Source organism: Cajanus cajan, chromosome 1, assembly GCF_000230855.2.
Source record: "Cajanus cajan strain Asha chromosome 1, NIPB_CcT2T_4, whole genome shotgun sequence".
Classification (NCBI taxonomy): Eukaryota; Viridiplantae; Streptophyta; class Magnoliopsida; order Fabales; family Fabaceae; genus Cajanus; species Cajanus cajan.
Window position 1 is genome coordinate 31,315,235 of NC_138517.1, and position 64,331 is coordinate 31,379,565.

Sequence of the window (64,331 nt, forward strand, 5' to 3'; positions counted from 1 at the left end):
AGTTGGATTATAATGTATCGGATATAAATAATTCATTAATTCATTTAGATTCACTATAAAATTATTTAAAAATTTAATTCATTTAAAGAAAAAAAATTCAATCCATCTACCAACAAATTTTTAACAAATGAATATTCAATCCATCTATGAAAATATATTTTAAAAATTATATAATTTAATTTATAAAAGTCTTTTAAAAATATATTATAAGTCATCATATTATTATATAATCTTTAAAAATCTAAAAATAACTTTTTTTTATGTCATAATAGTCTTTAAAATTTCAATTCAATACACTCCCTTATTGTAATCCAATGAATGTTAAAAAAAATAGTGGATGGATAACAATATCCATAAAAATAAATTGATAAATTAAATCTACTCCATCATTAATATATTTGTGTAAGAGAAGAATTGGATAGATTTATTTATGAATGAATTAGATAGATAATGGATAAATGAATTATTTTATCACCTCTACTTTTAAACATACCAAACTAATTTGAATCCAAAACACCCTCCAAAGGATTCTACACATCAAGCACCCTCCAAAGAAAATGATTAAAGAATAAAAAGTAAAAATATTTAAATATATATAACTTTTAATGTTAACAATTTATTTTATCGTAAGTTCTAATAAAAAAAAAAGTCTATTTATTAATTTCTTAAGTATTATTGGATTTTTATAAATAAATAAATAAATAATATAAATAAATAAATAAAATAAAATAAAAATATAAAAGAAAAAAACTGTTACAAATTGTCATTATGTACCAACATGTTGATAATAATGAAATTAGATTCAGGTTCCTTAAATAAAATATTTAATTCAAGTCTTTTGAAGATATTTGTCACTTATAATAATACCTGAAAACAATTGGCACCGTGTATCTGTTTAATGACAACTAACAAAAATCAAAAGCCACAATAGTGAAAAACCTTGTAGTATGATGAAGGAAACTGAAACTTTAAGCACAGTACAAAACAAACCAACAAAATAATGAGAATAAGGACAGTTTTAACAACAATCTCACATGAAGTAACTAATATCATATCTTCCTTAAGGATATGGAAGTTGGAAGAAAAAGTTAAAACCTACAAATGTGAAATACACGAAACCATAAATTTTGTTTATGTAGTTACATTTCTTTCTCTTAAAACGGTTTCTTATTTCTCCACTGATTAGTTACCAAAATCATTCCTAAAACTTCTTTTTACAAAAAGAAAGAAAGAGCTACAACGTGTGTAAAATAGTTTTATACAATTATCTAATCACAGACTAATTAATCTTCTCTGAATAATTTAAAAAAGTGTCATCTATCATTTATTCATAAATCAAGTATAATAGTATTGAATATGAGATGTAACGACCCGTCATGGTCTCTACACTTACTGGAATCGCACTACTACTAGTGAACTAAGGAAAATATTAAATTGGATAACTCTTACATACAGGTATAGATAAAAATAAAAATAACCAAATTCTTTAAATACAAAATAAAATGCCATATATGTACAGTCATCCCAAAAATAATATTCCCTAGTGCCGGTCAAACAGACAAAAATCGCTACCCAAAATGGTAACCCTAACACGAGGATCAAACTCCCCGTCTCGCAGCGGTCACCTCGACTCCAAGCTAGCCCTGATCTGCTCCCATACCAAGTATGATCATCGCAGTTCCACCACATGGAAACAGAAGGGTAAGCTAGAATTCACAAATGAATCATAATAATCTATACTACACAATCGTATTCATAGAGTCACACCATACACTCTATCCAATACTACTCATGCATAAAATACAATCCACCAATCATGAAGTCAAACACCACACTTCATCATATTAATAATCATGCAATAAATGCATCTCATGACAGATATCAATGCATATCAATCATCTAATGCGTCGTCACGCATACACCTAGGAGATCTCCACAACAATAGAGCTGTATAAGTGACATTCCATCCTACCGAAACCACCCCAACCGTTTTCACGCCCAAAGCGCCCGCTCGGTCACAGCTAAACAGGATATATAATCCTCCCTCGGGTTTACTCGGATGATGTCACTTACACAATTGGAAGTCCAGATCCACCGTCAGGTATAGCACAGTTGGGTACAGGCTTACCACGACCTTGGCATGCATTAACCAAGTCAATTGTGGAGTTCGCCCACCGACTATCCGCAAGGATCCACGCACCTTCCCGAGTACTTGGTTAAGGGAATAACCCTCGACCTCATACCCCGCTCCAACACTAGCTAAGGACTTAGAGGAGACTCACCCAACCCAGTGGCCTATCTGAGCACCACTCTCCCAAATCCAGTGGCCTCCCAGAGCACCACTCTCATATATCAGTGGTCTATCCAAGCACCACTCTCAAGAAACTCTATGTGAGCTCTTCCAGTTCGAAAATATTTTTCCTCTCCTCAAGTCCTAGGCTAGACTCATGCCATAGGCATCACATGCAATCATGCATCATACATCATAATGGTCTGCCCACCATCATGATCAACAATCATACACATGTCATAAGACATCACATGCAATAATGCATCATACATCATAATGGTCTGCCCACCATCATGATCAACAATCATACACATGTCATAAGACATCACATGCAATAATGCATCATACATCATAATGGTCTGCCCACCATCATGATCAACAATCATACACATATGAACATATACGCATGTCATATCATATTCAAACATTCATACGTATCATCACAAAGCATACATATGAATCACACCTCACCATACATCATATATCATACATACATAATCTAAAACTTTAACTTTAAACATGCATAAGCATCAATTCATTCATAAACTTATTCACGCTCGGCGTAGCCTGAGCTCGCCCAGCCTAATCCCAGCCTGAGAGTCCCAAGACTCATCCACGCCTAGCGCATTCAACCTGCGCCCGGCCTAAATTCCAATAACAGAGTTCACAAACTCTCATCCAAACCAACAAATCCAGTCACATGCAAACACAAAACACAATACATAGGCTCCATACAACTTAAATAAACCTAGAATCAACATGCACCCATCTGATGCATCAAATTCACCAGAAACCCCATTTTTTTTCCAAGACTTTGAACAATTAGCGAATTCTCCGATCCAGCCATGGATCCTCAACTTCCATGCATCAATTGAGTTTCTAAACTCACATGCAACTTAAATAACAAACATTCTAGCTTCCCTTACCTGAAGATTGGCTCAGATAGCCAAAGACTGAACAAAAGTAGAATTTCCCCTCGAGGCTCAACTCGGAACTTCAGTCCTCCCAAAACAAGTTTTCTAATCTGAATTTCAAGAAAAGTCAGAAGGAGTTAGTGATCTAGAGGAGAAAAGGAGTCAAACAGAGAAATTTGGGAGAGAAAGGAGCTCACTGACCCAGAGACCTTCTCTCTAAAACTTCTCTCTAAAAACTCCAAAACTCCTGAAGGCCCCCAACCCCCTATTTATAGACTTTCGGATTGGCCCAGAACGGCCCGTACCGTTCCGAACTCCCAAATCACGCACAAAATTAACGCCCAGAACGGCCGGTTCTGAAATCAGAACGGCCCGTTCCGGGACTCATCCGGAACGGCCCGTTCTCCCTCCGGAACGGCCCGTTCTCCCTCCAGAACGGCCCGTTCTCCCTCCAGAACGGTCCGTTCTCCCTCCAGAACGGTCCGTTCTCCTTCCCAGAACGGCCCGTTCTCAACTACAATATGTAGTTCAATTCAGTAGCTTGGAACGGCCCGTTCCAGTTTGGGAACGGCCCGTTCTGGGCTACTGAATCAACCTCTTCTTTTTTTTTTTTTTTTTTTTTAACAATGTTACATGAGAAGATATAATATAAAAAAAATCAAGTCTTATATCAATTAGAGATAAGAATAAAATAAAGTATAAGTAAAAAGTAATCATTACATTACACAAGTTGGTTTAATTAGTAGGTTGAGTTAAACTTAAATTTACATCCTAGGATGATATTATAGTTATTGTATATTCATTGGGGTCACCCACCATTAATATGTACATGCACCAAGGCTAATATTTTTGTTGTATTGGACATGAAGTGTATATTAAAAAAACCAAATCATGTCTATCCTAAATCATCTAAAAAAAATGATTATTCATTCTTTATCTATGCACAAGTTCAATAATGTTAGTCATGAGAAGGTATATTGAAAAAAATCAAGTATCACTTTTGTATAATAAGTTTATTGAGTTTTGTAATACCTATGAAATACTAAAACATCTATAGAACGTCGTGTCAGACGACACTATAAATACATATTTGTCAAATACGCTTGCACACATGTATGATACTTCTCCATTGTGTTGCAATGAAAATTTACTATTGTTTTAGTTTGAATACCTCTCTAACACAATTTGAACACAAGTTAAGAAAGTGAATTGACACATTCTCTTGCCTAAATACTTGTAAAAAAAATTAAAAGATAAACTTATATATAAATATTATAAGACTCTTAACATTTGTTTTCATCTTTTGTAATGCTCATTTTCATAAGAATTAATAATATTTTAACTTTTAAAATATATAATTATCATATAAAATTAATATATATATATATATATATATATATATATATATATATATATATATATATATATAGTCATATCTTAATATTTATGTTTGTATCATATCTGATATCTGTATCGGAATCAGTACTTCAGCTGATAAGTCATCCTAACAATAATTTTGAACTAGTTAAATTGATAATCATTAAACTCTTGTACTAAACAAGAGTATTGCTAATTTTGCATGATACAATACAATATATAAAACTAAATAATTAACAAGTAATGGGCATTAGTTAGAAATGAAGGTGATTGTTCCTTTTTGGGCCTGTGGACAAGCCAAGTAGGTTGTGGCGCACTGAAGTAGCCACAAAGGTCATTTCGAGTTAGCCACTTATAAACACTCTTTCTTTGGTTTGCCACCAAAGCCTAGCAACCAAGTGAAGTGAGTGACATGCAATTGCAAGGCATTTCCTCACAGGCCCACATTCACTTCCAAGTCATGGAATGGAACAACACTCTTTTTGACCAACAACACACAAAGTAACCCTATCTTCCTATCCGACCAAAAGAGATGTTCCCCCCACCACCCTCCTTTTCATCTTCATTTTTTCAAATCAATAATGTATGTATGCATCGCATCATAATATTTTTATCCTAATCTTATTTTAGTTTTTTCATGTTGCAGTGTGGAATCAAAGGAAAGACATGATTAGACAGCAATATGGGTTTTTTTTTTTTTTTTTTTGGTCTCTCAGCCTGTCTTTCTCCTTTATCCTGCCACTTTGTGTTAAAATTTAAATGTTTAGAAATTTCAAATTTTCATATGCCCTGATGTATCTCCTTACATTTATGCCTTCATATGATTTCCTGTAATAGTTATTATTATTTTTTTACAGTATTAGTACAAAAATATCTTTTGTTATGATCATCAAAAATTATCAGCATATATAATATAAATATTTTCATTTCAATATAATATATTTTATATCAAGGTCGTATTTTGAATTTTAGACAACTTACATGTAGTTTAAATTAAATAATATTTGGATAGTAAAAATTAATCATACTCTACAAATATAAATTAATGTTATCAATTTTGAAATATTGTATGAATTATGTTTATGAACAAAAAAAATAATCTAAATAAATAAATAAACTCATTTAATAATTAACATTGAGACCTTGATAAGTTAATATTAAATATTATTTACTACAAAAAATATTACATATAGTGATATATAAAAAATGTCATTATAAGTACAATATATGTAGGTATATGATATATAGTTACATACAATTTTAGTGTTGATTTTGAATGAGATTTAACAACATATTTTGTGTGTTACTATAGTTTATATCTACATTTTTTAATAATATACCAACATATATTGTAATTATTATATAGGTAAAAATAATTTTTAGTGACATATATAATGTTACTATCAATTTTTGTCACTATATGACAATTTTGTTATAGTGGTTATAAAATCAATTAGTATTAAAAAGTTATTAAAATCATATTAAATTTTATCTTAAAATTAATTGACATAATTAAGAAAAATAAATATATCAGTTGTATTTTAAAAATTGCGAGAAAAAAATGTGGGATTTTCCAACACCCAATGAAACATTAAAAAAAAATTAAAAGAAGGAATTTTTGCATATATTTACATCAAGAGAGAAGCTTTAATAACATTCCATGCCCCTCTAAACTCAATGGATCGATTCACCAAACACATGGACAGATTGTTTCGACAAATTTAATTTTCTCACTTCCGAACTCAACAGATTCCTCCTAAGAACAAAAGAACAGTGCAATCAAACTTTCAGATTCTTGTCTGTTGTTCCCTTATTTCCAAATCATAATCCAATCCTAACACAACACTTCCTCCATGTGATGATAAAACATCACCTACTTTTTGTGGATCTTTGGAAGTCCAATAACAGAATTATTTATATAAAAATAATAATAATAATAAATTCACCACCTCCTCTAAACAAAATAACACCAAGTATTTCTAATACCAAAATAAAATTAAAAGAAAAAGGAAGAGTGGTAGCTTCAGGTTTGGCATGGCATAGGGGCATGCACTAACCTTTTCTCATGGAATTTTCTAGTAGAATCTAAATCAAATGATCAAAGAGCCAATAATTTGAAGGAAAAAAAAATGTCAGAGCCAGTCTGTGAAAGAAAAGAGTGCCCTTGTATTGTAACGTATACAACCACTTTGTTCCTGATTTGATATTTAATGACACAATGAAGATTAATGACAAGGAAAGATATATATATTAATATTATTATTGTATAGAATAATTTTGACAACAATAATTGAGGAGGGCTTAAAAAAGATTAAGTAGAATAATGTGAATGTAAGCAGTGGAATAACGTGGGGATGAGGATATTGTTATAAATGAAGAGAGGGTATTGGATCCAGAGAAGATAAGAATTCGTCCCAAAATGGTGAGATTCCCTTTGTCCTTTAAATATCAATTTCTATGTTCTTATTTTAATCTTTTTTGGTGGGGAAGTCGTAACCCGAATCTGATGCATTGAATGTGGAAGCTGAATTGGATCCAAACTTTTTCTATTTTTTTCAGAATCGTGCTCATTTTTTTACCTGTGTTCCTCAATGAACCAACCTGTGGGATTCCCTCTCTCTCTCTCTTTTAATAATTTAGTATTGTTTGAACAAAAAAAATAGGTGGCTTGTGTCACATTAGAATTAGATTAGAGGAAAAGAAAACATAACTAGGTTGCTTTTCTTTGTCTTAGAGATTTTAGACATCACAAAATCAATAATGTCTGGACTTTCCCATTACAATTTTGAGATGTTTTTGAACTTTATTATCATGTTAGGCACATATCAAGCTATTTTATAATGATAATCGATATCAAGGATTTTGGGTACCTTTTACATTATTCACATACTTAACTAGTTAACTATATATACTTCTATAATTTATTTTTGTGTATATCAAGTAAGTCGAGTAGTAAATTTAATTTTACCGAAATTATTTATGAAAATATAAATAATGACAATAAATTATTTTAATTTAATTAATAATATTAAATTTGAATATGAATTTATTTCAAGTCTTGAGTTTGACATGAAGAATGATGTTGGGAAAGACAATTTTAATGCGATCAAAATTTTGAGAGAGATTAATTTTTGACGAAGCCAACAAATATTCCTATCAATACTATAGTGTCAAAATAAAAAAAATAAAAAATAAAAAACAAAACAAAAATTTGAATACATAACTATGTAATTTTTTATAAGAAAGATTTATTAACGTGATTGATTTTACTTGACTCAAACAAAATTATTTTTTGTGAAAAAAATGTTTCTTAAAAAATGTTAATACTCATTTATTTGATAGTTTAAATTACTTGAAATTATTTTTGTAGACCAATCAATGTCTCAACCTAATAGATTCAATAAAACCCAGATTTTGGCTATTATTTAAGTGGGTAACTCATTGATTTAAATTAGTTAAATTATCGTGTAACTATATTATTTTGGGTTATATAAACCTCAAATTCAACTTTTCTAGGTAAATATAATGACTTAATTTGAGTTTCACTTCCCTCTTAAGAAAACACTAAACTAACTTAACTATCAAATTGTCTTTACAAGTGACCACCATTGTTACATTATCTATCATAATTAGTTGTCAATTATTGTGAATTTTCTGACCTCAATAGAATTTCAACAAATTCCTTTCAACTTGGTTCATACCTAAAACATTTTAGAAACATTTTAGTGAGAACTATTAAATTTACTTAAAGAATAAAATTCCCCTTGATAAAACTAAAAACTATTTTTTTTGTTATTGTTGTTATTTTATTTTATTATAAACTAAAATTTGTGGTTGAGGTTTGAATCATATCTCTTGCAAAAAAAAAACTTAAATTCAGAGGAGATGTCTACTTTTTTTATATATATTTCTCAAATTTTTAAGAGAGATTCTTCCATTTTAGAGGAAGAATATTCCTTGTAATAAACTAAAGAGAAAAAAACCTAAAATTTGATTTTACCAACCTATTCTAATAGCACCGAAGAATTCGGAGGGTCTTCTAATAATCTCAATCAAACATGTGAAGAATGAAAAATTACTTATAATAGTTTAATTATTAGAATTATAGATCTGGCTAGAAGACTTTATTTAAGGTGTTGGAACTACTTAATTGCGTAAACAGTACCAAGTGAAAAAAATTTACAGTAGAAAATAAAAATCATAAATTCGAGTTAATTAAACAAATATATATATATATAAATAAAACTAAAAGTTGATTAGTAATATGATCATTTAAAAGAATCCCATATTTTCCTTTTAATCTTAACCATTTAAATACAATTTAATAGTTTATATTTACAATTCTTATTTTCTAACAATAAAAAGCTTTCTTTTAATACACAAAAATGAATGATGTTAATTAAATGCCTCTCCATATATATGAAGTAACTGGAAGGTGGATACTAATAATACCAAAGATGATAATGCTTAGAGATTAATTTAATGTATGCTTTTGTTTATAATACAGGTTGGCGTCATTCAAATTACTATTACATGATATGATATAATATTATATGAAACAGGTATGATGCTCATGGGATCCCTTTTATGTGAAGTAATATGCTCCTTGGGCCTTGTGATCAATCAATGAAAAGAAAAGTAGACTTTAATTCACTAGCATGCTTAAGCAAAAAGCTCAATGTATCTTGAGTCAATTGCTTCTTTAATCAACCAACTAGAGGAGGCCTATTAGAGAAGGCACATGAAAAAAATCTTAACTGATCTACAACAACTGATCCCAAAACATGTCAAATCAGAAAGTGAACATTAGATCTTCTGCACTCTGGTTGGAACTTGGGAACAACATGATAAGAGAGTAGTACTATGAACCAATTTGCAAGGTTGGGTGAGTGACAATTGTCACACACACAATATCTTGACCCCACAACATTTTTCTGGTCATACCTTATCAACAAGGCATCCATCCATGTGACCCTTCTCATGAATCTGTGGATCATGACGGCTCTTAAAGTGGCACCCATTTGTTGAAAATTTTAAACAACCAATTTGGAGGGACCAATCATGTATAAAGTTATTTTTTTTATACATGGGGCCCACAAAGTTGTGTTTATAGAAGATAAAGAAAATAATAATAATACTATAAGAATCATTATAAATACGATAATTAATTAAATTTTTTAAATTATTTGATTTTATTTTATTAAATAAGTAATTGATATGACACTATTAAAAAATATAATTAGTTATTAATATAAAAAAAATTTACACTGACAGTATATAAATGATTAATATACCATTTTTATATCCAATTGGAGATTTATTGTCACGGGATTTTCTTTATTAGATTGTGTGCCTCTTTTGATTGGTTAATATAGGGAGGGTTTGTTTTACCCAACTATATTCTATAATTGAGTTAAGGGTGGGGCACATACGAGATTGACAAGGAACATTCTAAATACCAAATTGGTCCATGATTATGTATTTTTTTGTCAGAAACTGCCAAAACTTGGAGCAATTATGAATCCTGAACTACCACTGATGGTAGCAAGTAAAGGAGAGATAAGAAACGAGCAATTACAAGATGTGAAGGCTTATGTGACTAGTCATTGTGCACTTATTTGGATTTCTAATGGTGAAAGAATCTGTTTTGTTTTTTGTGTGGAGGATGATATAATGATCATTTGAATGACGAAGGAAAAACATTACAAATAAAGGTAGTTTGCTGGCACTCTTCTTTCAGTGTCCTGAGTCTTAAATTTAAAGTGTATAACCTTGACAGTGCAACTTGTCCATCAATTAGAAGGTGAAATCTTAAAATTTGGTGTCTTCCGAATTTTATTTTATTTTTTTACTAGCTTTCTAAGTCTTGATATGAGAATGAGATGTTTGAAAACTAGGTTTTTTTTATTTATTTTTAATTTTAACTTATGTTCATTTATTTGACTCATTAAAAAGTGCATATCATTGAAGATAATTCTTAAACAAGTTCTAATTACTACCATTATGTTATCTTAGTTATTGCTATTACTCTATTATTGTTTTCTCATTATCATTGTCATTGTTATCCTTACAATTATTTAATATTTAAGAAACTTAATACTCTTTCAATTATCCATTAAAAATTATAAATTTTAGTGAGTTATAACACTACATTAGAAGAGACTTATTAAATAAGGCATCAAACCCATAAAATTTGTGACTTTCAATGAATTTTAACCGATAATAATAATAGTTGATTTAAATATAATTTTCATCCCTAACATTTTTAACATTTTAAAAATAATTTTTATCATCAACTACCATTAAAAAAATCTTACGTAGCAAACAACATACTTATTATATTTATTATATTTTACTTCATTATTATCACGTAGATAAGTTGATTTTAATTTTTTAAGACAATTTTAAAATGCAATTCATTGCATCCCTTACCCTCATGATCGCACTTCTCCACTTCGTTCTGAATCCAACATTGCAAAACCTAAACCTCCTAATCCAAACCCCAATCCTCCTGACGAGGAGCAACTTCTCACAATCCATGATCTCGACAACAACGTCACGTTCATCCTCAACAACTACTACCTCTACGAGGTCACTACCAATTGTTACCTCATAATGGAAAATTTTGACCTCAAGCTCAGCTACTCCTCCATTGTGCAGAGCTCATGTATCGCAAGAGTGTCAACCATTATGTTGACACCACTGGTAATGTCACCTCTTTCAAGGCTAAGAAAAACTGTGTCGGTTGGCTCAAGACCATCAAGATCATCCCCACCTATCGCAACCATCACAACAATGATGAGCAAGACACCTTATTAGAGAAGGAAGGCTAGTAGTCCAACTTTGTTACCAAAACAATCAGGGCACGAAGTTCCACAATCTGAAGAGAGTATACATGAAAAGTATGATGAAGTGACAATAGTGAAATATATTCTAAAATTTTGTTTAAAAAAATTTAAAATCAGTTTATTTACATTACAATGGTGAAGTGGAATATAAAGAATATAATATATATTTTGTTTGTTACATAGGATTCTTTTAAACGAAATTTGACGGTAAACCTATTTTTGACACTAGTGCAAAAATTTGATTTAAAATCGGAGTTTTAAGATCGGTTATAAGGTAACTGATCTTAAAAGTGACGCGGTGACAATTTTGTAAATAATATGAACACTTTTAAGATCGGATAAAATTTAACTGATCTTAAAAGGTATGTCTGACATAACTTTTAAGATCGGTTACAAAAGAACCGATCTTAAAAGGTTTATCAGACATCACTTTTCTTAAAAGTACTTTTAAGATCGGTTAAATTTTAACCGATCTTAAAAGTGCTACTTTTAAAATGGGTTATTTAAGAACCAATTTTAAAAGTACTACTTTTAAAATCGGTTATTTCAGAACCGATTTTGTATGTAGTATACAAAATCGGTTCATAAATAACCGATTTTAAAAGTATCGTCAGAAACCTTTTATATTTCCCTCCATTCTCATTCTCTTTAATCTTACCTTCCATTCATTTTTTTACTCTCTCGCGCTCTCATTTTCTAAAGTCTCCAATAAGGTAAATTTCGTTCTCGTTTTCGTTTTCGTCTTCTCATGCTCTTCTTGTGTCTCTTTTCGTTTTCTCATGCTCTTCTCTTGTCTCTATTTTCGTTGTAGGTTCATTTTGGGCAAATTACGAAACTGGAACGGGTCGTTCTACAAGGAGAACGGGTCGTTCTTCAGAGACTCATTTTAAAAAACCTGGAACGGCCCGTTCCAGATTAATTTTTTTTTTGCAGCCCGGACTTTTAAGATCGATTATAAAATAACCAATCTTAAAAGTTAACTTTTAAAATCGGTTATTTAACCGATTTTAAAAGTCTAACTTTCAAAATCAGCTCTTTTAAAATCGGTTACGGAACCGATTTTAAAAGTTAAAAATAATCGATTTTAAAAGTCTTTTTTCCACTAATGTGAAATGTTATAAAAGATTAGAAATAAAATAACAAAAAAAATTACAAAGACTAAAAGTGAAAGGTAATAAATTACAAGGACAAAAATTATATTTAAACCATGATAGTAATAATGAGTGTTAGATAAAGTGTTTCTAATTTTTCTCTTAATATTTTTACTACTACCCCCACAATCAATGTCACCACTCCTTCATTTCATTGTCATTAATATTACTATTAATTACTATCGTTATTATTATCATTATTAATTAATCATCATGTTTCATATGTACTCCTTCAATATTATCATTATTATCATAATTGTTGCGACTATTATTTTTGATTAATTACGACCATAAGTGTTAAAATGAAATTGAAATTCAATATAAAATTATCAAACTAATATTCTAAGGACAACTCAAACATAAGAATTGTAAATTCCAAACCAATTCCAACTCTAAATTACGATTCTATTTCATGTGCTAATTGAATCCATAGTTAAATTTGCTTATCAGTGTTTTTATTTAGAAATGAATATCTATTTCTCCCGAAATGGCTAAACATGTGTTTTTTTACGGTTCAAAAATATTACATTTCGGTTTCTCATAACAATTCTTACAAACCAAATTAAAAATGTCTTTTTTCCAACAAAATGTAAAGGTATATATTACATTTGGTTGTACCAAAAAAAAAAACATTGGTTTCTAGTTTCTACTTCCTCGTAACAATTCTCACAAAAGTGAAGTCCCCTTTCGCAACCAAGGAACGAGGAGCAAGTACTCCTTCAACTAGGGCAGCTTAGATTGAAAACCAAAGGAGGCTAAAGTTTTTAAGTTTTTAATCTTTGCACACACTCACCATTATATTTTTCTCTTTCTTGTCTTTTTCATTTTTTAAATATTTTTTTTCCTCCAAATGTCTACTTAAGAAAAAAAAACCCTTTTAATTACGAAAAATGCCATTGTAAGATTGCCTAAGTAGGAAAGGATTATGCAAATTAATGGTATTGAAGGGGTCAAGGCAAGCCACTTTTTGAGTTTTGTTTTATTAAAATGAGAAATAAAAAAGTTATTATGGTGGTGTGTGGGTCTACTTTGTTAGGGGTTGTGCCTTAGTTAGGGTACAACGCGTGCCTTTAAGTCTTGGTCTAGGTCTAGCCTTTATGCTTCCATGTCCTCCCTATCTTATCCCACCACAAACCCATTTTTATAACAATAAATTACTTCTCAATTCCATTCCATAATAATTACATGTGTTGTAAGTGAGATCGGATCGGGTTAATTTATTGATTTGAAAGAAGTATAAAATTAGTGTGTAAAAGAATAGATGAAAAACAAAATGAAACTGATAAAAATCGATCTAAAAAAATCTATTTAACCATTATTTTAAAAGAAATTATTTTATAAATTTTATTAAAATATTTTTATGATAAATAAATAAATATATTTAATAAAAATTATAAATTAAAATAATTATGTTATTTTAAATTTTTAATAGTTTTCTTATAAAGATATAATTTAGTTATTTATATTTATTTATAATTTTTATATCAAGATATTTTATATTAATTTAAGATTTTTCTACCCTAAATATGAAATTGTTAATATATATTTATATTTTATTAAAATTTAAACTTAATTATTATACTTAGACTTTTACATGAATTTTAAAAATAAAAATATATAAAATGATGTGTTATTTTAATTTTAATTCTTTAAAATTATGATATTATGCTTGTAAATATTATTTTATTTATTATTTAAAATTATCATTATTTTATTAATATCAGGGTTAAACCATTAAATTTTAACTGATTTGATAACAACAATGAAATAAGAAGAGAGGTCCAAAATAGGTAATATATATATATATATATATATATATATATATATATATATATATATATATATATATATATATATATGCAAAGAAATTTATTAATAAAGTGTAAGACACACTTTTCTATTTCTTAGCAAATCAACATGAGCACTAAACACTAAAAACTCATTCATAATCGATGAACATATTACTCTTAATTGATTAAATTATTTTTCTATATTAAAATTGTAATTTATTTTATTTAATCAATTAAATAAAAGTTTTATTTGATTACGTTTACTTTTGAAACTTTCAATCAATTACAAAAAAAAAATTGATAGAAAGTTTAAATTTTTATAATTTTATAATTGTTTATATACTTTATATTTATTTACCTAATTTAAATTTTTTATTTTAATTAATTTTTAATCTAATTTAATTTTACTTTCGAATTATTTACTTACTTTTAATTAGTTGTCTATTTTATTTCAAAATACTATTTATTTAGTTATATAAATTTTTATTTAATTGGTTAAAAGAAAATAATTAATAAAAATTCATTTTAGAAAATTTTAAGTTTTTATTTTTAATTATTTTATTTCTCTATTATCTTTTTTTATATACCTTATTACTCACCTATTTCTCTTTACCCAAACAACTAAATTTTTATTCTAATTCTACCTACTTATTTTTCTTTTCTCTAATTCTTGCACTCTATTTCTCACTTATTTCTTTCCTTTTTACTAAACACACCCTACATTTTAAGGTTTCTACTCATATATTAAGAATAACAATAAATGTATTACTTTTTGATATGAGAGGAATGTTAGCAACACATTCTTTAACACACTCACTCTTATTAGTTATAATTTATTTAAAGCTACAAAATCAAAAGGGAAAAACATTAATTAAATAGGGTGTGGATATACTAAAATTTGTATTTTCCATTAAATTTCAACCAATTAAAAAAAATGTGTTTAAAAGAACGTGTTAGAGAATGTATTACTAACATTCCAACTATGAGTAAACATAACCTTGATTTTGTGAATGATTATTGCATGAGACCATGGGTTGGAGACATACCATCCTTGATGAAGGGGATGGAAATTTTAGAGTTTGATTCACGAATGATGGTTTGATAACCACTAGACCAAGCTAAAGTCATGCCATGAATAATTGCCAAAAGTTTTGCATAAAGCACCGTGGAAAATCTATAAAACTCAAAAATTCGATAAGCCAATGTCTATCACAATCCCAAATAATACCTCCATATCTTAACAAGTTAGGGTCACCATGATAGCTTCCGTCAATATTAAGCTTTACCATATTAGTTGGAGGGATAACTGTTGACCAATTATGAAGACATGTTGCATTTAGTTTTGATGATTACAACTTGGGTGATAAGTGCAAATTATATCTTGTTATGTTTTTAAGCTTTGTTGCATGTTTGCTTTGTGCTTTTTAGTTAGTTTATCTTTGAATCTTCAAGAAAGAATTCAAGAATTGAATTGATCATCATCATCTTCATGAAGATATAGGCTAAGCTACACTATTTGATTCACCTATCTGAATTGTTTTGTACATCAGGTGAGTTCGTTCCTAAATCTCTATGTAACTAGTTTTCTTAAGTAGGTTTCTTAAAAAAAAAGGGAATCTTATAGTGGGGTGCTACAAGAGGAAACTTCTTGGGATTCAAGAAGTGCGTCTTTAATATTGTACGAGTAAATTGCATGTGGTAGTGTGATTGTAAATCTTTTGATATTAAAGATCAATGAAAAATCTCAATCTAATTGATTGGAAACTAGATGTAGGTCACAAGTAGATGTGGCTAAACTAATATAAATTTGTGGTGTATTTTTCTTTATCCGTACACTTATCTTTACATTCTTGTAAGTTTGATTATATGTTTAATGTTGTATGACATGAATCATGAACATTGCATATAGAACTATTAAAATATAAAATTGAATGTACAAGATATCTCAACACCATATCTTATATACAACCATATATCAATACACTTCATTGGAAAGTCAAAAAAAAAATTTAAACCAAGAAAATTCATAAATAAATTTTTTAATATTCAATTCACCCTCCCTCTTGGATAAGTCATTTTTTCTAACAGTAACCACCTTAATTATATGAGTTATTGCATGGGGATTTTTTGAATGAGTAAAAGTATTCACTTGGAACCAAACTAGGGTCTCCTTATCTTGAAAGATTGAAGTATTCATGGCCCTTCAAATGCCCCCAACAAGCAACCATAAACAAGGTCTCACAATTTTTGTCCCAAGCCTTATTATGAATCCATTGTACAATATTTGAATCAGTCAAATGCCTAGAAATGCCAAGCTAAAAAGCCCTCCAAACTCTTTTTGTTCTACCACACATGTACACCTGTAGGATATGCTAGAGGTCTTCTTGAAAGGTACCAAATATATGGCACTAAGGGTCAGGAGACATGTGTCTTATATGTCAAAAGGAATTAGAAGGAAGAGAGTAATGGGTAATAAGTCAAAGGAATAATTTAATGTTCTCCATGTAACAGCCTAATTTTCACTGGCCGTGGGCCCAATTCGTTGCCCGGAACGGGCCGTTTCAAAAGTGAAACGGGCCGTTCCAGAATAAAGAATTTTCCTAAAAAAACGTAGTTGAGAACGGGTCGTTTCGGTTGGAGAACGGGCCGTTCTGGTTTGGAGAACGAGCCGTTCTGGAAGTGGCACGGGCCGTTCTGCTAGAATTGAGAACGGGTCGTTCCGGTTTTGAAACGGGCCGTTCCAGTTGAGATTTTTGCGTAGTTCTGGGTTAGGTGAGGCAGATTCCTATAAATAGGAGGCCTCGCCTCTAATTTTCTCACATCTCTCATTCTCTCTTTCTATTCTCTTCTATTCTCTCTTCTTTCCCTCTTCTTCTCTCTGAAGACTAAGGGGCACTTAGAGGAGGAGACCAAGAGATCCTTGTTTTGGTTCAACTGCTGTTTATCCAGGTACGGGGGAAAATGGAATTATTTATATGTAGAGTTACATGAAGGAATTGGGTAGAGGAAGAATCCCTTAGGATTATGAGGAAAATTGCACAACAGTATTTGAAAAATATAATAATGGGTTTGCTGATCATTATTATGAAGAAAATGATTAATTAACCATTATTTCAAGGATAATAGTTGAATAGGATAATGATTAAAAAATAAAAATATAAATTTCTATTAAAAACATGTTTTAATGTTATATATTTTCGAATTTTTATCATATATTAATATTTTAATAAGATAATTTATTAATATATGATTATTGTACTTAAAGAGTAATAACTAGCAGAATTTATATAATAATATAAGTTTCTCCACCGTCATTATTCTTTATTCTCTTTGACTCTAAATGGATCTGATTATAAAATACATATATAGGTGTCTTGCCTAAGTTTACGTAGACAGTTTCATTTTAATGTTTATAATTTTTCTATTATATATTTGAGAATATATAATAAGAAGTTAAAAAAAAACTATTAGGGAAAAATATATTATAAACATAAAATCTTTTAAATCTTATATTAAAAAAATTAAATATTTTCGTGACATATATTTATAGATGCATAATAATAATAATAATAATAATAATAATAATAATAATAAAATATAGTAAAAACTTTTCTATAGTGCAGACCAAGAAGATTTGTGTACGGAATAATGTTTAGCAATAGATTTTGGTAGTATTTCAGAAAGTACACAAGTATGTATGATTTTCACCTCCAAAATGAAAGGAATATCTAACCAAAGTACCAAACAAACAAACAAAATAATGGGTATTTATGTTTATTAGGTATGACTTATTACTATCGTGCTGAGAGCAACTAATGACAAATAGAAACCCTTTTTTTATTTTTATGTCATAAACTTTGATTTTGACAAATTTCGATGACTCCCCCCAAATCCAATCACTTGGTGATTGGTACACAGATGTAGTTCTTTCTCGTATTACACAATAATTTCCCTAGAAAAGGACAACATGATCACATAGTTAATATAACATCATCCTCCAAGAAAATAGATAGTGATATCATTCAGATATTTTTAGTTTTTGTGACACAAGGCATGATTGAATCTCTCTGTGCTGTTTTGTTTAGGTGTTGTTCATTGTTAGGTCCATTATTAGTCATGTGGGTGCTTCACGTGGCCAACCTAGACACATCAATCAAGTTCCTAATATTATAATCTTAATTGCTTGAAGCTATCTAATTAATGCTATATATGTATTCAACTACCGAAGAAAAGGAGAATAGATTATTGATTTTTTATATTTTAATTTAGTGTGAAATATTTATCAGTTTTATTGTAGACTAATTTTTTTATTAAACTCTTCAATTTTTTTAGTGAAAATTTTTATTTCAATCATATTTTTTTACTCAAAATTTAAATTTAAGACTGTATTTAAATAAAATGAATTTAGTGGACGAATGATAATAAAGGTTTGATATAAATTAAGATATATATCAAATGAACATGTTGAAAGAATCATATGACATCAGCTATAGCGTCGAACTGGAAAAAATCGACCCTACATTAATTTATTTGTTGTGATTTCATTTTAAATTTATTCGTCAAACATTTTTAAGTGTCTAATTACTTATTAAATCAATTTTTTTTAGCTTTTTATCCCAAATCATATGATCTCACGTTGTGCATGAGTTTGGAAGAGAAATCTCTGACCTCTTCACTTCAGGCGTGAGTCTAACTGTTTACGGTGGAATTAAGTTTTATGGGCTCTTTTTATTTAGACTAGCACGAAAAACGTTTCAATTTAGATATGTGATGTTTCTGAATTTTAGTCTTATAAAACGAGAAGAGGAGTAGTAGGAAGATTTAGTGATTACTTGTTTCTAAAGATTCTTCAATAATTAACAAGCAATAATTTCCAGACATATAAATGTAAAGATGAACAGGATGAATAATTGAGATATTTGCAATACAAATCATGGTTCAACTTACATAACGTTCCAGAATTACAATGCTGAAGTAATACAACTACGTGGGTTTAAACGAGATAAACTAAGAAAACTACGCTAATTCTACTCCTAAAAAGCAAAGAAAAGTGGTCAAGAAATTGATACCCAGCAGATGCGTGCACGAAAGCCATATGCGCAGGCAGAGAGTGCTTACAGAAATGTGAGTATGAAATTTCCGACCTCTTGAAAGTACATATTTTTTCGTGTTTATAGAGTCAAATGAAGGTGATTAATTTTAGTGCATGTGCGTCATGGAAAGGTAACTGCCATCCACTATGCCCAATAGGTGGTTTTAGAATGTAACCGCTCGTTCCACTCTTTTTCTTTTCACTTCGATCCATTTTCCGTTAACCGTTATGAGATAACTACTCACTACTTGGAAACCTTCAGTAATTTCCATCTTTCGAGCACTTCTCGGTTTGATTCGACTCATTTTTTCGACTGTATTTTGAATACGGACAGCTTGAGCTTTTGATACTTCCTGAAACTCCTGAATGTGCTTTTCGAGTTACCTGGTCTTCGAGTGATCCTAACAAATGCCCCCCTAGGAATTCAATCTTGATGCACATACTACCCAGAGAGATTTGAATTCCTATCGAGAGTTATTTTTGAATCCTCATCGAATGGCTTCAAATAGTGACTTTATATTTCTTCGATGAAAACCTATCTCGATCCTTAAATTTCAGAGTATTGGAACCTTGAAAAAACAAAAAGTGGACTCGGGCAGCACCAAAACTGTAAGTAAACTTGCCTCAGTATTCTGTTATTTGTTATTTCGAGTATCAGCATGGAAACCAACTTGACTATAAAGATGTGTCTTCCCATCTTAGGTTTCGACCACAAAAAAGCCAGATAAAGGGAAGGGAAAACTAGTGATCCCTTCTTCCAAGAAAACTCAAAAGCCTTCCAGTGAGAAACTTCTTAAGGATGCGATGAAGTCGGTTCCCAAGGTATTTTTATTTTGATTTCGATCACCTTTCCTTCTTTCTTGATTTTTCTAAGATATTTGCTCATCATAGGACGTCGAAATCATCCACATTGACTCTTCTCGAGAAATGTCGAGAGATATACCTCTTGTTCCTGGGGCATCTCAACATGTTCATCTTTTCACCAGCCTTCATTTTTGTTAACTTTAATCTTTTCTTCTAATCCCCTCCATTTTTGTAGTTGGGACTTGGATCAAGCCCTCCTAGAACCAACCTTCAAAGTCGAAGTCGAGCAGATGGTCGAAGACTTGCTTGCCTTCTCTGACCTTCCTCTTGCAATCCATATCGAGCTACAAGAGTTTACTCAGTCTTATACTCTTGCCTCAGATCTTCGATCGAAGTGGGCTACCACTTTCCAGGAAGTGGCTCAGATTGAAGTTGAAAGCGAGGGAGATCGTGCTAAACTCGAAGAGCTCCGCGAAGATCTAATCTCCATTCAGAAAGCTACTGAGGAGATGATCCTTGTTTTAAAGAAGTTACAACAGGAAGAAGTAGATTGCACAGCGTCCATTGAAGCCTTGCAGCATGAGTTGAATACTCTTCGCTCGAAACAGGCCGCTTTGAAGATTCAAAGTCAAGACGTTGTGCAACGTCAGAAGAACTTAAAAGAAGAAGGCAAGGTTATCTCTTCGAGACTGGCCAAAACTTTGGAGCACAAGAAACATCTGGAGAGTCAATGTGTTGCTCGAAGGCAAAGCTTGGATGAGGCTTATAAGGCTTTTAAAGATTTCAAGTCCAAGTTTTGTAATAATTAGATTTTTCAATCTTGATTTTTTTAATTTCTCTTTGGCTTGTAATGAACAACTATTTAACATTCTGCTCTCTCATGAAAGTGTTTCAAATATTTTCCATTTATAACTTTGTTCACATTTGAATCGATTTCTTTAATCACGTATGCATTTTTCGAATATGCTTGCTCGATTATAAAGGGACCTTCCCAATTAGGAGACCACTTCCCAAAGTGTCGAGATTTTTGATTCATGGGAAGAATCACTTTTAACACCAAGTCACCAACTCGAAAACTATGTGCTTTGACTCTCTTATTGTATGATTTCTCGACTCTTTCCTTTTGTTGAACAAGGTTTTGCAATGCAATCAATCTTTCTTCCTCTAAAGAAACCAATTCATCATACATTAAATTCCAATAATCCTCCATAGGTAACTCATTTTGTTTCTGTATAAGAATTGATTGCAAATTAATATCTATAGGAAGAATAGCCTCGTGCCCATACACCAGTTTTATAAGGAGTAGTCTTCGTGGCATCTCTAGGTGAATTCCTATAAGCCCATAGTATTTGGACATCGAAAAGTAGTTTTCGATACATCATTATCTGCAATATCAATTTGGTTATATCCAGAATAACCATCAAGCAAAGTCATAATTTCATTACCTACAGCAGCGTCTATCATAGTTTCAGCAATGGGCATAGGATACTCATCCTTGGGCGTTGCCATGTTGAGATCTCGAAAGTCAATACAAACTCTGAGTTTCCTGTTTTTCTTTATAACCGGCACTATATTCGAGATCCAGTCAGGGTATCTCGAAGTTCTGATGAACTTTGCCTTCAGCAATCTCTCAATTTCCCCTTGATTTTCTCGATTAATTCAGGAGCAAATCTTCGAGGACTTTGCTTCACGGGTTTCTTTCCTGGGATCATGGGTAGCCTATGCTCCACCAATTCTCGATCTAGTCCTGGCATTTCATCATAATCCCATGCAAAGCAATCTTTGTATTCATGCAACATTCGAATTACCTCCTCTTTCAGCTCCCCTTGCAAGAACTTGCTAATATAAGTGACTCGCTTATTCTCGACGGTTCCCAGATTAACCTCTTCGAGAGGATCTTGGGATTCTAACTTATGTTCTTCATTAGCGGCCCTTTCGAACCCCAAGGGTGAATCATCGAAAATACAATCCAGTTTGAGTTCTAGTTCTTGCTCTTTACCTTCTTTTGTCTTCTCGACCTCTAGGTCTGTTTTTTCTTTTTGCTTTTCATTTTTATCTGAGACTCCGTCCCTTTGATTTTCTGTTTTTTTTTTTCTTCATTCTTCTTTTCGATTTCGAAGTCTTTTCCCTTTCTCTTTTGTTTTTCTTTCTTTATTGACTCGAAATCCGTCTCCTCTTTCTTTTTTTTGTTTTTCTTCGGCCAAAATGGCCGTGCTAACCTCATTGTCAAACTGATCTTTCTCGGCCAAGTTGGCCGTTTGATCGGCCACGTAGGCCGTTTGATCGGCCACGTAGGCCGCTATTCGAGCTAAGAAGCTCGAGTAAGGATTTCCTTCCTTCATTCATCCAGTGGAGCCGAATCCTTTTCGGCTCGAATCACAAATCCCTTTTTCACATCCCAGCAAAAGGTTTTCTTGATTCCTTCCTCTTCGTCCATCACACCAGAATTGTAAGCCTCGAAAGGCTTGGTCTTCGCAAAGGCCGTTAGTTGCTGGTCAGCAAAATACATCCCAACCTCGTACGTTTTCTGATCGGCCTCGAGGACCTCTAACCCTTCATCATCATTCCAGAAGAAAATCTTCTGATGCACTGTCGAAGGAACGGCCCCTACTCCATGGATCCACTCTCGACCTAACAGAACATTGAAGTTTGCCTTAGAGGGCGCCACTATAAACATAGTAGTCCTCTTCACACTCCCAATCTGCACATCGAGCAGAATCATACCTTCAGGGTTTGAAGACTTGCCTGCATAATCAGAAATCATTATATTGTGAGGTTTCAGATCAGTCAAAGATTTCCCAAACCTCTTCAACATGGTTTTAGGCAGGATGTTCACAGCTGCACCCCCATCGACCAAGACCTTATTCACTTCTTGCCCTTCGATCATCAAGGTCAGCAATAGGGGCTTAAGGTGCCCTTTCATTTCCTCCGTGGGAGAATCGAACACAGCAGAATTGAACTTGGGGACAACCCTCGAGATCTGATTCACCCATATAACCTTGGACTCATAATTAGGGTCCTCAAAATAATCCTCTCGATGGATATCCTCTTGTTCATTCACGGCCTCCATGGCCCCAGCATACTCAGTTGGCAAAATGGACACTATTCCACAAATATCCTCTAGAGAATCCTCAAATCCGCTCTCGAAGCAGTCTGTGATCATATCTTCATCATCCTCTAAGAACTTCTCAGAGGATTCCCCTTTTCGGGGTACAGGAATCGAAAAATGATTTCCCTTAATACCTTCAAAAGTAGCTTTCCTCATCCTTTGCTGTCTCCTCCACTGAGTCTTAGTCAGGTTGTTGAAAGGTTGTCGAAAACCGCGCCCATACCCTCCGGTATTAACTCGACTAGGCCCTGTTATGGAGTTTGGCATCCTCCCGGGCACTCCTTGCATCGGGTGAGCAGTATGACTCATGACCTGTTTTCCTCGACCCATACCTCCCATCATCATTGGCCTAGGTGGTGCGTTCCATTTCCCCACAGGCACATTTGCGTTCAGCACGTAAGTATTGCCGAACCTCGAGGAATTATACATCTCCATTTTTTCCACTGGAGCATTGTATTGAGGCATATGAACTTGCCTCATGGTCAATCCTGCCTTCGACCCTTCATATATTTTAGTCCTTTCACGCAGCTTCTCAGCTTTGTAGCTTTTCAGCATCTCCGACTCCTCGAAGGCCTTGGCAGCAGCCTTGTCAAAGACGGCACTGCATCGAGGACACAACATGACTTCCTTGTCTGCTTCTTTCTTCTTAGATAAGAAGTCGACCAAACTATCTCCTTCCTTTGGGTAAATGGGTTCCTGCTCCTTGGCAAAATCCTCCATTAACTCTTCGAGTTTCTCATCAGAGATAGGCTCGATGTTTTCATCCTCTTCCACAGTAACATCCACCATGTTGACCCCCATAGAGACTGGTTCGGCATATCCAGTATGAGCAGCGAATGGGTCTGTGTCAACTTTCATGTCTTTTCCTTCGAATGCAAGACGACCATCAGTAATCGCCTTTTCGATCAAATCCCTGAAACGTACACAATTATTAGTCCAGTGGCCATACATGTTATGGTATTTACAGAACTTCTTTCCTTTTCTTTGCTCGAATGGTGGAATCTTGTGATTTTCTGGAAGAATAATTTGCTTATCTTTTAATAAGATGTCAAATATTTTTTCTGCTTTGGTTATATCGAAACTGTATTTCTTATTCGAATTCCCTTCCATATTACCCCCTGGTTTTAGCATTTGACACTGGTACGTAGGTTCGGGACGTAGTTCTGCTAAATTAATCTCAAAATCTTCACTCGAAACTTCACAATTAGAATCTTCACTAAAATCAGACTTTTCTAAATACGCTACTTTCTCTTTTCGAACAAATTTGTCAAATTTTCTCAACCTTTCTTTTTCCCATTTAATTTGTTCGATCCTTCTCACCTTCTCAGCAAGTTGGGCCATGTCCCTCAATTGTTCATTTACTAATTTCTTGCGTATCGAAAAATCTAATCCTGTTGCTGCAATTCTAACTAATTCATGTTCAGGTATATTAGTATAGCATCGAGATTTCAATTGCCTGAACCTATTTAAATAGTCATCTAACTTTTCATTATTTTGTCTTTTAAAGTTCATTAGATCGACTATACTAACCTTCATTTCTTCTCTAAAGAAATGCTCATGGAAACTACCCTCTAACTGTACCCAAGTATGTATCGAATTAGGAGGCAAAGTGGTAAACCATGTAAAAGCATGCTTGGTTAATGAACTAGGGAAATATTTCATTTTCAAATATTCATTATTTGCTAAATTCCCACATTCAACCCCGTACCTAGCTATATGTTCCACTGTTGACTCAGTTAATTCTCCCGCGAATTTCGAGAATTTTGGGACTTTTACTCCACGGGGTAGTTCTACCTGTGTGATATAATCAGGGAAGGCTGACACAAAATATGGACGTTCATTTCGACCTATATCGAATCCATGTTTATTGAGTATCCTCTCTACCATTTGGTCTAAGTCATCCTGTGGGTTTCTATTAGGTCGAACTACGTTCTGGTGAAAATTCTCATGCCCCCCATGATTTTCCATCTCATTCAAATTTCCACTCATGGCTCTCGAAGGTGACCCCTCACCTAATTTATCTCCAATTTTATTTATCAATTCATATAGAGGAGTCATAATATTATGCATTTGTGTTGACAGCAAATTGACCATGTCATGATTACTGTGGTCCATTTGTTGTCGAAGAGCCATCATGGCTTGGTTACTAATACCCGTAGGTATATAACTCCCTGGTCGAATCAAAAAACCCTCCTGACTTGTTCCTATATGCTGATACGGGTCTTGCATAACAAAACCCATGCCATTCGGCCCAGGATTATAACCATGTGGGGATACATGCATTTGTGAATTGGGTCCTATTAGCGGTATTGGCATTTCGACATGCACAGGTTGGGTATTTCGCCAATTCTGTGGCATACCCCAGGGATACTCCCTAGTGACATTCGCTAGTTCCTGAGTAACATTTGTTTGCCTAGCTGTGTTTTCGAGTAACACAGGGGATGAAGACGTTGCCCCCCTGGTTACATTAGTCACATTATCAGGATTAGAATTTGCTTGTTCTACATCTACGTGATTATTGTTGTTAGTGCCTGTTTCTCTATTAGACGTAGACATTGTTCTTCCACTCCTAAGTCTCATGCAACATACATACCCAAAACTAGTCCAATTATGTTAGATTTAAACAGTCCCACTGGGCGTGCCAATTTGTTTACGGTGGAATTAAGTTTTATGGGCTCTTTTTATTTAGACTAGCACGAAAAACGTTTCAATTTAGATATGTGATGTTTCTGAGTTTTAGTCTTATAAAACGAGAAGAGGAGTAGTAGGAAGATTTAGTGATTACTTGTTTCTAAAGATTCTTCAATAATTAACAAGCAATAATTTCCAGACATATAAATGTAAAGATGAACAGGATGAATAATTGAGATATTTGCAATACAAATCATGGTTCAACTTACATAACGTTCCAGAATTACAATGCTGAAGTAATACAACTACGTGGGTTTAAACGAGATAAACTAAGAAAACTACGCTAATTCTACTCCTAAAAAGCAAAGAAAAGTGGTCAAGAAATTGATACCCAGCAGATGCGTGCACGAAAGCCATATGCGCAGGCAGAGAGTGCTTACAGAAATGTGAGTATGAAATTTCCGACCTCTTGAAAGTACATATTTTTTCGTGTTTATAGAGTCAAATGAAGGTGATTAATTTTAGTGCATGTGCGTCATGGAAAGGTAACTGCCATCCACTATGCCCAATAGGTGGTTTTAGAATGTAACCGCTCGTTCCACTCTTTTTCTTTTCACTTCGATCCATTTTCCGTTAACCGTTCTGAGATAACTACTCACTACTTGGAAACCTTCAGTAATTTCCATCTTTCGAGCACTTCTCGGTTTGATTCGACTCATTTTTTCGACTGTATTTTGAATACGGACAGCTTGAACTTTTGATACTTCCTGAAACTCCTGAATGTGCTTTTCGAGTTACCTGGTCTTCGAGTGATCCTAACACTAACCTTATCAAACACTACATCATTTTCACATAATGTTATTTAGAATGAATTAATTGATAATTGAGGAGTCACGAGGAGGGATTAAAATTGTGAACTAAACAAATGAATCAATGAGTAATAATGTGTAAATAGTTGATTGATATATGATGAGTTCTTAATTACAAATATTGATGAGGTTGTATGAAAATTTATTTTGACATATCGTTCAATTGATGTAATGAATTGTTGAAAAGTGATATTGCATGTTGTGATGAATAATGCAATGAGGATAAAATGTTGAGATATGATGAATATTTGATGAGATGAGATGAGATGGATAAGTCCAGTATTGCGGATTGACAAATAAAGAAGTGAGTTATTGCATATTGTGTGGTTGAAATGTGATTATTGAGCTCATGCATTCATATTTTGTTCATGGGATAATACAAGTCTATGCAAGTAGGATATCATATGTCATCTACTTATGCACCAAGGTGTTACAGTAGGGAAAGCTCTAACGGGAATAAGCGACTACCATGGTCAGTTGTAATACTTCGACAAGACTCTGATAGACATTCCCTAATTGAGGGTGATTCAAGGGGATCATTATTGATTGGTGGTCCCTACACTATTGATGGGTGGTTTCGTTCCATGACTCCTAGACTATTTTGTATTAATAAGGAGGAGGAGGAGAAAATTGGTACCATATGCATGTAGAGTTAGGAGCATATATTACACGAGTCTTATTTTATAATTGAGGTAAATTGTATGACTTGTTAATTATAAATGATGAATGAATGTTTGACAATGATTATTGTAGATGTGTGGATGGAGATTTATATGTATTCTGAGATGTACTTGTGGTAGATGTGTGTCCATTATTATGCTTCATACATGGGTGTGAATGACATGTACTCTCATTCTCTATGTTTGTGTTGCTTGAGTTTGGGTTGATCGCAATTTGCAAGAATAGATTGAGTACAAGAAGATGTATTTAATGGAGAAGTTTAGAGTTTCACTTATCTGAGAGTTTTGCTTTGATTAATGTGACATTAGGGCAAAAATTTATACTTTTAGTATTTTATTGGGATTATTCAGGTGGTAATTAATAATGTTTAATGTTGAAGTTTGTTCAAATAGGCGGTTTGTACCTTGTTTTAATTTTTTTTATAATATTTAATTATATTTTATTTTATTTAATAGAATTGTTGAAAAGATTTGTGAAGCCTTTTACTAAGAATTGATAACTAAGAAACTTTATATTATACATGCTTTGGATTTAAAAATTTGTTACATATTAAATTTTTTATTTAATTATTTGGGATAGAAGAGTGTCACATACCTATCTTAAGATACAAAGGTACTTTTCTCTTGTAATGCTCCCTCACTCATGAGTCTTCTTAACAAGTAACTAGTTGCAAAGTCTTTTGAAAGATTTAGTACTTACAAAAGACACTTTAGGTTTGACTCAGAGCATTAAGTGTTAATAATAAATTAGTTAACATTAGTCTTATCTAGATATCCATTATTTTGTTTATACATTCCACAACGAGCCTTAAACTTGCAGACTTTTGTCTCCAATTACCAATTAGGTAATAGATATCTAATGATTGTTTAGTTTGTTAATTGTCTTAACAACTTTAATTGTCTATATCTTTGCCTTTCTTATTTAGTTATATTGATTGGGGGGGTTCTTATTATTCAACCATCTTAAGTGAGGGTTCAACTGTTAAAATCTAGAGTACCAATTGAAAAGTTTAGCTATTAAAGAAATCATGGGTAGGGGTCGATAATTTAGGGAGCCAAACCATGAGCAAGGAGATTTAGTTATTGAAGTGGTTGAACCATGAACAAAGAGGGTTCACCTATTGAAGGAGTTGAATTATGAGTAAGGAGTTTGGCTATCAAGTTTAGGATTTAGAGTTTGAACAAACATGACTGACCTAATTGTTATTAGGTCTAAAACAAATCTTAAAGTGAAATTTTTTAAAATTACTAATAATATATTTTGATAAAGAAAATATTTTAAAGATGAATCTTGAAGAAAAAAAATAATTATATTTATATATGTTATATATAGACCTTTTAGAATAAGTTTTTAAAAATACAAAAGAAATTATTTTTAAATTATGGGTCTTAAAAGAATTATATAAATATTAATGTAAATCTTTTTTTAAAAGAACTAAAAAGAACAAAAATTTTGTTCGTCTCATGTCTAAGTTGACCTCGTGAACAAGTGTGTTTTTTTTATATCTAAGCACTTTTTTTAGTTGGATATCTATATAACATAGTGAGTCTATTAAACTTAAAATATTAAAAAAAAAAAAAAACTTTTTAAATAAGCTAACTAAAACTAATTTTTTTTTGTAACTAAATATATTTTTACAAAACTCATGACGTAATTCATTTGATAAAAGGACTTGACTTGAAGTAACCTGATTTGATACGAGCTGAAGTGTGGATCTATGTGGAATGATCTTGACCTATTTGTAGCCATATAAGGGATAAATAGTTAATGGTAACAAGAAGAGCAAAGAAGAATCCGAAGTGTATGATATTAATGCAGAAAAGTAGTATGGCATGCGTGTGCATTGTTTTGTGTGCAATTTTCGAAAGCATTTAAGGCCCCACCATAGAACTACTCTTCAGGCCTAACTTACTAAAATACAAAACACCACAGACTGGCATATATCTATCATCAAACCACAATGTTTGCATAGCAAAATCTATGCATCACAATTCACAACACACATGCTTATGTGTGGCCCTTATTTTTTCTGATAATCTTCAACACTTTTCCAGTCTTTAGACACCTTAAAAACATATTAATAAATGATATGCAAATATAATTGTTTAATATAAATAATTAATTTTTCAATAGGTATAAAATAAATTAAAAATTACAATAGAGAGTAGATGGAGTAATTTTTGTTACTAACTACATTTGAGTTATATTAAATCATGGTAAAATATGGATTATTAAGTTCAATCTAAAAATATAGATTATTAAGTTCAATCTAATAACGAAATTTGAGTGATATATATAAAGTTTTAAGTTTAAATTGTGATATGATCATTGTAATTTTTATTAATAAAAAATTATTGTTATATGTATTTGAGTTTCAAGTATATTTGGAGAAAGAATTTTATCCACCATATTAATTTTATTAGTAATGTCTTCCATCTAAAATATATGTTGATTCAAACAAAAGAAAAGAGTAAGATATATTATAACTTTCTCCATAAAAGTTATTTAATACTTAAGTTAAAAATTGTGATTTAATCTTGATTTTGAATATGAAGTTACAATTAAAAATTATATTTTATCTCTATTTAGACCGATCCAATTAGATTGGATTATAATTTCATATTATTAAAAAAAAGTCATTCATTTTTTTTCTCTAACCAATACTATTGATATTTTTTTTTTTATCAACATTCTTCTTTATAATTTTTTAAGTTCCCACAGAGCTATTCTGCACTTCAACGATCCATTGGGGTGGGAAGTTTCTCATCCTTCCATCTTAATTCTTTATGCTCTCTACAATTATTACTGACAACTCATTAAGGAAAACTTAAAGCTTCCATTCAGTTTGATATTTATTTATTTATGAAGTTATTTTAATAAGGTTCCTTAGCATCCACAATGGTCTCCTTCTACAAAATCAGGTGCAGCAATATCTTATTTGTTGATATAGAAATGGTACCAAAACCCTCTGTAGCAATAGCCCTAACTTTCATTCTTCATGCATATCTTGATTAAGTCCTGAATATCTTGTTCACTGGCCTACATTGCATCATGTTTAGGAGTGTCATTTGTTTTTATTATATGCAACTTTGTGGTCCCCACTTCCTATCCTTTCCCACATTACACTGAACTACAAATATACAAAATACATTAAACTAAGTATATGTTTACAAATACAAAATATTTTTCATATCACGTTATAACATCCCTTACCCTCCCTCTCTCTCTCTCTCTCAAAATCATTCAGCCACTCACACATAAACAGACACATTGCAGCTCCAGCTTTTCCCTTGCTTCCCTCTCGCACAGCCTGTCAAGCCTAATTATTAACCCCATGATTCAATTTTCAAAATTTGAGTTGCTTTCTTGTGTCTAAGTAGAGGGTTGAATTGATCAGCCAAAAGTTTTGATGTTTCTATGAGCTTTCTCCAAATTTCCCTTGAAGTGCATTACTTGGATTGATCCTTCCTTCAATTTTTCCTTCAACCATGATTCAAGGAGAATCATGAGAGAATTGGCCACTTCTTATGTTAGTGTTGGTTTTATTAGTAGTACGACTAACCTATGGGAAAAAATGCTGGCATGAGGGAGGAAGATGCTCAATGAACTTCATCAGAGAAAGCTGCAATTTGGGTACTTCTTACAACAAGTGATCTTTTTTATATCAACTTTAAAGCAAGCATCAACTCTTAATGATAACATTTCTTTTTTCCATTTTGGTGTGGAGTCTCCAAACAAATAAGGTGTGAAGGTTTTGCAGTTCTCAGATTTAATGCTTCTTAAGTATATCATCAACTGAGAAAATTGCAAGCCATTTCTGATTATTCTGGAAGTGGTATTCATGCCCATCCATGTTGACGCATTAAAAAGTTCCAACAGCAACATAAAAAGAAAAAATTTTGTTGACTTGTTCATGTCCTTGACATTTAAACTTCTCTTGTCTGTGTGAATGGTGAAATCTTTTGGTTTTCTTGAATTCTTCTGTTAAGTTTAGTTTTTGTCTTTCTTTTCTTTTTCTTTTCCTGAGCCTAGCTATATAAGGAACAATGAGAAATGAACACTTCTTTGTGGCTAGTTTCTAGGAATAGAAAATCAAGATCACTGATATGGGCCTGGCCTTATGGCTATTGATGCTATCTTCCTACACAGACAGACCCACATAAATGCCTACATCTAATGTTCATTATTTCAAGCTTCTTCAGCATAATGGCAAAGTTTGTTTACACTTTTGAACCTTTCTACGCAAATTTTCTGTCCCCTGTGTACTTTTGTTTAGTAAAGTTGCCCCTGTTTTGACATATTTATTCAAACATCAAACTAGTACCTTTGCAAGATATGACTCTACATCTATGCACCTAAAAAGGAAGCAAAAAAATCTTGCAATTTAATGTTTGCTCATGATATGAAGCTAATTATGACTAGTTCTTTGGATTTCTATATTCCATATGAGAGTTCTCTAGTTTCTTCACTTGCAAAGGAATTAATTATGGTATGGTTACCTGTTAAACAATCCTAAAATCTGAGTTTCCTGCTCCTATTATCATTTGATGTTTCTTGAGATTACTAATCAACACTGGAAACAGATAAAGAAGAAACATGTTTCATTCATTATTTCTGTTAAGCATAGGCAAAATAAAAGCATTTTTACAATTTATGATGCATTACTCAACACTCACAAGGCACAGAAGTTGAAGTCTAGTGAGAGAAAAATTAAAAAGTATTAATTTCTTTTACAGGCATGGGAACTCAAGTTGAATATTCCATAAATCTTCTAGCATCCTCAGTAGACAGCAACAACTTCATTGTGGGTGGTGTGGATATCTGGGAGCATTATCAGAACAAAGGAGTAAGTAACAACCATTGTAATATTGGAGTGAATAAATTGCAAAATCCAATGGATAGGATGTTTGACAGAAACAACATGGAATCTATCAAAAAGACAATGCAGATTCATGAAGACATCTTCAAACACCAGGTATCACATCTATGTAACATGTTGTAAGCTTTGTCTTCTCATCTTAACAATACAAAATTCTGGTTGCAATTCAATTTGTATAATAAATGTTACATAGCATGAAGAAAATGTCATAGGGTGGATCTGAAGGCTTGCTTTGGTTCTAAATTCATGTTCATTCCTGATTGAATGTGTTGGAATAACACATTAGTGTCCTACATTGGTTGAATTAATGGATTTGGGTCAAATGGTTCCATTCCTAAAAGGTTAAGGTGTTGTTTGGTTTGAGAAAATATTTTTAATTATAAAAGTGTAACTTTTTTTTCTTTCTTACCAAAAGTTTATATATGAAACAGTGAATTTTTTTTTTTTTTTTACTTTTTTGTTTTTGCTATTTCATGTATAAACATTTTTTTAAAATAAAAATAAAGTGATATGATTATAATTAAACTGAAATAAAAAAATCTCAAACCAAATACTACCTACACTCCAATGCCTCAACAGAAATGGAACCAAAGTACTCATCCATCTTTCCTATTACCCCAATCAAAAAGTGACATGTGAAGGGAAAAGAAAACTGACAAATGTGTTACTTTTTAACCGTGTGTTGTTACTTTTTGATTGGGGGCTATGGAATGAGCAAGGAAAGAGAGACATGTGATTTCAATCCAACAGAATGAGAAACCTTTTATTAATCTTTGGATGGCACTGTACAATAAATTGCTAGTAACGTACAATCATTATACTTTTGACCGTGACCATCCTGATGTCAAAATCAATGTAAGATGATGTCCTACATTCTGTGACATCAGTACTGCATCCATGGCCAAATTTCAATAATTCTGTATGCTTTCATTAATTATTTGTTCACAATTTCTAGCACACACCATATGTAGCATTATTTTTGTCAATCTTGTTTGTGTTGAAAAGGACATTATGGTATGCAAGAATTTGAAGCTATTATTACTAGTTGTCAATTATGAGTGTTTGGAATTTGTAGGTGAGGGAACTACACCGGGTATACAATGTGCAAAAGATGCTGATGGAGGACCTAAGAAAGGAAACAAAACAAAAGAAATTTTGGACCCCCATGAATGGCATACACATAAGCCATCCTCATTTCCTTCAACAACAACAACAACAACAAACTACACTAATTTCATATGGGCATGTTCAAAGTTTGAGAGAGGATCAATGCTCAAAGGAAAGGAGTGGAAGCTGTTCTGGAGAGACCATGAAGAGGCAAAGGGGTTTTGATCTTGAAAGGCCTACAGAGAGAGACATTTTTGGTGGCTGTGATGAAACTGAGGCAGGACCTAGCTCCAACAATGCACTTCAAAGATGTAAAATAAGCAATGGTGCCTCTAATGAAGACATGGAAGTGGATTTGACTTTAAGTATAGGAGGGAGCCAAGTTAAGAAGAATAATAACAAGAAACCTTATTTGCTTCCACTAGGGTGCTCAGACTCACCAAATGGGAAAACTAGGGAGCTAAATTCTTCTCTCTCTTTCCAATCAGATAGGGTGGGAGATTGCAGTGACCCCACCACCCCTATGAGCAGCTCCAGTGTGACATTTGATCAAGAGAGAAAGGGGCCCCATTGGCTTTCTCAAGGTTTAAAGCTTAAATAGGACTTTAACTTGTTTCATTGTTTCTATTATTGAAAATCTTCGTTCGTTCAAATCATTATATTCAGACCTATAGACAATGTTTCATTTTGGAAACTACATCTTTAGAGATAGGATTTTCTGTTTCCTTGAGATACCAGGAGAAGAGGTTAAATACAACTAAAAATGCAGGTTTGTACATATCCTTCAACATTGTCAAATAAGCAATAAGTTTAGCAAGACCAGAAATCTACCGCAGGATCAGAATGGCTTCCTGAGCAAAGAGCAAATAGTAATAAAGGTTCTGGACGATGTATGGCGTATCCTTTTCTTGCATCTCTAACCTTTGGTTTTGCCATTGAAGGAAACCACAACCGCAACCACTGGGAGAAAAAGAAAGGCGTAATACTTAGTTAAGAAAGGTATTTGGTCAACAGGATTTGATCAACGCTAAACTTGTTTGTTTACTATGTAAAATAAAATATGCAGTCTTCTTAGAAGTTTCTGGAAATCAGATTTACTTGTCCTGAGCGAGGCAATCTGCATCCCAGAATGAAGTTCCACTGAATTTTTATGGTTCATGTGTTCAGATTCCTAGATTAGTTTTTTTTTTTCTTTGTTCCAATAAATGGATAACTTATACTCCCACTCCTGAGTGTCCCTTTCTGTAAATAGGTAGAGTGATCAAGTTTGATGTGCTGCTTAATTTACTTTCTTGTCTTACAAATGATTTTCAAAACTAATGCCTACTGTAAAAGCCAAACCTAGTACTACTTGGCACTTTATGTGAAATTTAAGTATACAAGGAATGTCCATTCTCAAAAGACTATCAAATCAAAATGCTCAAGGTTCCTTCTATGCCCAAATTCTTGTTTTGAAATTGATGTTATTCTGAAACTTGTTTTGAAAAGAAAAAATAATATGCACCACCACCAAGTAGGATAAGAGCATCACATAGCAAGTGCCAACATCTCAAAAATGGATATCAACATCATTCCTTTACTCATCATGGAAAAAAAATTTCAGTTTTCCAGGAGTATCCAATATGTACTCCTATTAAAATCACAAAAACATGACACTTAACATATATACTGTATAGTTACTTTTTAAGAAGGAAAAAAAAATGTGACAAGAAATAGAGAAATTTGTCTAATTAAGAGTGGCATCTGTCAGAGATGTAAATAGTACAGAAGTACTGAAATTTTTCTCCCAGATTGTGTCCCTTACAAATGCACTATTGTGTACCCAGAAATTGTATCTTTTAATTGATTAATTGTGTTCCTGATTCAAAGCAATTTGTTTGAGATGAATATTAAAAACCTTAGTCCTTTCTGAGTAAAATATTTTGAACACTTGCTAATTGATGGGACCTCAAGACACAAGATAATGTTATGCAAATTCTTGTCTGCAAAACTTTGGCCTTGTGTCTTTCTTTCCTTGATAAGGCTAACTACTTGACAACCTGGAAATACTAAGGGTGTGTTTGTTTTTTGGTTACGTTGAACGTAACCCAAAAGCAACACATGAGTTGCTTTAGCTTTTTTGTATCGGAAAGTGAAAAAATTTCGTTTAAGTAGTTTTTCACGGATTTCCAAACACACACTAATTTGTCTCAAACAATTGATTAGGCAATCTCCTTTATCTAATTTCAGTAAGTTTTTTTCCATTGAAAAAAACTCTTCAAAAGTGGGTTTATTTTTAAAAAAAACTCATGTCATGTTATACACTCTTAATGTAACAAATCCAACTAGATATTAAATGTTTTTTTAAAATAATATTGTTATAAAATTTAACATTTTTATCGATAGTTACGATTAAATGACAATATAAAAAACATTTTCTTTGATAACATATTTTAATTAAATTCTTTTAATTTTTGGTAAGAAGTGAATCTGTAGTATTATTATTCTAGGGCATAGAAATCAAATCATGAATCGATTATATTGTAAAAGTAATAAATAAAAAAGTTATAATTGAATAATAGCATAAAATTTTTACGTACATAATCAATTTTCTCTATAAAAAAAATTACCCAACACCCAAAAACATTTTTTCGAAAACCATAATGTCGTGGGTGTCATTAAGGAAATAGTAAACTCCAATAATATACCATAATGTCGTTTTAAGCCAAAAGTCTTTAGTAATTTCATGAGATATAATTCTTTATATGTTTCAACTAAATGGTAGTTCATTCTAAGTGCAGTACCCCACATTGTTTGTAACATCGGATAATAATGACGATTGACATGTAAGTTATTGTCATGAATAATCAACGTTCTCACATAAACATCTTGCTTTTTCTTTTTTCTTTTTTTTTTTCTCTTCCATTTTTCTTAATTAGCCTTAGTAGCCACATAAGGTGACTGTATGAAACCTATGTTTTAAGATGAAAACCAAGCAACACGGCCAAAACATAGACCATAGTATTTCTTTTTAATAGAAAAGTTTTTATTACAGTAATGTAAAACCTATCTAAAATCAGAGTCAATCATCAACTTCTTTGCTGATTTTCAGTAAGATTATAAATCGCATATTCCATCTCAATACAAATTTGCATAAAAAGATATAAAATATAAAGAAAATTAGATTTAATCTCAAATCTTAACTAATAAGAATAAAAAGACTTAACCTGTGTCACCCTCATGATATGATATCACTCTATGAAGCATGCTTTCATTTTGACAAATAAAAACAAAATAATAGAGCAACCAATTTAAAGTAAGTTTAATGATTGTGAAGTCTTTATTATCTAAGGACTGAAAACATAGCAACGGAAAAATAAATAAGGCATGCTTCATTTCAATTTCTCTGATAATAATTGGAGAAAGGAAAATAAACTAAAGGGAGGAAAAATCAACGATTCAATTATTTGTATCAATTTGACATTTATTCATTTTTGTACAACGTGATTTAAAGTGCTATACAATTTATCGTACAATATAAACTACTGGCTCGCCAAGTCAAGGACTCAAGGGTGGAGCTACTTGTAACCTTATGCAATTTTTTTTTTATTTCTCCTCATTTTATATGTAATGTCTTTTAAGAATAAATTAAGGTAGTGATTAAGCCACTAGGATTAAGTTGGTAGAGTTTATATCGTCGTTCATTCAAACTTCATTATCAATTATCACTATTCTTCCTAAAAAAACAAAGTAGATTTTGATTTAATATTTTTTAGCCCAAGATTCATATATGATAATGGTGATAAGAATGACAGCGATAATTGTAACAATGATGATGATAGTAGGAATAGTGACGATGACTATAGAAGTTAAAGAATGTTTTTCTACTTCCATTGATGAGTTTGATAGATATTAGTGCTTTTTCTATGACTTCTCTTTTGATTATTTAATGATTTTTTTTTTTTCAAATATGACTTTCTATATTCTTGATGTTCTAAAACTTATGAACCACATAATTGTCTTGGTTGATCTCTATCCTCAATGATTCTATCAAAGCTAAATTGGTTCAATCAAAACATGTATTTTCTAGAACAAAAATCAACAATTACCCATAAAACACCATTTTTACTACATGGCAGATGATTAGGAATTACATCAAAGTTATAAGATGGGCAAGATATAAGTATTCCATGCAGAAAGCATCCCAAGATTAGAGAAGTCACTAATTGTCCATAAAAGACATGCTTGCATCATGAACACTTCATTTTTTAAGCATCATATCTTTGAAGAATGCTAACTTTGTTTAAAGAAAATTTTTTGTTTGTCATTATTAAAACTTTAGGGATCGTTTGTTGTTTTAACACAAGATTTTTGAGTTAACATCTACTATAAACAGTTGTGGTTCTATTGCATCATATTAGTCCCCTGTACTTTCACAATTCACACATTACTTCATATTTTCACAATTCTCACCCTCTTATTACAACTAGTCTCACTTGTCAAATAAAATTCATTGTTCCTCTCTAATTCTATTATTTCTCACACTGCCAGTGCTATGAGATGACTTGAGTCTTGATGTTTTGCACCAAACATTATTCCAAAGAACATACCAACATGATACTTTCTTAGTTCACCCTGGTGCAATCAAACCTTATTTCCCCTTGTCTTCCTGTCATAACACCTATCCTTCCCATCTTAGTAATAGCTTCAACAAAAGCATTGTTAAAAGCCTTTTCATCTGATGCAAATAAGTTGACTGTGTTCCTTGACCTTGCATCTGTAGCCAACACCTGATCAGAAATGAATAGCCCCATTCCTTGCTGGAGATTCTTGAAGTATTGGTTGTCAAACTTTTGAGGTGTGACAAGGTCCATGTTGATGGCTATTCTTGAATCAACTCTTAAAGGGCAAGCTTGTCTAAGTTGGAATGCATATTTTAAGTTCAGTGTTGGGTCAATTAGATTTCTGGTTCTGGGGCTGAAGTTGTAGATCCTCTTTGAGAAATGGTTGCAGTGAGAGAATCCAATTGTATGTGCACCTAACACAAAACACATCATTTTCAGGCTTCTTAAAGAACTAAACAAAAATTGACAACCTATATTATAAGGGTGTTTAGTTTTCTTGTAAAGATTTTACATTATCTGGAACCAGACCTGTGAGCGATGGAATAATTGACTCAAATGTGACAAATAATATGTGTATTTAAAATGTGACACAAATAAACATTAGTTATGTACACTTGTTCTTGTGTTCAACTAGAAATTCACTAATTCAACCAATAAGCTACCAAACCAATACTTTAATTGAGTTGATGACCGGTTCAGTTCTGATAACACTGATGTATTATAATTAAATTTACATGTTATTCATTTTACTTGATTAATGAAATAACATATCTCTGTCACTATGTGTTAGTGAATTTACCTGATAAGGCAATCATATCCGTCTGGGAGAGACCATGGAAACTAAACATGGAATTGAGTTGATCTAAATTGAAATCAGGGTGAGGAAGACCGTGTTGAACACTGGCAATAGTAGATATTCTTCCATCACGTCTTCCCAATTCAACTTCATAAAATGGTCCTCCTGTCTGCATTATGCAATTGTAGGATAGTGTTGTTAGATAATGTGATGCAGGTTAGCATACTGAAAAATGTTTAGCACGTAACATTGTTAAATAACAGTGCATATATTGGGAAAGCATTATAAAATAATGAGCTTTTTATTTCAATAAGAAAGATTACAATTGTAGTAATAAGTATCAAACTTAAGCTCTCGTGTATCTATCTACTCCCACCAGTAAGCCTGGTTCATTATAAATGAGTTTAATTTTGATATGTTGTAATTGTAAGGATTTTTACACTATTAATTAAAAATTACTTTAAATATATTTTTTAAAATAATTATTATAAAAATCAATAATTTTATGATTGGATGATAGTAAAATACTTGTCGGCATGTTCTAACAAAATTCTTATAGAATATTTTAGTTTAGTTGTTTATTGATAAGATTGAGAACATGTAGAATTGTTTCCCCTTCATTTCATTTTGGGGTCTATGCAATATCAACAGGAACAATTCAATAATGCCTAATGTGCAATGTTAGGATTTTCTGAGTTTGGATTAGACTTAGAGTTACAATATGGAACTATTTTATGAGCAACTTCACCTAGCAAATCAAATCAATGTAAAAGTCATATGATATCATACCAAATGTATGACATCCCTTGTAGCGAGAGCAAGTATATCAGCACAAGAGACTTTGTTTCTACACTGAGGATCACTATCAACAACTGCCTTTGCTTTAACCACAGTGTCAAATCCATCCCCAGCTAATGAAATGTCATCAGGATGATCTTTCTCTGCTTTACTATTTGCAAGCAAAATGGAAGCATCACAACCCTATGTAGACATAAAACCAATATCAGTAACATTTTCAAAACCCTTATAAACTAAAATCATTGAACAATGAATAAATATAACATATATATAGAAGCTCTTGCATTTTCATACATTCACCAACCACAAACTTAGATACAATTCTACATGTACACATACAATTGTATGTTCGGTTATCAGAATTGAAGATTCACCTCAACAATCGGCATTGGAAACCTTGAATACATAAACTACTGAATCTAATTCTATTTGAAGAATAATACCAAAATCACCTATGAACCTATATCTAAGTTTTATCCTATATTTTGTGTGCACTAGTGAATGCAAAAAAGGAGCATGTCGATGGTTATTTGAACTAAGCCAGCACTAAATATAGTTAGAATTTGTTTAGATAAACTCCTACAAAAATATTTGTAAAAGAATAAGTTTATCCTTAATTAAAATTAACTTATATTCGTGATAATAATCACGATGCCATGAAGTGATGAAATAGAAAGGCTTACACACCCTCACAAAGCAATCATGGAAGAAGAGTCTAAGAGTGGCAGGAGCAGTCACAAAGGTCTGCTGGAACTTGTTCTCTACAGCAGAACGAACCAACTGTTCCACATTGGGACATGTGTTTCTGTAGAAGCCTCGAGTAAGTTGAGCTGAGCTTGTTTGTGTACTAATCATGAGAAGCAACAAGGATGATAATAAGGCCACAAAGAATCTTGGAGCTTCCATGACTAGTTTTGCTGCTATGAATATTGATTGATTCATATACTACATGTTGTAAGGTATGTCATATATATATGAACAAGTTTATATTTCACATGTGATGACAAAAAATGGGATGAAATTGAAAAGGTTACTAAATTGGAGAATGATTGATGAGAATAAGAACAAAGGTCAGATTCATGGACAGTCTGGCCATATATTTCACATGCTACATAACACAAAATGGGTTGAAAGAGGCGTAATTGAAGCTTAGATGACTTTAAAAAATTGAGTTTAATTTTGGTACACTATTGGTTTAAGAAAAATTGGCCTTGTTGATTAATTAAAAATTACTCTAAATTATTTGAGTTAAATATTAAAAAGTAAATATTTTTAAAGAGTCTAATTTTTATTTATTGTCGAAGTAAAAAGTTTTATATCATCAATTAATTAGAATTATGATAAATGTGACTATTAAGATCATTATTGTGAAAACTAACAAACTTATCATGATTTGATGAGTTTATTACCAACAAGATTTAGCATAAATGATAGATATTTAAGCTCTCTAAACATGTTAATAAGAATGGACAAAATTCACTTCGTGATCTCTATACTTCAAAAATAATTGATTCTAGAGTATTAGTTTGGGGGTATCCTTGATTTATAAAATAAAAAAAAATAAAAAAAAATAATAAAAAAAAGGTCACACCCCTCTGTTATATTGATTCTAAGCTAGTATTTCAATGATACATTCACTGACGTGTCATTTAATAACAAGCTACAATCTATGGAATGTTTATATAATTTATTAAAACTGATTTCTAACTTTATTAACATACGCATAACATAATCATTAAACTCATTTCTAAATATATTAGAATTCATACAGAACATTTTACACTATTAATATACTTTAATCAAATTCTAAAAAAATATTCTTGCTTTAATGTATATATATAGCTAGCACGCGGATAATACGTAATCAAATGAAGTAGCGTGAAGCATCCAAACTGCATTGAGAATGTGATGAGACTTGAAAGGGTGGCAAGAAAGTTTAATTCTATTATTTATGTTACATAATAATACTCACAACTTGTTGGGAAGTGAGCATGAACCAATGAAAAGAAATGAGATGATCAAAGAAAGTGACATTGATCTCTCTCAATTTCGTTTTCAGAGGCAAATTATAAATCTTCATTTATATAATTAGAGAATGTCAAGCTGGGCAATTTATACTTCTATAGGAGATTATTGTCAACTTAATTGCTCTCGATTATCTCCTAATTAAATACTTTTCTAGGGTCTATGTCAGATAAATTTGGAGTCTGCAAAAAATTTAAATTGATCCAAACAGATCCATAACCGATTCGATCCATATCGAAAAATTCGATTCATTTTAAGAAAAAAAATCCGAACTGATCCACTTTATAAAACCAGTTCAGTTATCCAATCCAATTTTATAAAGTGGATCGATTCGGTTCGGTTTTTTTAAAAAAAAATTAATCCATATATGAGTATAAAATTGATAACTACACCGCACCAAACTGTCTAAATTCAAAAAAATCAATCCATATTTTAAAAAAATCAAACCGATCCACTTTATAAAAAACGGATCGGTTAACCGATCCATTTTTATAAAACGGTTCGGCTCGGTTCAATATGAATTTTTAAAAAAATCGATCCATGAACACCCCTAAGAGAAACTTTTATATAATCAAACATTCAAACATCACATGACACTTAATTTTCTCAGCCCTATTCACTCATGTATATACACGAAACAAGTCATGTGACATTTTGAAGAGGATCGATCAAATTCAAGGTCAAAGACTCAAAACCCTCCATATTTGCATGCGAGATTCAAGAAATTGGGTTCAAGTTGTATGACTTATTTATTTATTAAATTATTGTCCGGATGAGGACAATCTAGTTGTGATATTATACTGTTACTTTTCAATATGCTAATGGGAAATAAATAAATAAAAAATGATTAGCATAATCGTGGCTTGGACATGAACTTGATAGAATACTTTTGCAAGAAGCGATGCAATGGCTTAGAACATAATGCATATACTAATTCTAGTTTTTATATCTCCTTTCTTTCTTATATGGGTGTATCATATTATTACCAATTAATTTGAATCAAACCATTTTTTTCAAACATCACTAATTGAAGGTGTAGCAAATGAGACCTATTCATCTTTTTTTTTCAATTCTTAATTTTCGGGATGGCTTTCAGATCTTGATTTCCCAAGAAGCAAATCAATTTTAATTTAATTTAAACAATTTGTACCAAGTCTACACAGCTAGATAAATTCCTAAAATAATAAGTTCAGCTCATTACCCTTGACCAACGAATAATTAAGGAAGCTATTTTTACATTAATAATATGAAGTTCATGAGTCCGCAAGCAAGCATATTCAGGATCTATGGGCATTTCATGATAATCTATGGACATACACACGCAATTCCAGCATCTTTGAATATTAAAGTCTAAACGAACAACAAATGAGGTAAAAATATGACGATGAAGAACTATGTGATGAATTGGACACCATGGCTCACATGATCTAACCCTTAATACAAGAAATTAATATCATTACCGACCTTGATACTGGGATCCATTTTATAGCTATTTAGAAAGACTTCTAGCGTGTGCCCACTTCGACTAAAAACTCATTCTAAAGAACTACATGGTTTGATTATTTTGTTTTATGTGAAACTAAAAGATAAAAATTGAAGAGGTTAAACAGGGAAAACAATGTTAACAAGTTTTGGAGGGATGCATTAGAGAATGAGAGTGTAGGATAATCAACTTAATTTAATACGTATTCAATAATAATCTATTGCACAATAACTTATAAGTTAACTCTTAGTAAGTGTTTATTTGATAAGTTTTATCGTAAAATTTATTAAAATAGGTTAAAATAAACATTAAAAAAATATCATGTTATTATTTTGGTAAATTTAGTCAAACAAGTCTTACGATGGTAGCATAGCTGATTAAATCCCTTGACTCTTAATAGATAAGACCTAGAATCGAATTCGACTTCTCTCGAATTTTATATTCTTTCATGCAAACTTGCACTAAAGATGAGATGTTTTATATCTTTTCATACGGACTTGCATTAAGAATGGAACGAACAATCCATAATTCTTTTAAAAAATCTTTAAAAGATTGATATTTGACTCTAGCCTTAGATAAGATCATGATTTACCTTAATCTAAATTTCCTTATTACCAAAAAAAATTAGCCAAACAAGTCAAGGTAGAGGAGGAAGATGTGTGTAAGAATACTTTATGACATGTTTGACTAATTATTTCAACCAATTTATAGTTTATATAACTAGTTTAAAATTTATAGTTTATTTAATTAGTTTAAAATTTAATTGGAAATAGAATACACTAATAAGATAAAGAGCGTGTTTAGTTTATTGTTGAAATATTGCGAAAGTCCTTTCAATGGAGAAGTATCAAATTGTTATTTCTTATTTTGGTGTGTTGGAAAGAGGTGAAGTAGCAAATTGTTATTTCATATTTTGGTGCATTGGAAAGAAAAAATGTTCCGTTGCACATGAGGCAAACAATTTTCCAAACAGCACAAATATATTTTACATTATTATCCAATGATATATAATTTTACCACAATACTTCTATTTTATATACATATTTTACATTTATCACTTCATTCAATAGTCAATTTCACTAAATACTTCTAACTTAACACATTAACTTGCCAACTTTCAATGAAAAATTTAACTATTCAATTTTCAATTAACTTCTAAAATTTTAGTTGTGTTATCAATTATTTCTACCAAACAAATTACAAATGTTGTAATCCATAAGCACTATCGCAGTTTAACGGATAGCCAAAAAATAAATTGCACACATGATTTATAGCACATCTTATCTTAACAAGAACATAAAAGGGGTTCATCCCCATGTGTAACCAGAGGAAGCATCGATTTCAAAATTGAATCATCCCATGTCAAATTTTCATGAACTTATCACATAAGATTTTGTATTCACTTTCCTCTTTATATGTATTAAATCAATAAAACCTTGTCGAAATTTGGAAATACTTTTGAAAGGAAAAAATAAGCACAATTTTAATACAATATCTTAAAAAGGAAAACTAACTGGGAGAATATATTCCCATTACATGTAATCAAAATTTGAACCAGCCGAGCAGAGCACAAAACATGAAAACTTTTAATGATATCGAATCGGAAAAAAAAATCAGGATTTTATGTTTGGTGCCATTTTGTCCGAAGCTGAATAATCAGTTAATTTTTTTTATTTCCTCGCTGAAAAGTGAAAACCCAAGTTTCTGGCTCCTGCCAGCCTTGGGACTCAACTTATAAAAAATAAATAAAATAAAGGAATAAAAAAAGGTCATCAGGTATACAACATTATTCCAACTAGCAAACATGAACAACATTACCTGGTAAAATATGATTATACTACATGTAGAAAAATTAATCATTTAAGCAAACATAAGATCATGTAACAAAATAACCCAGAAATATTTAATATATGTCAACCGTTCTTCTGTTATACATTCCTTTATCATTATAAAATACTCTTCAAGGATGTGTTCATTGGCCTACAACATTTAGAAATAAACAATTTATAGGGATTTAAGAACCCAAAAAACTATGGATTCAAAAGGAATCCCTCTGGGTCTGGGCCATTCAACCCAACGTGAAAATCTGTTGAATTGTAGGCTGTAATGTCGATCTTCCATGGCAACAACTGTGAACTCTTCAGCTTTGTTCAGTTTGTTATGACCACACTAGTCATCCATTACAGGGGAAAAAATAAAAGTTCAATAAAATTTTATCCAACATGAGTTCATCCGTCCAACAGAGACTTAAATGAAACATGAAGGGGAAAAATTACTTAGACACTTTCCTTTCAACATCCATAAATGTTGCAACAGGCTACCTGCAGATAAATCTTTCCTAAAGGATTAGTAAGTAATTTAAATCGATGAACACATGTATGAAAGACAACCGAGCCAAGCAATCTAATTAAGACCAGCATTAAGTTTTGATTGCTAACCAATCAATCTTAAATCTCATAGCACAAGATATCCAAATTTAGGATTCAGGAGCTACTGTTGATATGCATCATGCATGTTAAGCAATATGTCATTTGAAGAGAATAACACCCAATTCAAACCTTGGAATAAAAAACACAAGCATTCTGGGATTCTATTTTTTAATTCTGTTCTGCAGTCACATTGTGCAAAGTGAAGACACATCACACTAAAATTTGGAGAAATAAATTGTTAGCAACAAGCCAGATTACGGAGGTATGTTGGAAGAAATAAAGATGAGTGCAAAGAGCTGTGTAGGAACAGCGTCTGGTAGTAAGACCTTAGCTGAAGTTGTTAGAATTGTAAGAGCTGGTACTCTAACTATAGTAGCAGAGGTAGGACTTAAATAGAGGGCGAGTACTAAGACAGTAAGTTGATTTAGCATTGTATATTTGCTTGAGAATACACAAATTTCCTTTCTTTCTATTAATATCTGGCTTTTGAATCGGTTAATCTACACAATTCTTTAGTATCTAAAATCTAAGGTGGAACAATGTAAGTCAAGGCTTGGGTCATTTTTTTATGGTAATGTTAAAGGGCATTTGAATTGAAATATAACAATTTGCAGTTATTACCTGTACAGGACACAGAACACAACAATAACCATTCAGCTTCCCTGAAGAACTCTCTGGGGATCAAGTTGTCCACTGCAATAACTAGAGGGAACAGCTGAAAGCTCTAACCTTCCTTTCCATTCTTCTCCAGGTTTCAAAGTGATAGGCTTTTCAATTGCAGCAGCCTCTACACAGAGCATATGCTTGTACTCATCATCACCAAAATCAGCCATGGCCTTTGCTTTCTTATCCCAAGGATTCCACACCACTGCAAAGATTAAAATAAATATTAATTTAAAAAAGATTAGACAGAAAGTCACTAATGTGAACTTAGGAGAGCCACAACTCACACTCAATAGTAATAAAGGTATATATAATAATCTAGTTGGTTCAGCGTTGTTAAGTTTGACAGTTTGTGCCCTATGAAGCTATCAATTTCATGCTCCTGATTCTTGCCAAGTTCATTAGTACTGGCTTTAAGAGTCTTGCATGACTAGATTACAATTACAATCCAAGCTCAGACGTCCCAAATCAAGGCATCCAAATATATGTATTCAAGTTAAATTTGGAAAATGTCAAAATGCCTTTGCTATCTTAACCATAATTTCTCACAAAATCACTATCAACATATTTTTCAGGTTTGATAAGGAGGTGTAACTTCTCTCATCCGATTAGTCCCTATGGAAGTAAAGTAGGACTACCAGTTGCGACTCCATGTCCAAGACAGAAATTGAACTCTTGTCCTTAATTGAGAAACATAAATGTTGAACTACTTAAGCTAACAACTTTGGGTTAGACATGGAAATTAGAATAACTTTTTCTAACAAAATATTGTTGCTAGTTACATCCTCCAATCTTACACAAGATGTTAGACATGGAAAATAGAATAGATACATATTTTAATACTGGGAAATCTGACTTTTCGCTTTACCTCATTCCATTGTTTTTCATATACAGATATGAAGTACAAATTTATATTCTTGCACTAGAAAATTACAAATAATGGAAGTCCTATTCAGTAGTTCAGTACACTTATGACTATCACAACTTTCTACGAAAGATGAACTTAATAATACTCACCAGCATCGGGAAGGCCATCTTTACGCACAACAAATGTTCTCTTCTTTTCATGATCAATAATTGCAATCTTTGTGGGAGTGCTAAGATATATCTTGTCAACCTATCATATCAACAAAAGCAGAAGCATTAGTTTATTGTCAAGAGTGCATGAAACATCAGTGTATCAGAAGTGGATTACATGATGTGGCTAGAATGAGTCTACTAATACTAGAAACCAGGTACAACTGTCAGATCAAGTACATATTTTTCTTTATTTTGTTCCTTTTTCCAAATTTATTTTTTGTGAAGATATGTTTCTTTCAGAAATGGGTTGGGTCCAGCCATTGTCCATATATGGTATAAAGGTGGCATGGCGTCAACCAGAATATACTTGGTAATTCCCACCCCTATTACATCACTTTAAAGAATGAAAGGGTGAAAAATAAATAATATAAGAAATGAAAGAAAGAAAAAAACAGGAAAGAGGGGTTAAAAGATAAAGGCAAAGCTTTGGGTAGGGATTGGAATGGAGAGAAGAAAGTGTCGAATTGTTTCTGAGAATGAAGAATAATACACTTCTATATCTCTTCATATGTCCATGTGTTCATGCACACGCACAAGTTGTCAAATGGAAAACATTGTTCAGAAAGGGTGAAAGCCCAATTTTGGGATTAATTCAATACTAGCAAAATAATTTACATTTATAAATATTTAAAAAATGAAAAACATCTTTAGGAACTGTAAATTGTTCAAATGTTGTGTGTAACCAAGTCCTCTGGGTCTATCACTTGTGTTGTCCATTAAAAAAACTGATTTCTTAAGTTTCATCTTAAGTGTTTATTTAAGATTAAAATTTAAAAGTAAAGAAATATATGTAATTTATTTCCGTTAGTTCAATTTAGTGAAATAAATGCACATCCTACATTTAATACCTGCATCTTGTTTCCTAAAAAAAAAAGTAAAAGGCAAAAACCAATCTTACTTCAGATTCAAACGTTAATGCATCTCCCTGTTCAGTAAAGCGCTCCTTGTTCTGCAAGTTATCAAGATAATCCAGAGTCTCCAATCCCTCTACCCGAACTTCACTGAATCCATGCAAATAAGAAAGTTACATGTTAATCCATTTATAATAATGATTACAATAACAATTAATAATACTACTGATGATGATAAAATCAATGTACAGAAAATAAGCCCAAAACAAAAAGCAATTAGAAAAAATTAGGTTGAATTATTATTCAAATTAAAGAAAAATGAAACATAAGTGGGTAGTTGATGAATACAATGGAAATTTCTAATTCAAACTACCAATGATTGAGAAACTTAACCAACGTGCATACACACCAAAAGTTTAACTGGACATGATAGTATGTAAATTTAATTCAGGGAATAACATTAGCTTGTTATTTTACACTGGAAAACAGAAAACGAATATATCCATACACTGCACCTTCATATACCAAAAGCTATAAACCAACAGTTAATTGTAAAAGTTTAAAATTCCAATTCAATTTTCAAATTGTAACACAAATTTAAATCAAACTGCTGACATAGCAAGGGAATGATTCAGATTACTGTACATCTATGTGGAGTTCACTACACATGGAAAACCAATTGTTGCCATTCAACTCTCAATCTGAATTTCCAGTAAAACAATTTACAGGATCATAACGTCTATTTTAGTAGTTTTCCCTCTACCCCTTTTAAAGCAAGCAACCAAAGTTATACACTCCCTTCCACCCAAGACACCAAGTTAAAAGCTCCCACAACATTACTTTTAGATCCCTTTCTATCATAAATGCACCTGTTGTTGCAACAAAGAACTTTGAAATCCAGTAATTGAAGATAATAAATATATGGACAACTAACAACTACAATCTTGGTTACAAAATTCACCAATTAATAAGATAATAAATCCATTATAAAATTAATGAAATGTCATCACCAGAGTAGAGAAATAAAGATTGCAAGCAAACAGATAATAAGTTGCTAAATGTGACAACAGTGTTCATTTATAAATAAAAAGCAGAATATTAATAAACTGAGACAAATAATTTCAAGCACCAACCTTATGTCTGATACAGAGAAATATGTATGATATGCGAACGTGAATGAAAATGGCTTTCCGTCACTGTTAGTGTTCCTGATCCGAGATGTCAGCATCAGATCTCCTCCTGGTCCCAAAGCTATCCTAAGACGGTATTCAAAACTACAAGCAAACACAGAGGCATATAATAGCAGAGAGAAACTTAATAATGTAAACAATTCAAACTATGATATAATTAGGTGTAAATTAAATAAGGTACTAAAAAAATAAACCTAGACAAAAATATTGCATATTTTCTATAAATACCTATGAGGCCAACTCTTCATGTCTTCTTCAGATGGCTTAAGAATCAAATCAACAAAGGCTTTGCTCAATGTATTTGTAGGAAAAGGAGGAGGGTCATCGTCAATGTTCCAGAATCGATTTCTAGCAAATCCATGCTGGTCAAGGGTGCCAAGGCCTCCAAACTGCAAACGGGAGCAAATTTCCATGATCATGTCACATCTAGAGTAGAGGTGTTCATAGAGCAGATTTTTGAAAAATCCAAAATCAAACCGATCCATTTTATAAAAGTGGATCAGTTAACCAAATCATTGAATAAAAGTGAATTGATTAACCAAAGCATTCTTTATAAAGTGCTTCAGCTCGATTTATAAAAAAAAAAATAGATTTTTTTAAATTGGATCAGTACAATGCATTTATCCACTTTATACTTATACATGGATCGGTTTTACAAAAAATCAAATCGATCCACTTTATAAAAATGGATCGGTTAACCTAACCACTTTTGCAAAGTAGGTTAGTTCGATTTTATTTTTTTCAAAACATGTCGGGTTTTTTAATCTAAATTGAATTTTTGATCGTTTAAATTTTTTTTACACCACAAATCTGGAATGAGAGTATAATATCACAGAATTTTTGAAAGGCCAATTACAAATTTGATGATATTCAGAAATAGATTATAGAATTTTCAATTACAGCATTTTAATTTTAAATTGATTTAGTAGTTATTTAGGAATCTCAGATTGAGTTTGATCAAGACAGCAATAAAATTATTATTATGGTATTTTATTTACAGGAGTTATATTAATAATCCAAGTAGTGATTAATGTACCATTGGGAATTTCCACCCATTGACGTACACATGATTAGCCACGTGCATAAATATGGTTAATTTTGGCTCACATGTAGTTAAGAGTAAATTTTTTTATTAGTAGAAAAGATTCCAACGGCTGCAATGAAGATTTAATCTAGATTCCCATGCATCTGTCCCAACTACTCCTATCACTGGGTTGACCCTAGTGGTTCCAATAGTTAAAAGTAAATATTGTATACAATTATCACTAAATGTTGTCTACTTCCCCAATTTTTTCAATTGTCGAGATTGTAATGTGCTCAACTATCAAAAAGAGAATGATTGTTTACAAAGTTTGGCAGCAAGTTGTTCTCTTCATGGTTGTGTGATGCAGTCAAATATATATATGCATGACACTATACCTAGGCTTATTTCTTTTGACTTCTTATCTTCTATTCTATTATGGTTAGTTATCCATATGAAGTGGCCTATTCTCCTTGACCAAGAGCATTAGGTATTAATCCCATTGAAAATATAATTGTTCCTTCTTTGAATCATCCTAAAAACCATAAAACCCAAAGACCAATGGTACTGGTTGCAGAATCCAAACATACACTGAACTAGCTCTGAACCCCATCCTACTGCCTGCAATTCACCCTCCTTAACATGCCACCAATGAATCTTCAATCTGTAATATGATATCTTAAGATATTGATTTAAATTTTCTGACAAGATTGTGCTAATCTTCTATATCTTTATAATTGTATTAATTTAAGAACATCAGTGCTCATTTTTTAAGAGTATATGAACCGTTAACACTTCACCTCTCATCCCTCTTTTTCCCTCACTTCTTACTTTTTCTAAAATTGCGTTATCCTGACAGGAGCAATAATGGAAAACAGAAATAAAAAGTACATACTTGTGGAAAGCATATTGGAATCCCTCCACGAATTGCCTTTGGAGGCTTAAATATAGCCTGCATAAGGAACAAGTTAATATAGTAAAACAAAATGGATCATAACTAATCTAATCAACACGAACACTAGGCTTGAAAGTATTAGAAACCATAGTCACGGGGGCAGTCCATATCAAAATAATTTTGGCTAATTCTCATTCACTTACTGAATTGAAGCAAAGCCAATAATCGGTGGAGTTCAAACACATCATATATATTAAATCATGAGCAGTATAGAAACTCATGCATGTCCCAGCCAATTTAGAGACACTAAATCATCCTTCACAATCAGAAATGAAGTTTGGTATTAATGTTCATAAAAACAAATCAAGATCTCGAACCACAGAAAGATCCTACAGTTATTAGAAGTCATGTCTTCCTATCACTCAGCGTACAAAAACACATTCAAAGGAAAACTTAACATGGCAAACCAATCGAGATCTAAAGTACAGAATAATAATTTTATTTCTTCATTCCGCCACAACAGCACAGAATACAAAACAAAACAAAAAAAAGATGAAACTAAATAACGAAATTAACGAACCAACAGCGGGAGACGAAACACAAAGTACAAACACGTTTCACGATTCAAACACACACACACACACACACACCTTACTACTGAGAAAAAGCAATTCCTCGCCGTGGTCGCTCTTCCAAGAAGTCACGTGACCTCCGTACAGGTACACCTGAAGAAGATCACAAGGCAAACAAAACGAAGCAAACGCCGTCAGAATCACACACTAGCGCAATCGATTATTCGAAAACCACAGAAGAAAGCTAGATCGAGCATCCTAAGGCAATTAACCGCAATCGCAGTTGACGGAAGGCAGAATTCCAGATCCGAAAAAGCCGAAAGGAGATCAAATGCGAATGGAAGAAATGGAAGGCGAAGAAGAAGGAAGAAGAGAACCTCGGCGGAGGAGCCACGCGATTCGCGGAGGAGAACCTTGTCGAGGCCATTGATGCTTTTGCAGAGATCGACGGAGGGCGAAGGAGAAGAAGAAGGTGCGGTTGTTTTCTCCTTTTCGCTGCTCATAATGATGATGATGATGATGGTAATACCTGACTAACAGTGTCTATTGCTATTTGCTGCTTCTCTTTCTGAAAATAAATACTAAGAGACAATAATCATAAACCGTCTCTTTCTCTCTTTCTCTCTCTCTCGCGCTCTCAACTTCACCGCCACTTCTCCTAGACGAAGCTTCGTTATTTCTTTTCTCTCTCTCTCTCTCTCCGTGCAACCGCAGCCACCTCTAAACTAAAACGTCCACATAAATTAAAATATAAATAAATGCTTCGGTTTCTTAATTTTATAAATTTCTCCCCTTATTTTTGTTTCCTAACATACTATTTATTTATTTATATCTACATGGAATAAAGGTTGAGAGTAGTTATTTATGAAAGATATAAGAATTTTTTTTTTTATATTTGAAGAGTATAATAATTCATTAAAAAAAAGGAGATTAAAGATAATTATATAATTTAATATTCTCTTTATAATAAGTATAGATTATATCTTATTTGAAAAATAATTTATTTATTTTATCTTTATACTTAATTTGAAGTTTTAGTTTTTATATCAAAAGAGTGGAAGTTTTAGTCATATTTTGATGTTAATATCATGACAAAAAACGTAAGGCATGATCGATATATGGTATTACCGTGAGATATGAGATCAATGCATTAACTTAAGGAGGAAAGATCCTTTTTTATTTATTTTTTCTCACTATTTTTAGATTGTTAAAGTTTTAAAAGTGTAAATGTGACTTTTCTTAAAGCATGCACCAATTTCATTTTATTAATTTTCTCAAAAGTTTAGAAAATGGAACAAATGGAAATAAAAGGAAATGAAGATGAACCATTTTCTAAAAATTAGAGTGTGTGTAGATTCATAGGATTATGCTAAGAAATAAGGATTTTGCTCCTAGAATATAATTTCAGTATAAATATGGGTCTCCAACTCAAAGGAAGACATATTGCGTGTTTTGATTGCTTGAGACGTAGGCGAAAACTAGGAAATTTCTAGTGCATTTTTCATACCAGAACATTTAAGTGTAAAACTTGGCAAGAGAGTGATCTAAGAAAGTGCTCTAACTTAGTCTTTACGTCTTTCGTGTTTGAGGTTGATGGACAAGTGTACCCTCACAATCTTTTGCCGAGAAAGCTTGATTGAGAGGACTTATGTTAAGAGAGTCTAGTCATGTGTCTTGTTGAGTACCCCATAAATTGTATCCCTACTCATAAAATCACTCTACATTCAACTGATTTTGCAACACTGTATTTTAGTTTTATTAATAAATTGTATGATTTATGTGATTAATTGATAAAATTGTTGTAATTGTTATAGGTTTAGAGCCTGGGAGTCAAGGGACCCTTGATAGTTAAGTTGTTGTTGAGGTAGTATTAGTTAAGGTCAAGTTAGTCTAACTTAAGGAATGGTATATAAGGTTTTTTTAACACGTGAACCTCATAAGTTTTATTTCTTAAGAAAGGTTAGAGAGATGAACTTTGGATCTAAAGAAATTCTTTCTTCTTTTGCTTCCGTTGATTCCCTTTAGATCCTTCCTACAACTAATTTGAGTTGCTAGATTGTAGATTCGAGCTTTAGGAGCTTAGAATCTCAAGATGAGAACCCTACAGAGTTTTCACGTTCTTCTTGCCCCTTCCTTATATGTCTCTTCTCATTTTCGAGTGTTTTGAGGTAAGGAAAGTTTATTGATGTATAATTATTGCTTGTTGTTTCGAATCATCATGGTGTATTTGATATTGTGTGAATTCATGAAATGATGAGTTGTTAAGATTTTGGTTCCTTGAGGTGTTTGAGTAGAGTTTGATGATTCTTGAATTAAGATGAATGCATGTATTTTTGTATTGGAAATGGATCATGTATGTTGTATATGTGTTGAATATTGAATTGCATGTTGGTTTGGTTGAGTGAATAGCAAGTTTGAGCCAATTTGAGGATTCTACCAAGTGTAGAAATCCTCATCACGTCAAGCATGTCTTCATGGCATTAGGCATGGCTCAAGTTCGGGGCTCTCTACCTTGGTCATGCATAGGCGCGAGATTGGTAGCTTCGACCGTGTTCAAGTCAGCGGATCTCTACTAGAGCTGTCAAAACGGGCCAGCCCGACCCATGTGGGCCGACCCACTTTGGCCCACCTTAAAAACGGGCTAACCCAACCCGGCCCACTTTTTATTTTTTCAGAATTTTTATGGCCCGGCCCGGCCCACCACGGGTTGGTGGGTCAAACGGGCCAGCCCACCAACCCACCAAAAAAAAAACAAAATTTCAAATTTCAAATAAACATGAATGAATTATAGGTGTTCAAATTTCGATCCACATATCTCTAGCTTGTTGGAACCAAAAAGATATAATAATTTTGTCGGTTTGAAAATGATATGAAGGGGCCACTGAAATGCTAGAAAGATCAATAAAGATTAACATTTATATAGAGGGGCACCTTCGTGTGAAGCCTTAGTCAAACTGAAATAGTGAAAGTGTGAAACAAGTCTTCATGAAGCACTGTGCGTAGTCCCGAACTGAAGCAGTGAAAGTTGAAACACAGCCTTCGTGAAGCACTGCAGCGTGGACGTGGTCTCGTACTCCCGTTTTCTTGTTAGAATAGGGTTTTAATTTTTTGACTGTTTTTTAACTGAAGCAGTGAAACTTGTCTATTAGGCTGGGCTGGCTCCTGGCTGTTCAGTTTCAATAAAAAAAAAAATAAGTGGGCTGGTGGGCTGCCCGGCCCACTACGGGTTCAGCCCAAGTGGGCCGGGTAAAAGTGGGCCGGGTTTGAATTTACCCACTTAACATAAAACTGCTATTTATTTTGGCCCGGCCCGGCCCGTTTTCAAGGTGGGCCGGGTTGGCCCACGGGCCACGGCCCATTTTGACGGCTCTAATCTCTACTAAGACAATGTTGAGAGCTAGTTTAGTGGCATTGGACATAAGTTAGCCAAAGACACTTTGCCTGAATAAGGTTGGGCGTGGATTTAGGCATGCCAGGAGTGATTGACTTAGTGGCTCTTTGTCTCATCCATGTCGAAAAGGGTCACTACCATAATGACATCGGGGGCAAAAAAAGGGGTGTGGGGAATGGTTTCCTAGACAAAAATTGTTGATTATTTGTCTGTGTTGAGAATGTATGAAGTGTATTGCTTACTCACATGCCATATGATGTTGTATGATTCCAATTCATTGTACATTGAGCTAGGATGATGTATAACGATGTTTTAAGATGTTAAGTTGAAAATTGTTATGTTGTATAGGCATGTGATGATGAGATACATGTCCTAATTGAGATACATAAAAACTAAAGGAGAAGTTTTAAAATTTAAAAAACCTCATTGTATGTATATAAACTATGGTACTTCGAGAGACAAGAGTTGAAAACTCTTTAGTGAGAAAATTGGCTCCTAGATGGGAATTTTTTTTAAGTTGTCTCCTCTGGGTTTTAACTGAAAATAATATAGGGGTCAAGTTGATTCATACTAATTATAAAGTGACCAAATGTTGATCCATGTGGGGGCAAGGTCGAGTCATACGTATATAAAGTGACCAATTGAGTAAAGTAATAAAGTTGAGAGATAAAATCCTTAATCAATTGTTGGAAAGGTGTGTAGTATTTAAAGGGTAATCGATAGACTAATTTCATACGAGGCTTAGATATGTATGCTAGGGTCATGATAGAATCACATCCAGGTTGGTTCTATCTTGAAAGTGGTACTGAACTTTCATAGTTTGAGTTACAAAACCCGAGAAATCAATATAAGTTGTTTACTAGGTGCTCTAAGAGGCCTAATGTTGCATCTACTTGATTTGGTGGTGGTAGGTTAGATGTAGTGATTCGACAAAGTCAAGTTACTCAAACTGTTCGCCTTTATTATGAGAGATTTCCATAAGTTGATATGTGTGATGACGCATTAAGTATTTAAAGTTGATTATGTTGTGATTAAAGTTGTTTATGTTGAGTATGTTGATTTTGTTGTTAGTTGTATTTGAGGAGTGAAAGTTGTAAATGATGAGGATAAGTTGATGTTGTGTAAGGAACTAGCCTATTGTTGCTTAAGTTGTTTGTGTTACATAAGTTGTAAATTATGTTGTTGTTATGTTAATTCTTTCACAAACTTACCCTTTATTTTCCTTGTGATTGGATTGCAATGATCATACTTGGTATGAGATTAGGACAATATTAGATTAGATGACTTGCTCAGTGGAGAGTCATGCTATAAATGACCTATTTTGAGTCTACTACACTAATGTAGTAAGGTTACATTTAGACGTTTGACCAATGATAGAGTTATGTTTTTAGTACTTATATATTTTAATGTAGCTTGTATACATGTACAGTGTGTGTATATATATATATATATATATATATATATATATATATATATATATATATATATATATATATATATATATATGTTGCATGAGTGTCTAGATGACTATTGCATGACAATCCTAGCTTAGTTGAGTAGTTTATGTTTTCCTTTGCATAAATATTATGTTATATTAAGTGTAGTAACCTATCAAATCGTTACATTTTTTACACTCATACTTAACACAAAATCTAGTGATTAATTACTATGATTAAGTACTAAAATATGACATTCATTATAAGGCAAGTTCTCACGAAATTTTAAAAGTTTCAAGGCTGATGAAGGCTAAGGAGTAGTTATAAAATCCTCACCTTGGATAAAGAAATTCATGATACACCTTTAAAATTCTCTAACTTTCATCGGTTACTAGATTATCTCTAGTTTAGAATTATCTCACACTAGGTAAATCTTTTACCCTTCCTCCTCTTATTAAAACTACATAATGTTCTTGTAAGTTATGATCAATACCAATGAAAACAACAATTAATTATTTTTACATCAACTTTAATATAATTTCTATTTAAACATGAATCAAATATAAAATTAAGCACGCACTTATAAATTTTAAGTTTTAACCTTGATATAACAATTATATAAAAAAATATAAATAAAAAATAACGACAATACATATGTTAATGACACATAATCCTAACATGGTGAAGAGCAAGAGTATGATGCGACTAATACATTTCACTCATGTGATTGGAAATTTTTATCAATGACTAATGACAAAACTTTACAAATTTTTATAGATAATATTATTTTATAAATTAGTCTTTATATAAAGAAATGAAAATCCTGGCCTCTATATTTTTTTTCTGACAGAGTATATTATTTTTATTAATACAAATAATTTTTGACATTATGTCCTTTAAATTTCTTCATTCTATAGCGCTAATCATATATATCATTATGAAAACTATAACTGTACTAGAGACCTAACAAAGTGACAGTGGACTAAAAATATAAGACATGATTAATGTAAAATCATCTAATTGTAAATTACTATATTTCATAAATTTATTAATCTTACAATAATTATTTAAAAACTATACCAACAAGAATATTTTACTGATTAAGAATGTAAATTTACACCGACAACAAACAATCATAAAATTCTAAAAATAATTACTTATTTACAAAAGAAAAGATAAGTTGTCTTGATGAATTAGTAGATAAATATATAATTGAGAAGAAAATATAAAATTGGATTAGATTGGAAAAAAAGAAAAAAAGTTATAAAAGGAAAAAAAAAAGTTAAGAGATGGGGGGCAGGTGAGGGTGAGGCGTGTCTTGGACTCAATTAAAGCCACATTTAGGAAATGCAATGCACACCCTCAATGGAATGTGGGACCATCTACTTTTCACACTCTATTTTTATTCATTTTTAAATAACTATTTTAAACCATACGTACTACAATCTTTTTATATATATATTATTATTTTTCGTCTCTACATTTTTAATAGGTGATTGTATCTTTAAATCTTTAAATAATAAAATTAAAAATTACTTTTATTCTTATCATTCAAATAAATTAATCACTCGTAATACTTTAAATTCTCAAATCATTAATCATTTCTTTTATTACTTAATTTCAATTATTTTATTTTATTTTTTATTTTTAAATAAAATTTAGAAATATAAAATGTTTCGATCTAATAGTATATATATGAAAGAAAAAGAGTTACAGTAATTAATGTTGACAATTTTTCTTACTATTTGAAGTTTAATGATTTTTAATTTATCTATATATATATATATATATATATATATATATATATATATATTAATTTTATAATTTTCAATTTAAAAGTAATTTGAAATTTCAATAATTTAATATCATATATATGTTATACACACTAGAGTCGTACTCATTTAATTATTAATAATATTTTAAATGATGTATTTGATATTTTTTTTTTAAAATGTGTTTGACATATTTAAACTTCATTTATTCTAATAAATATTGTTATTTCTTTCTCTATTTGAAGCTCTCTTATGTTATATTCTTTCAGTTTTTTATCATATCTTAATATATAATTCTTTAAATTTTAAGTTATGTATTTGGTCTATTTAATTTACAATTTATCATTAATGAAGTTCAAATTATTTAATGAATTAAAAGCAATTAAAATTTTTGAGACATTTTGTATTTTAATAATTTAATGCAATTTATATTAAATATCGTAAAGTCATGTTCTTTTAATTATCAAGAGAATTTTAAATAATATGTTTGACTTTTTTTTTTTGTGAAATGTATTTGATATATTTAAACTCTACTTATCCTAATAGATATTGTTATTTAACTATTTATCTAAAGTTTTCTAATGCTACATTGGTACTTCTCTCGGTTTTCTATCATATCTTAATATATATATATATATATATATATATATATATATATATATATATATAAAGTAAATAACTTCTCTAATAAATACACGCACCAAAAATAAGTTTTACTAATAAATATTTTTTAATGATTTTTATTTATAGTATTAAATACTACGAAACAAGGTGATATGCATTCCATTCTCCAAAATTGAACAACTTCTCCAATAAATATATGTAGAAAAAAAACTTTACTAATAAACATTCTTCAATGACTATCATTTAAGACACTAAATACTAAACAATAACTGATAAAAATTGTAGTTATAAACATTCCATTCTCATGAAGTTATTCTCATCACATAATTTTAACCTATATAAATAACTTTCAGTCATCATATTTTTCACCATTATATCATTTTTCATTCTCAATTGGTTTATTTGATGTTTTGTTTGAAAAACATTTCTAAAGTGATTTGGTCTTTTTTATTTTCTTTTTTCATTATATATATATATATATATATATATATATATATTGTTGTGAATTTGAAAAAGAACAAACAAAAACAGAACGTAATATACACAAAGACAGAGAAATATAAATGCGAAAGAAAAAGAGAAAAAATACAATGGATTTACGTGGTTCACCCACAGAATTGGGCTACGTCCACGGGAGGAGCAGAAACAGATTTTATTGCTTAATGAAGTACACGAACCAGCAGTACAAAGAAAGAAAGCTTCGTGACCTTTTATAACATGGGTCAGCCGAAGCATATGCTTTGTGGATCTAAGTCAAAATACCAACAATTCTCCACCTTGAATTAGAATCCACATACAGACCAAAAAAAATAGAATCTGCATCCTCCAAACATATGGAACTATCTCCAACAGTCAACATTTAGCAAATCCAAGCAATGGTCAAACTTGCGCTTTGGGACTGGCTTTGTGAACATATCAGCAGGATTGTGTAAGGTGCTGATCTTGTGAACCTTAATTCTCCTTTCTGATCGGATGAAGTGATATCTAACATCTATATGCTTGGTTCTATCATGATGAACTTGATCCTTGGTCAAGCATATAGCACTGAGGCTATCACAGTAAATGTCAGCATGCTCTTGATTGATTCCAAGATCACTTATAAGTCCTCTTAACCAGATCCCTTCTTTAGCAGCTTCAGTGAGTGCCATATATTCAGCTTCTGTAGTTGATAGTGCAACTGAAGGTTGAAGTGTTGCCTTCCAACTCACCAAACAGCTACCAAGAGTGTAAGCATATCCTGTTAATGACCTTCTCTTATCCAAATCAGCAGCATAGTCAGCATCTGAATAGCCTGCGAGAGGACAATCTGAGGAAGATTCATAGATCAAGCCTACATCTACAGTCCCTTTAAGATATCTGAAAATCCTTTTGGTAGCCTTCCAATGTTCCTTATGTGGTTGATTTAGGAATCTGCTAACCATACTGACAGCATAAGCAAGGTCAGGTCTTGTGCATACCATGACATACATGAGACTGCCAACTGCACTTAAATACGGAACTTTTGACATATAGTCCAGATCAGCTTGAGTTTGAATGGTTTTTGTTGCTGAAAGCTTCTCTTTTGCTGAAAGAGGAGAACTGATAGGTTTTGAATCAACCATTCCAAACCTTACGAGAATCTTCTGTATGTAATCCTTCTGAGACAAGAATAACCTTTTCTGAGTTCTGTCTCTGAAGATTTCCATCCCTAAGATCTTCTTGGCAGCCCCTAGGTCCTTCATATCAAACTCACCACTCAAGAGAACCTTCAGATTTTGAATGTCACACATCTTTTTTGATGCAATAAGCATGTCATCTACATAAAGTAGAAGATAAATCATAGATCCATCTTCCACCTTGTTGTGATAGACGCAGCAATCATAGATACTTCTCTTGAACCCTTGGCTGGTGATGAAGCTGTCAAATCTCTTATACCATTACCTTGGAGATTGTTTTAATCCATACAAGGACCTTTGTAGTTGACATACATACCCTTCTTTGCCTTGAACTTCAAAACCTTCAGGTTGTTTCATCAGAATGTTTTCTTCCAACCTTCCATGGAGAAAAGCAGTCTTGACATCAAGTTGTTCAAGTTCCATGTCTTGATTTGCCACAATAGCTAACAGAACCCTGATAGATGTATGTCTCACAACTGGTGAGAAGATTTCATTGAAATCCACTCCTTCTTTTTGGTTGAATCCTTTTGCAACTAACCTAGCTTTATATCTGATTTCTTCCTTTTCTGAAAAAATAGATTTCTTCTTGTAGATCCATTTGCAACCTACCACATGCCTTCCTTTAGGTAGTTCAACAAGTTTCCAGGTTTGATTCTTATATAAAGACTCCATTTCCTCCCTCATGGCTAAGATCCATTTTTCAGCTTCAGGATGACTGATGGCTTCTTTGTAGGTGGTAGGTTCATCTGAATCTATTTCTTCAGCTGCATGTAAAGCATAGGTAGCCATGTCTTCAAAACCATATCTCTCAGGAGGCTTAATAACCCTCTTAGGTTTCTGACTGATTCCAGGATTGAGTTGAATAGAATCAGGTTCAGCATTTTGGTGAGACTCATTTGCACTAGAATTTTCTGATTGCTCTTCTTCTTGAGATGCTTCAGAAAATTTATCTAACAAATCCTTATCTTCTGTCTTTTCTGATATAGATTCAACCTTCCCCACCTGGGGTGGATGACTGTTATGTGTTGCAGTGATTGGAACCTCCAATTTAGGATGAAACAAATGTGATTCATCAAATATCACATCTCTGCTGAGTATGACTTTCTTCTCAGAGGGTGACCAGATCCTATAGCCCTTCACTCCATCACCGTATCCCATGAATAGGCATTTCCTTGATCTAGGCAGCAACTTTCCTTCATTCACATGGTAATAGGCATTACAACCAAATACTCTAAGGTTAGAGTAATTTGTTGGTTTCCCAGTCCAGATCTCAATAGGAGTCTTCAGACTTATAGCTGTAGAGGGTGTTCTATTGATCAAGAAACAGGTCGTGTTGACAGCTTCTCCCCAAAATGTTACACCCTCTACCCCAACATACATATACAGTAATTATAAAAAAAATAGAATTTTTCATCAATAAAAATCAAATTTTCAACCACGTAAGGGTAAAGAGTTCACATTCATAAACTTAATCCAAATAACATGCCAGTAAAATTACAAAGAAATAAAACTGAATTATCTAAAATAATTTAATAAGAACATTTTAAACTAATCCTATCTATGTCCCGATGTCACATGTCCTATCAGAGCAAAACCCAACATAGAAGCCTAAGCTTCATCACCAACATCCTCAGCCTCACGCTGATGATCACCTGTATATCAAACAAGAGAAACAACACAAAAGAAGGGAGTGAGAAACATCTCACTTTGGCTCACGGTGTAGGAACGCACACCGGATAGCCAAACACAAACAATACAGTTACCTCATAGATCAATCAACAACAATAGTTTATTCAATCATCCAAGTCATACAAATAGTAATTTATCATCATTTAATAATAAGGATGCACATGCATGGACACAAACTTCACATTATCATGCATGTGGCGCCAGTAAAACATCACATGGCATATTGTCGCTAGCAATACACGAAGAGTAGTCTAGGAGTACATGTCGGGTCACACCCTCTGCGCACTCTCACTAGAAGGATATACTACCAGAGTCTCGTCAGGATAGCTAAGCTGCGCAAGATACATCCCATACACACAATGGGCGAGACTGGGACTTCCAAACCGAGCTATCCCCAAGGACTAATCCCCAAAGCTTTTACACTAGGGGGCCTTCTCTGGCGGTGTATTCCATATCGTACCCTTAAAACACTTATGCAAATGATGCATGTCAATCAAGACTCTATGCATTCTCATATCACATTATCATTTCCCATGGTCATATCACATCATCGCATTTCGTCATCATATTTCATTATCACATTTCATATCCCATGTCTCAATCACATTTCACTTTACATCATCATATTCACAAAGCCTCCACAGAGCACTTTAATTTATATCAAAACTCATTTATTTATAAAATTAAATACATATTTTTACATCTCATCAAACAAGGAATATAACAGAAAAATCAGAAATCAAAACAGAAAATATTTCATATTTTGCCTATTTCTTTTCAAAATATTAAAACATATTAAAACATATTTATTTTCAAAATTAACCACATACTCATGCATCACATCCAACAAGGAACACAACAAAGTAATCAGAAGGCAAAATAGAAAACATTCATATTTTGCTCGTTTTCTCATAGAGTTTCCCATGGGAACCCATAGAGATCTAAGTCATACAATTAATTGCATATAAGAAAAATAATAAGCAAAACAGATACAATTGGGAGAAACCCCTCAGAGCATACATAAAAATATAGCAAACACAGGATTGGGGGCCAATCCCACTACCCAGCATACAATCCCACACCCAGAGCGAGGTTTCTCACTCCCCCCTTACCTGGATGAGCAGAAGACAAAGGTGTGATCTAAGGTCGTTCCTGAGTACTCTTCCTTAGAGCTCTTTGTTTCTCCTTTTTTTTTCCTAACCCTTCAGAACGCAAATGAGGTAGATAGGGTTAACGCTACCTGACTCCTTAAAATTAATCCATTGGGCTGGGTCAACCCAACCCATTTTCCTTATCTTCTAACCCACTTCTCTTTTTCCTCAAAATAATTAAATAAAATAAATACATGTATATTATAAAATATTTTTCCTCTATAATAATAATATATTTCTGACCCAAAATATAATAATATAATTTCAATAACAAAATATCATATAAAATCAACCTTCTCTTAAAACATATAAATATTTATTTAAATATGCTAATAAAAAAATACTTATTTAATACGTACAAAATAATTGTCCAAAACAATAATTATTTAAAACGTACAAAATAATATTCTTCTATAATTATTAAAATAATTATGACTAAATACCATATAATAATAATTATAATAATAATAATAATAATAATAATAATAATAATAACTTTATTGAAAACTGAGGTGTTACACAAAAGCTTCTGTTAAGACCAGCATTTGATAAAAGGCACCTTGTTCTCTCCAGTAATGTTTTGTTCATTCTTTCAGCAACTCCATTTTGCTGAGGAGTGTTCCTGACAGTAAGTTGTCTAACAATCCCTTTATCCTTGCAAAAA

At 31.9% G+C, this 64,331-nt stretch overlaps 3 protein-coding genes across 6 annotated transcripts; 1 reads left to right on the forward strand and 2 right to left on the reverse strand.

The window, feature by feature from the left end:
* The first annotated feature begins 30,720 nt into the window (after positions 1–30,720).
* On the forward strand, positions 30,721–34,977 carry LOC109803214 (uncharacterized). Of its 2 annotated transcripts, none has more exons than XM_020364687.3 (4): positions 30,721–31,299; positions 32,293–32,531; positions 33,511–34,126; positions 34,312–34,977. In XM_020364687.3, exons 2-4 carry the CDS (start codon positions 32,295–32,297, stop codon positions 34,341–34,343), a joined length of 885 nt encoding a protein of 294 aa, XP_020220276.1. In that variant the 5' UTR covers positions 30,721–31,299; positions 32,293–32,294; the 3' UTR covers positions 34,344–34,977. The 2 variants fall into 2 exon arrangements, with proteins under 2 accessions (XP_020220276.1, XP_020220274.1); XM_020364685.3 differs by having other exon boundaries at positions 30,722–31,189.
* Positions 34,978–37,905: 2,928 nt separating this feature from the next.
* Positions 37,906–40,861, reverse strand: LOC109804405 (peroxidase 16). The gene is made up of 4 exons (XM_020366223.3): positions 40,428–40,861; positions 39,732–39,923; positions 38,946–39,111; positions 37,906–38,559 (listed from the first exon to the last, which is right to left on the reverse strand). Exons 1-4 carry the CDS (start codon positions 40,680–40,682, stop codon positions 38,147–38,149), a joined length of 1,026 nt encoding a protein of 341 aa, XP_020221812.2. The 5' UTR covers positions 40,683–40,861; the 3' UTR covers positions 37,906–38,146.
* A 4,268-nt stretch (positions 40,862–45,129) lies between these two features.
* LOC109803497 (putative glucose-6-phosphate 1-epimerase) lies at positions 45,130–52,677 on the reverse strand. 3 transcript variants are annotated; one of them, XM_020365101.3, is made up of 9 exons: positions 52,327–52,677; positions 52,028–52,102; positions 51,378–51,434; positions 49,690–49,850; positions 49,405–49,545; positions 48,319–48,421; positions 47,358–47,457; positions 46,299–46,545; positions 45,130–45,581 (listed from the first exon to the last, which is right to left on the reverse strand). In XM_020365101.3, the coding sequence occupies exons 1-8, from the start codon at positions 52,450–52,452 to the stop codon at positions 46,331–46,333; spliced, it is 978 nt and encodes a 325-aa protein (XP_020220690.1). In that variant the 5' UTR covers positions 52,453–52,677; the 3' UTR covers positions 45,130–45,581; positions 46,299–46,330. The 3 variants fall into 3 exon arrangements, with proteins under 3 accessions (XP_020220690.1, XP_020220691.1, XP_020220689.1); XM_020365102.3 differs by having other exon boundaries at positions 45,130–45,586; XM_020365100.3 differs by having other exon boundaries at positions 45,130–45,569; positions 52,327–52,676.
* Positions 52,678–64,331: the final 11,654 nt, after the last annotated feature.

Coding starts and splice junctions, on each gene's coding strand:
- LOC109803497 (XM_020365101.3), bottom strand. CDS start 52,452: ATGAGCAGCGAAAAGGAGAAAACAACCGCACCTTCTTCTTCTCCTTCG. Junction 52,103..52,326: donor CGCGTGGCTCCTCCGCCGAG/GTTCTCTTCTTC, acceptor GATCTTCTTCAG/GTGTACCTGTACGGAGGTCA. Junction 47,458..48,318: donor CATTAACGTTTGAATCTGAA/GTAAGATTGGTT, acceptor TTGATATGATAG/GTTGACAAGATATATCTTAG.
- LOC109803214 (XM_020364685.3), top strand. CDS start 31,084: ATGTTAGTGTTGGTTTTATTAGTAGTACGACTAACCTATGGGAAAAAA. Junction 32,532..33,510: donor AAGACATCTTCAAACACCAG/GTATCACATCTA, acceptor TGGAATTTGTAG/GTGAGGGAACTACACCGGGT. Junction 34,127..34,311: donor GCCCCATTGGCTTTCTCAAG/GTTTAAAGCTTA, acceptor CTAAAAATGCAG/GTTTGTACATATCCTTCAAC.
- LOC109804405 (XM_020366223.3), bottom strand. CDS start 40,682: ATGAATCAATCAATATTCATAGCAGCAAAACTAGTCATGGAAGCTCCA. Junction 39,924..40,427: donor TCCATGATTGCTTTGTGAGG/GTGTGTAAGCCT, acceptor ATGTCTACATAG/GGTTGTGATGCTTCCATTTT. Junction 38,560..38,945: donor GGATATGATTGCCTTATCAG/GTAAATTCACTA, acceptor GTTTTGTGTTAG/GTGCACATACAATTGGATTC.